Source organism: Lynx rufus, unplaced genomic scaffold (assembly GCF_022079265.1).
Source record: "Lynx rufus isolate CCGP_SWC_20201006 ecotype Redwood Valley unplaced genomic scaffold, mLynRuf1.p SCAF_7, whole genome shotgun sequence".
Lineage (NCBI taxonomy): Eukaryota > Metazoa > Chordata > Mammalia > Carnivora > Felidae > Lynx > Lynx rufus.
In genome coordinates, this window is record NW_025814889.1 from 4789386 (window position 1) to 4860265 (window position 70880).

At 49.4% G+C, this 70880-nt stretch overlaps 1 protein-coding gene across 2 annotated transcripts; it reads right to left on the reverse strand.

Moving 5' to 3' along the window:
- Positions 1-30525: 30525 nt before the first annotated feature.
- ASB13 (ankyrin repeat and SOCS box containing 13) lies at positions 30526-51408 on the reverse strand. Of its 2 annotated transcripts, XR_006959822.1 has the most exons (7): positions 51322-51408; positions 43372-43559; positions 42222-42372; positions 40031-40165; positions 33899-34090; positions 30793-32224; positions 30526-30690 (listed from the first exon to the last, which is right to left on the reverse strand). XR_006959822.1 is itself a non-coding variant. In XM_047066469.1 (6 exons), exons 1-6 carry the CDS (start codon positions 51362-51364, stop codon positions 32097-32099), a joined length of 837 nt encoding a protein of 278 aa, XP_046922425.1. In that variant the 5' UTR covers positions 51365-51408; the 3' UTR covers positions 30526-32096. The 2 variants fall into 2 exon arrangements, 1 of the variants encoding a protein (XP_046922425.1); XM_047066469.1 differs by having other exon boundaries at positions 30526-32224.
- Positions 51409-70880: the final 19472 nt, after the last annotated feature.

Genomic DNA, 70880 nt, shown 5'->3' on the forward strand with positions numbered 1-70880 from the left:
CTCTCTGATGCTCCCCTGCTTGTGCTCTCTCTCTCTCAAAACTATATAAAACATAAAAAAGATTCACACTGCCAAGAAAGAGTTGGAGGTGTGTGCGAGGTGGAGAGGAACGATTCTAGTCCTGCAGGGCAACCATACTGGACGTCACCAGTCGGGCTATCCCAGGACGGGCGTCCAGAAGGGGCCCCGCTGCCCGTGTCCCTCTCTTCTTTCCGCAGACGTGATGTGCTCTCAGGTACCTTGCTTGGACTCAAGCCAAACTCGAAGAGATCGAAGAGAAGGTCCTTCTAAACCCACCCTTTCCAAAGCGTAAGTGGTTCTCTCAAGGAGCTCCCCGCACTGTCTCAAATACCGCCTCTTTCTAGAACGGCTCTCTCACGCCCGGAAGCCTCGCATTTGGGGGCCGGGCAGGAGCTGGGGCTTGAGCATTCCCCACACTCACACATGATCCCCATCAAGTGCCCCCACCCACGCCGCCCCTCGACCTTGCTAACATGTGATGCTATTTTCTCAATCTTATGGACACCGGGGACCATCCCGCCCACGCCGACCGTTTGCATGGGGACTGACACAGCCCCAGGCTCCCGGCGAACTCTTGCTACAGATGGTTCGGGGAGGGACATGCAAACTCAATCCGTGCGTTCGGAGTGAAATGCAGGCTTTGTTCCCCCTTAGAGAGAAGAGGCGCCCTCCTCCTCCTCCTGGAGGTGAACCAGGAGGCTCATGCCTCCCCCGAGGGTCCCAGCCTGGGGACAGGCTGCCCCTCAGAAGAGCTGGGGGCTCAGCGAAGAACACGCAGGCCCGAAGAGACTGAGAACTCGCAGAGCAAATCACCCGGAAAGAAGCTCTGGGTGTTTCTGTTGACCCAGTAGGATGTGGATTTTCTGTTGCTGAACAGAAGCCCTCTGCTAAAATCGCCTTTGGAAACCTTTGCTGTTCGTAGGCATCCGTGATTGCAAAGAAGTAAAACCAGTATGCCTGCTACAGAAGTGGCCTCCGAGGTGAGCCCTCACCCCTCCCTCCCGCCAGACTGTCCTCCTATAGATACTCTGGAGCCTCCCAAAAGTCCCATCAGACACCCCAACTTGTCCTGCACCCTGAGACGGTGGGTTCCCGGGCAGGATGGGCAGCGTGAAGAGTGAGGTGTTCTAGAAGGCTGGTCTGGAGGGATTCCGCAGACCAGCGGCAGCTGGCAGCAACCGAGGCCAAAAGAGAGGAAGGAGGGAGCGCGAGAGCCCCTCCGGGGAGAAATGGCCTGATGGAGTTAGACGGCGGGCTTTCACAAGGGACAAAATGGGCAGGGTGGGGGGGGGTAGCGCCTTGGTTACATGAACCGCGATGCCCGCAGGGTGGTGGAGGCGGCTATCTTGGCCTTCGACGGTCCGCAGCGTCGTCCACTCTGAGTTTCGCGCCCTTTGCTTTGGCAGGGGCGGCGTGGGAGCTCCAGCGGGCACGCGGGAGAGTCGCGGGCCTGAGAGCGTGAGAAATCCCGATTCTGCTGAAAGCGGTAAAGGCAGAGGTGGAGACGCCGCTCCTCCTCTTTCACGGCAAACACCCCGCGGGGTCACAGGGCAAATATCACCCGTGCTGACACGTGGCCACGGGCCTTGGCGCCTTACGAGGCAAGCTCAGCTACAAGGCCCTCCCTTCCAGGAGGTGTTCTGGAACATGTGGGGCAGGGCGCCCCTCCGCAGAAACGGGCCGGACTACTGCCGTTCGGGAGCTAGAGGCCAAAGCAGCATCCGGTAGAATCACACCGTCCGACAGCCGGGGAAGCCGTGGAGGAAGCCAGGACGGCCCGTGGCCTCGAGGCCTGGCGTGCAGACCTCCTGTGGGCACCCGTCTGGGGCCCCTCCACGTCCGGCGTCGCCACCGCGTACCCCTTTCACTCTGAAAAGGGCCAGATGTGGGCCGCCAATGATCCGGACCACCACCTCCAGGACTGACGCGTCTGGGAACGTAGCATCACCGAGTCCTTTTCTTCGTTGACCGGGACAGCCCGGAGGAGAGATTGGGGTCCAGTGGAAAGCGACCCCGAGCCTTCCAGCACAGCGTCTCGTGCCTTCGGGGCGCGCTGCAGGGCTGGGAGGGGGGCCCTCTCTCCCGGGGATGGGTGCTGCGGGCCCTCCCCCCTTCTCTTCTGTGATGGGGGGGTGAGGACAGCGCCTGCACACGCGGGGGGGCGTGCTGGTTGCCTCCCCCCAGGCACACACCATCCGCACACCGTGCACGCGGGCTGAGCACTCGAAACACAAGCTCGACTGCGGTCCCGGTCTCCCGGGGCCCTCGGAGGTGTGGGGGGCTAGCCTGGGCCAGTGCCGGGCACGGGGTCAGCAACCGTGAGGCAAGGGCAAGGACTCGGGAGTTCACGGCTGAGGAAGGCAGGAGAGGGCCTGGAAGGTTCTCACGCGGTTGACAGTCCGTATGGATTCGGCCAGCAGATGGGGATACTGAGTCACGCCAGGGCCTCCTTGTTCCTCCAGGCAGCTGTGCATGGCTCGACTTCGGGATTTCCCTGTGCACGGGTTACAGAGCAAGGCGGGCACGACCTGTCCAAAGAGGAGAAGGTCAAGGCCCAGGAGAAGAGACCCAGGGCAACTGTCCTGCGCCCCGATCTCCCCCACTGCTGTCCTAGGAGGCAGGAGGGCCCTGCTGGAACCCATCCCTCTGGTTACTGTCCCATCAACAGCGAATCTTGGCATCGGCGCCGCTCGCCGATCCGGACAGCCTCCAGACAGCGGGATGTACCCTCGCTTTGCATTTAGAGCCTGAGCTCCGTCTCTCCTAATCTCTCCGCACAGACCGCCGTGCCTGAGACCCCAGCCAGGGCAGAGTGAGGGGTCTGACCCCAAAGGGGCAGTCAGGTATCTGAATGCTGACCTCCTCTTTTGCACTAAAACGCTTGTGTGTTATCAGAGGGGAGCGCACAAGAACGGAATCGCTTGAGCCTCTGCGTCCTCAGGCTGCGGTCGGTCCCTGGGGCACACCGCTAGTGGACGTGTTTGCGGACTCGCATGTCCTTCAGGTCTGCTCACCAGCGCAGGAGCCACCAAGTGGCCGGTTTTGATTTATCAGGTCACTTCAGCACCACACACGGAAGCATCTCGGCAAATCTCCTCTTCCCCTGTCTTGCCTTCCAGACTCTCCCAGGCTCTGGTGGACCAGCGAGGACGAGCACGTCTGGTGGTATCCACTCTCTTGTCAGTGTGCCCCGTCTGTGCGTGTGCGTGTGCAATGCCATAGTGGACGAGGGTCAGGTTGGGGATCTGAGGGGAGGCTCACTGCGGCCCACCGCCCTCAGCGGTCTGTTTGGCTCTTGGCCACTGAGAGGAGAGAACTACGGTCTCTGGGTAACTCCCTCTCTCTTTGGTCTTGTAAGGAAATATCTAGGGAAGACAGCAGAAGGTGTGTCGGTGAGATTTGCAGGTGGCATCAGAAGGTATGAGAGAAAAGTGGGCTCTTCCCCTGCCCCTCCCTCCCCATCCACCTGGCAGGTAACTTCTCTTTCTTTTTTTTTTTTTTGTTTTTTGTTTTAAATATTTATTTATTATTGAGAGACAGAGAGACACAGAGCGTGGGCAGAGGAGGGGCATAGAGAGGGAGAGACACAGAATCCGAAGCAAGCTCCAGGCCCTGAGCCCGACGCGGGGCTCGAACTCACCGCAAGATCGTGACCTGAGCCGAAGTCGGGCGCTTAACCGACTGAGCCACCCAGGCGCCCCGGTAACTTGTCTTTCTTTCCTCATCTCCCTCTGGCATTTCACCTCCCTCCCTCATCGCCCACTCAACGTATCTGGAACCTACTCTGTGCGACATTTTGTGTGAAGGCCTGAGGATACAAGGATGGATGAGGCCGCGTCCCCACCCGTAAGGTACAAATGGAGGCCGTCCAGGAGGATAATCTTGGGTCACGTCACCCCGAGCGCTGGGCAAGGGGAAAACGGAAGCTGAGTCCTTGGCTACTACTTCTTGCAAGTGAACGGTTCAAAGAGGAAAGGCTTCCGAGCTTCCGGCCTTACCTGGAAACCTGCAGGCAGCGCAGGGTGTGAGTCAGGTTTGCGGCTCCTTTTTCTGCCTTCACCCCACCGGCCGCCCAGAAGGAACTCTCTGAAGCATAGAGTCTTAAGCTTAGGAGATGGCCTCCGTGTGGTTGGTAATGGCCAACCTGCCCAACCAGACCCCCTAAAGATGGCGGGATGGAACCAGGGTTCCCCTGGAAAGGCCTGCCACCTTCCCACAGAAGCGTGGAAGGAAGGAGGGGCCACCCGAACAGGTTTCCGAACCCAGGCCACTTAGGCCTGGCATTTTTTTTTTTTATTAAATTTTTGTTTTAAACGTGTACTTATTTTTGAGACAGAGAGAGACAGAGCATGAACGGGGGAGGGTCATAGAGAGAGGGGGACACAGAATCCGAAGCAGGCTCCAGGCTCTGAGCTGTCAGCACAGAGCACAGACGCGGGGCTCGAACTCACGGACGATGAGATCATGACCCGAGCCGAAGTCGGACGCTTAACCGACTGAGCCACCCAGGCACCCCAGGCCTGGCATTTTTGTCTGCTTCTTATTGAAGTCCGCAAGCCAAGCCATGTCACGGGGTGACGCTGACAATCAGGAATCAGGCAGAAGACCTGCGTTCACAAGCCCCTTGAATCTGGTGGCTTCTCCGTTAGTCAAGACTGAATTTCCCGAAGCAGACAAGGTCTGGGCATTTGGAAGGGCTTTTGTTTGCTTGTGTGTTGTGTTTTGTTTTGTTTTGTTTGATGGGAGGGGGATGTGGGGGCAGCTTGGAAGTGACAGAGGGTGACCGTTGACCTTTTACCCAGTTAAGGTCCTAAGGGCCCAGAGCCCAGGCGTGTGAACAGGTGGTTAAGGGACCTGGGAAGCCAAGCCGCAGGCTCCCCCTTAGCCCTGCTGATCAGGAAGCATAATGCGGATAATAGTCAATCCGTGGAATCCTTGGACAGCCATGTGGGGGGTTACCTCTCCCATTCCAGCAGAATTATGGTGGCCAACTGAGAGACGACTGCCGGGAAGACAGGACTTGACGGTGCACAGTCCCTCCCGCCTGGAAGCATGCTTCTTCAGGACTGGGCCCCGCCAGAGACTCAGCCTCACATCCGCAGCTGTCTGTCCCACCTCCGTCACCTCCCTGCAGGCTCCGGGAGGCTTGGCAGCTAGAGGTGATAGACTCTGGTGAGGCTCCAGCCCATCGGAGAGCTTGGTGGCGTCCCCAGGGATGCCGGGGATGGACGTATGCAGGCCTGGTGTGTGCAGGGGCCATTACTGAGGCTCACAAGCCCAGAGAACCTGGGCGGGGCTGGGGAGGCAAATGGGAACCTCTCCTGGGCTTTAGGAACATTTGTTCATGTACAAATTCAACAACCTCAAAGCTGCTGCCTGTGGTTAGCGGGGGGGATGGGGGGGCATCTAATGAGGGCCATTTAGCTAAAGCTGTGTGATCACTTTGTGGAATATTTCTCAGGAAATCGCTGTCTGCCAGGAACTCGGAATCTGGGTGTGCTCAGCTCTGCACACTACCCCTGACGGTCATGGGATCCCCTGAAACCCACCCCGCCCGGCCCACCCTAAACTCAGCGTTTTGGTCAGGTTTGTTTTGCGCTGTCTCATCACAAACCCTGTGGTTTTCAAATGCCTCCTCCCTGCCCTGGTCCACGAGGTTCCTCTATCCCCAGGAGGGTCTGGTGCCCAGAGCCAAAATAAACCCCGGGCATTGGAAAAGAGGGCTGAGAACCGCGGGTCCTTCTCTCTGTAGGGTACACACACGTCCGCTGTGTTTTAGCTGCGCACCACGGCCGGCTAAAGGCGTCTCTGTGGCCCTGGCTGCTAACGTTCCGTGAGTTTCTTTAGGTCAGCAGCTGCAGTGGAAAAGACCCCTTTCCTCCAATGGTCACGAACGTGGGTGTCCCTGCCCTACCGCTGCTGGGAAGCAAGGACAAACCATTAACAGACGCTCGAAGTGGGGCGCAGTCCACGAAGTGGGGCTCAAGGACAGTCTTGGCTGGCTTGGGTAAGGGTTCTGCTTTCGTTATGTCCCTAAAGGATAAACTGCTAGCGTTTCACAGCCGGGGCTCAGATGCCATCAGTCCTCTCCTGTAATAACCCACTGCAAGATATAGAATCTTCGTTAAGTAAGCAAATATTTATCATAACTGAGATTCAGATAGGAGCCTGAATAGCAATTGATTTTCATTCTTCTTGGCTGTGATGTTTTAGCTATTTATTTTTCTTTTTTTTAATGTTTAAAAAAATTTTTTTTTCATCTTTGAGGGGGTGGGGGCAGAGTCAGTGGGGGAGGGGCAGAGAGAGAGAGGGAGACACAGAATCCAAAGCAGGCTCCAGGCTCCAAGCGGTCAGCACAGGGCCTGACGCGGGGCTCGAACTCGTGAACTGTAAGATCGAGACGTGAGCCAAAGTCAGACGCTTGATCGACTGAGCCACCAGGCGCCCCTATGCATTTCTTTTTTTATCTTGAGCCCTAACATCCTTATTATTTTTCAAAGTGTTTAGATAAGGTGAGTCCCCAAAAGGCTGCGGTCACTTATTCCAGTGCCATTCAATGGCCACAGTCAGCAAGGTCTATCCAGGCTCTAACGTAAATCGTGTTGGCAACTGAAATAGGCCTGTCTTCTTGGGTGGGTTCCTGTCCCTGTCATTTTGTATGGACCTCACAAGACTTTGTAACCTAAACCGAAGTTGTGGGAAGAAGAAACACTAAGGAGGGTGAGAAAATGGTATCTCGGTAGATGAAGCAAGAGACTAAGTCTCTCACAGACCCGGCATCAGAAGGAAGCTCATGAAATAATTTATCGAGTGACTTCTATAGGCCAGTCCTGTGCTAAGCAAGTGCATACGTATCACATCATTTCGTCCTCCCAACAGCCCTCTGAAGTAGATCTTCTTACCTCAATCCTACAATCAACAGCTGCGGAATCCGTGACTGTGCCAAGGACACACGGCCACTCAGAGGCACAACCGGGTCCAGGCTGGGCCATCTGCCTGGGCTCCTAGTCCCTGGGGTCCTGGGGTCTGGATCTGGTTCCCTTGGTCATATACTCAGCACCTGACGATAAATTACTTTTCTTCCATGGCTTCAGTCTCCTGAACAGCCCTCCTACAACGAACGTCATCGTCAACCATTGGCTCAAGAACCTCCTGGAATCCAGTGCCCGGCACGGGCTGAGCTCTGTGAGCGGGAGGTTCTGCTAAGCTCCCCCGCCCCTCGGCCACAGGTATGGTACCGATTGAACACGATGGGGTAGAGGGATCGATACACAGAGCCGGCTCGTGGTTGGCACCCCATGGATGGCCCCACCAAGCCTTGCTGGAGAGCCCACGGCCACCAAACTTCTCTTCTTCTGAACACGCTGTGACACTCATTTAGCACGTCTGCTCCCCACCACGACACGGGATCTGCCCCTTACCCATCGAGCCTGGCCCTGGCTCACCTCTGTGTCCTCCAGCATCTAGCAAAGTGCTGACAGCATAGACGAGGCCCCCAAACGTTGCTTAGTCGATCCCCAAAACGCTCTCTACCCACAGCACTGGGCATTCCCCCCCCCCCCACCCTGCACGGCCGGGCGTGGTTGATTCTACGTGTGACCTTGACTAGTCTAAGGGAGGCCCCGGAGAGCTGGGAAGGATTATTTTTCTGGTGGAAGTCTCAGGGCGGTATAGCATTTGAATGGGTGCTCGGAGTGTGGGAGGAGGCTTCCCCCATGGGGGGGATGGGCATGGGGGGGCATCATCAATCCTGAGGGCGCGAATGGAACAAGAGGTAGAGGCAGGGAGAATTAGCTCTCCGAGCTGAGACATCCACTTTGTCCTACCCTCAGAGGGACGCTGTTTCCCAAGCCTGGCCCTTGGGTTTGAAGCGGAACTATGGCGTCCAGCCTGCAGATGGTGGGATTTCTCACGTCCTTAATGGCAAGAACGAGTTCTTCTGTGTATCCTGTCTGTCCTGTTGGTCCTGTTTTTTCCTGGGCTTCCTCACCTAATACACTGAGTCCTCCTCTCTCTCTTCCCACCAAAGCCATTGAGACCATCAACCCCCTTGGCACAGAATGACGCAATTCTCTTCTTTGAATAACTGCAGGGTGGTTGTTGTTGTTGTTGTTTTCCAGTCATTCTTGTCCTGAGCGATCTCAAGTGTTCTTAAGGACTCTTGAAGCTCGAGGAGACTTCTGTTGTATCGGCTGTCGGAGGAGCCTTGCGGTCCCTCCGCTGTCGGTGAGCAAACATCAGATCCAGGCGTCTTTAGAAGGGGGTGGTTTGAGTTTTCTTTGGCTTTGGGACCGGGCAGAGACCCCCAGGTACCCCCGGAGGCCGTGGGGGGAGGGGGCGATGAGATCATGTCTGCAGAGGCCCGCAGCCCCTTGGAAGGAGGTCTCTCTGTAAGTTCTTGGAAAAGCCCCCCCTTCTAGCCATTTCTGCTCACACCGGCTCGGTTTTCCTGGTCTGGCTGCCGCTACAAATAGCCTGCGTGCTCTCGCCAAGTTTCCGTCTGCTTGCCCTCTGCTCTCTTCTCATGGTTGGGTTTCTCCCCTCGGGACCAGGTGTATGTCTGACACATGAGCCTGGGGGTAAAACTGTGTGGTCTCCCCCCATCCCCGTTACTTAATCCTTCAGATAACTCTAATATAAAGGGTGTTTGGGGATTGGGGAAACATGTTTTGTTTTTTCATTTGAACGCATTCCCTCCCTCTATCCGGATACAGGAGCCTGGGAAGGGAGGGAGAAGGTAAGTTTTCTCAGTAGGAGATGTTTGCCCGTATTTGGGATTTGGGGACAGTCCTCGGTGCACTGGTGGGGACGCGGGCAGGGAGGCCCTGTGGCTCCCTAAACAGCCCCACCCGGGACCCCACGGGACTGGGCTCCAGTCTGGCTTCTCCCGTGGATTTTCTTGGGGGTTGATGGAAAATCCTTTACATTTTTAGTTTGGATCCTCTCACCTGCAAGATAGTCACGGTCAGCTTTCCACAATTTTCCCTGTGGACATGAAGGTGCTCAGGCGGAAGTCGCTGACCCAAGGAGGTTGGGGGAGGGGGGGTGCGGGGCAGAGGGAGTGGGAGCTCCCCAGCTGGTGGGGGAGGGTGCGGGCCCTGCGGCCGATGCATGGGTGGCTGGGGCGGCAGACAGGGATGCAGGTGGCTGCTGGGACAGGGAGGGCTGGACAGGCAAGTCGGGGCAGGCGGCAGGACCTCGAATAACAGGCCAAGGACGTTGGGGTTTGCTCTGAGGACCAAAGGTCCTCGGCAGGATGTCAAGGGGGCTGGGTGAGACTACAGACAGGAAGATTCGGCCAACGCCTGGGGGAGAGGGCGGCCCTCACGTACGTGACATTAGGAGAGGGCCCAGGGGGGCCCCTGGGTGGCTCAGTCCATTAAGCATTCGACTCTTGGTTTCAGCTCAGGTCGTGATCTCACAGTATGTGAGTTCAAGCCCCACACTGGGCTCTGTGCTGACAGTGCAGAGCCTGCTTGGGATTCTCTCTCTCTCTCCCTCTCCCCCCAAAATAAATAAATAAACTTCAAAAAAAAGATTAAAAAAAGAAGAAGAAGAAGTAGAAGAGGGCCCAGTGGAAACCCAACAACTTTGAGACGTCAAGGCAAGAAGGAGCCTTGACCTCTGGAGACAGGGCTGGAGCCAGAAGCAGGATTTCTGAAGGAAGGAAGAGTGCTATGCTTCAGAGCGAGATCCTCGCCCCGATGCTGGACGGTGGTCACGCAGCTGAACCAGCACAGTGACCTCGCCCCATCGCCCAAGGGCGGGAGGGGGAGGGCAGGGCAGGACTCGGCATTCTGCTTTGAAGGGAAGGCCAAGGTGCCATAAAGCAGGGGCCCTTGGTGGCTGACCGTCTTTTCCGCACCGGGAGGTGGAACGGGGCCATGGCTACTGCGGGCTCTCAGTTGTACGCCTTAAACGGACACGATGTTCTACATCAAGCGGGCCTCAGGGAGGCCGAGGGGTGCGGCAGGTTGGGGCTCTGGAGTCCCACCAACATCCAGGATGGAATCCCAACTCACCTCTACTAGATATGTGACTTTGCACACATGCTTTACTTTCTCTGGACCTCTGCTCCCTCACTAGCAAGCTAGCCATCCTGGTAACATCTATTCTGTAGAGACAGTCTGAGCATGTGTAAAACACTGAGCGCCACACCTGGTATTTTGTAAGACCACCATAAAATGAAAATCGAATAACAACGAGCCTCTTGAGATTGCGGAGGTAAGAACGGCAATTACCCTCGCGTTCCTGATGAGGCGATGAACCTTCGAAGGTTAAACAATGTGCAGAATGGCAGGGCCTGCAAGGGTAATGCTCGGGAGGCTGGCCCCCCTTCTCATACTCGGGTCAGGGAGGAGGGATGTGCCGGCCTGAGCCTTACGCGGTGTCTGGTGTTCAAAAGGAGGGGGACAAAAGCTATGGAGGGCCATGTGCTGGAGGCTGATTTCCTGGAGGGCTCAGGTGGGCAGAATTAGGGCTCCGCCGGCTCCGTGAGACCACGCACGGCTGCATTTCCGCACAGGTTGTGGGAGGCGCTGGGTTTTCCTCTCCGGAGCACGGGCCCCAGGCTGGCCGGCGAGCTCTGGGTGCAGGCCCCGCCACGGTCGCGGCTGCGGTCAAGGCTCCAGCGCCGGGCTGGGCGGTCTCGCAGCAGAGGGGACACAGGAGCCCGAGCCTAGAGACCAAGTCTTTCCAGCCCCACACCTGCAGGGCCACCTGCCAGGCTAAGAAAGAGCCTGGAACAGAGCGAGTGCTCAGGAGATGCTCAAAGCCTGGACGCACGAGTGGGTGAGTGACGCCTCCCTCTCCTGGGTGGCAGGGGTACCGGCCCAGTCTGCGGAGGGTGGGGGGGCCAGCTCCAGGCCCCAGGAAGGGGTCCCGTGCCTCCCCTCCTGCGGGGACCCCTCGGGCTCCAGGTGTGCTAGGGCCGGACCTGCCCCGCCTCCTGGAAAGGTGAGCAAAGGGGCGCTCCCTTCCCAAAGGAGGCCGCGGGCCAGAGCGCAGTCCCCGCCGCGCCAGGGGAGGCCCAGGCCCGCTTGCTCCCCGACCCCCCCCCCCCCGATTCTGCAGGCCCCCTCCCGGCCCTGCCCCACGGGGACTGTCCCTCCTGTGGCGCGTTCCCCGCTTCCCCGGGCAGACCCTCTCCTTACTGGTGCTTTGGAAGTGAACCCAGCTCTGGGCTTTGAGGTCAAGATATATTTTTTAACTTGTCCCCCTTTGTTTTGTGCTGGTGTTAGGGCTGGTTTGGAGCCCCGCGTTGGGGGAGCAGATGCGCCGCAGGGGTGGGGGGCGGTGGGCAGGAGGGGCGCAGCGTCCTGGCTCTGTGAGGTCCCTCAGGTGAGCGGGACAGGGACAGACAGGAAGACGCAGGGAGCCCTTAATGCGAGTACTCGGCGTCCGTGTTCTGGAGTGACCCCTGGTGCCTGGGGTCGTTGAGGGGCAGGACGCAGGCCTCCCCCCAGGACCGATGGGGGTGGAGGGGGCGGGGATGTGTGCGGCCCCAGACTAAACAGGAGACTGGAAATGCTGGCTCGCAACGAGGCTATTTTTACATCCTCCATATGCCAGAATTCCAAGGCACTGAGATACGATTTAAAACAAAAAGAAACAAAAAAAGAAAGGGTAGAAGAAAAAAAAATAAGGAACACCCACTAATGAAAATTGTTCTTTCAACAACATTTCTACGGCCTTATTTCACCTGGCCAGCCGGTTGGGAGAATGGCGATTTCTGGCCCCACCCCAGGCCTAGGGAATCAGCCTCAGGAACAGGGCCTAGAACTCTGTTTTCGTCACCAACACCCCCTCTTGTGCGCCACTGCCGTGGGGGGCTGCTGCTGCCAGCCCCCGGGCCCCGTGCTGGAGACACGGAAATGTTCAAGTACAAGGGCATTCACAGCACCGTGAAGGCACTGCCATTAAAAAGCAACAATCAGCATTTCTCATTGCAACGGTCTCTGAGCAAGGCTAAGGCAGAGCTCTTGTTGGGAGATGAGTTGTTGGATGAGACCGTGGAATTTGCAACTGGGGCTCGGCCCTCCTCCCATTTTCTGCCAGTACCCCTAAGCCTTAGCAGCAGGAAGGTGGAAGGTTCTAGTTTCCAGGTGCAGAGGGCCTGGCAGCCACCCTGGGAGGCAGGTGAGAGAAGACAAAGGTCGTGAGGGCCCGAGGACGCTGCGGACAGGCTGGGGGCCCAGTGAAAGGCCTCTCTCTTACAGAGGAGGCAGGTGAGAGCCACAGAGATTCCCTGGGCAAAACTAGGCCTGGGCAGGGAGGGCAGCAGGCTGGCTCATTGGTGCCCCCATGTGGCCAAACACAAAAGGCCAGTCTGGGGACCCATAGTGCAAGTGCCACTTTGCCCCAACCAACCGGCACCTTTCACCCCTGTGGGTCACTGGCCTTACGCTAAGGAAGCCTTAATCGAGAGTAAGACTCAGGCTATAAATGTGTGTCCTACCCGTGGCTGGCCAATATCTTGGACCGAACCCTTGGCTCCTTTATGAAAGCTGAGGACACGTGGGGGACCCCAAGCTTATAGGAGCAGAATGGTGACATTAAAAAGCTAACCTCCAGGGGCACCTGTGTGGCTCAGTTGGTTAAGTGTCCGACTTCAGCTCAGGTCATGATCTCACAGTTCGTGGGCTCGAGCCCCGTGTCGGGCTCTGTGATGACAGCTCGGAGCATGGAGCCTGCTTCGGATTCTGTCTCCCTCTCTCTCTGCCCCTCCCCACCCCCTGCTCACACTCTTTCTCTCTCTCAAAAATAAATAAAACATTAAAACCATTTTTTTTTAAAAGCTAACCTCCAGAACCTCCCCTTTGGTTCTGTCTTCAGCAGTTACAGAATTCCAGAACAGCCTCTTAGCCACCCATCCCAGTGACTAACTTCCTATTCAGTATCAAGGGTTAAGACACACAGGGCCACCTGGTCTCTGTGCACAGTAGGGACAGTGCTTCAGGCCCACAATACTTGTAACGTCGAGCTCTTTTAAAATGAGAAGAAAACACGAATATAATAATAATGAATATATAATAATGAGCCCAGCCTGGATTAAATTCATCTTTGTACCAATACAGTGGTTAATTTAAAAAATTTTTCTTAACGGAGGCAGAGACCATGAAAGCAAGTGTGTAGGGCTCACAACACTCATAATGTGGGCCTCAACGCGACATGCCTCCAGAAAGCTCTTATTAAAGTAAAATTATAGAGGTGCCTGGGTGGCTCAGTTGGTTAAGCATCTGACTTCGGCTCAGGTCATGATCTCACAGTTCATGAGTTCAAGCCCCGCGTTGGGCTCTCTGCTGACAGCTCAGAGCCTAGAGCCTGCTTCAGATTCTGTGTGTGTCCCTCTCTCTGTCCTTCCCCTGCTCACACTGTCTCTGCCTCTCAAAAAAGGAAAAAATGTTAAAAAAAAAAAAAAGAGTTCTAGGGGTGCCTAGGTGGCTCAGTTGGTTAAGCATCCGACTTCAGCTCAGGTCACAATCTTGCCGTTCCCGAGTTCAAGCCCCGTGTCGAGCTCTGTGCTGACAGCTCAGAGCCTGGAGCCTGTTTTGGATTCTATGTCTCCCTCTCTTTCCCTGCCCCTCCCTCACTCATGCTCTGTCTCTCTCTCAAAAATAAACATTAAAAAAAAATTTTTAAATAAAGTAAAATTCTATTTCCAGAGATAAGGAACACGATTAACACATTCTCACCTGTTTGCAAGAAGTTCATTTGTTCTCTGATGCAGGGCAGTCATTTGAGGGAGCGAGGTCAGGCCATGCAGCCAGAAAGGTGAAGTCGTCTGAAGAAGTGATGAAGGGAAGGGAGACACTTAGCGCTGAGACAGGAAAACTCAGAGGGTTGGGCAGATGGACTGTGGGGCACGCAAGCCATCTCCACAGGCGACAAAGCAACAAGAAGAAACTAGAAGATACACCCAGGTTCCTCTCCACCTGCCGTCTCTTCCTTACAATGTAATCTTGAGTAAATGGTTTAACTTCTCAGAACTTTCTCTCATCTGAAAACAAGACAGGCACACTTACCTGGGATAGCTTTGGGGACACATCGTGCATGCTCAAGAAATAGGGCTCAAGGATACAAAACCGGTATACAGAAATCTGTTGCATTTCTACACACTAATCTCTAAGTAGGAGAAAGAGAAATTAAGAAAACAATTGCCTCGACAGTTGTACCAGAAATAACGAAATACTCAGGAGTAAACTTAACCAAGGAAGCAAAAGACCTGTATGCTGAAAACTGCAAAATGCTGATGAAAAAAAAAAACTGAAGAGGGCACAAATGGAAAGATATTCCATGTTCATGGATTGGAAGAACAAATATTGTTAAAATGTCCATATTACCCAAAGTAATCTACAGATTTAATGCAATTCCTATCAAAATACCAGCAGCATTGGGGCGCCTGGGTGGCGCAGTCGGTTAAGCGTCCGACTTCAGCCAGGTCACGATCTCGCGGTCCGTGAGTTCGAGCCCCGCGTCGGGCTCTGGGTTGATGCCTCAGAGCCTGGAGCCTGTTTCCGACTCTGTGTCTCCCTCTCTCTCTGCCCCTCCCCCGTTCATGCTCTGTCTCTCTCTGTCCCAAAAATAAATAAACGTTGAAAAAAAAAATTTTAAAAAAAAATTTAAAAAATACCAGCAGCATTTTTCACAGAACTAGAACAAAGAATCCTCAAATTTGTATGCAACCACAAAAGACCCAGAATAGCCAAAGAAATCTTGAAAAATAACAAAACTGGAGGTTATCACAATCCCAGATTTCAAGATATACTACTAAGCTATAGTAATCAAAAATGGTACTGGCACAAGAATAGATACATAGATCAATAGAACAGAATAGAACTTACACGGTCCATTGTGACAAAGGAGGCAAGGATACGCAATGGGAAAAAAGTCTCCTCAACAAATAGTGTTGAGAAAACTAGGCAGCTACATGCAAAAGAATGAAACTGAACCGCTTCCTTACACTATATACAAAAATAAACTCAACATGGATTAAAGACCTAAATGTGAGACCTGAAACCATAAAATTCCTAGAAGAAAACCTAGGCAGCAATTTGTTTTTGAAATTAACCATAGAAACATGTTTCTAGGTATATCGCCTATGGCAAGCAAAATTAGCAAAATAAGACAAAACAAAAGCAAAATTAAAGTATTGGGATTATACCAAAATAAAAAGCTTCTGCATAGCAAAGGAGAGCATCAACAAAACAAAAAAAAAACCTACCAAATGGGAGAAGATATTTGCAAATGATACATCTGCTAAGGGGTTAACGTCCAAAATATATTAAGAACTTATAGAACTCAATATCGGGAAAAAAAAACCAAATAATTAAAAATGGGCAGAAGACATGAACAGACATGTCTCCAAAAAGATGGCCAACACGCACACGAAAATGTGCTCGACATCACTCATCATCAGGGAAATGACAGTCAAAACGACAATGAGATATCATCTCACACCTGGCAGAATGGCTAAAAGAAACAATGCAAACAACAGGTATTGGAGAGGATGTGGAGAAAGGGGAACACTCCTGCACTGTTAGTGGGAATGCAGACTGGTGCAGCCACTCTGGAAGACAGAGGGAGGGTCTTCAAAAAATTAAAAATAGAGTTACTAGGGGTGGGTGCTTGGGTGGTTCAGTTGGTTAAGCGTCCGACTCTTGACTTCAGCTCAGGTGGTGATCTCACCATTTGTGGTATCGAGCCCCTTGGGCTCTGTGCTGACACCGTGGAGCCTGCTTGGGATTCTCTGTCTCCCTCCCTCTCTGTCCCTCCCCTACCTCGTGCGAGCATGCACTCTCTCATACTCTCTGTTTCTCTCTCTCTCTCAAAATAAATAAAGTTTTTTTTTAAAAGATTAAAAAAAATAGAATTACTATAAGATCCAGTAACCCCATTAGTGGGTATTTACCCAAAGAAAACAAAAACACTAATTCGACAAGATCCATGCACCCCTATGTGTATAGCAGCATTACATACAATAGCCAATTTATGGAAGCGGCCAAAAGTGCCCATCGACAGATGAACAGATAAAGAAGATGTGCTATGAATACACAGTGGAAGATTAGCCATAAAGAAGAATGGAGTCTTGCCATTGGCAACAACACGGATGGGTCTGGAGAGGATAATACTAAGTGAAATAAGCCGGTCGGAGAAAGACAAATACCGTATGATTTTACTCATGTGGAATTTAGGAAACAAAACAAAGAAAAAGACCAGAAAAACCAGGCTCTTCAATACAGAGGACACACTGATGGTCACCAGGGGGAGGGAGGGACAGCAAGCAGGTGGTGGGGACTAAGAGCACACTCCTCACGATGAGCACTGAGTAGTGTATAGAATTGTTGAATCACTATATTGTCCATCTGAAACCAATACAATGCTGTGTTAACTATACGGGAATTTTCAGAATAAATAAACTTTAAAAAAAAATAAGAGAGAAATGGAAGCTTCATAATAGTGACAAGGAATCAGGTTGCGGGAGTGTTCGTGTCTTTATAAGAGAGACCAGAGCTGACTCTCGCCACCGTGTGAGGACATGACAAGAAGGCTGCCATCTGCATGCTGGGAAGAGAGCTCTTACCAGGAATCAAATCTGCCGGCACTTTGGTCTTGAACTTGCAGCCTCCAGAACCGCGAGGAATAAATGTCTGTGGCTAAGGTGGCCCAAGCTGATGAAGACAAATCATCATCGTCGTCGTTATTTGCGGGAAAAGTAGCCATGTTTCCTTTAGTCCCAAGGATAGAGCAAAGGCCCGTGATTCAAAAGCTTCCCTGTCCTCTCAGAGCAAATCCTGACTTGTCCAAAGACGGGCAGACGCCCTCTGGTGGTGGTGGCCAGTCCCTGCCTCAGGTGGCAGGGCCCCCTCAGCACCGGATGGTGAGGCGGCTAGAGCTCAGGACAGACGGCCAGACCAGGGCACATACACTCCCTTGGGAGATACAGGGGAGGGAGGAGGAAGCCTTCTCTCCCTGGGAGAGAGGGAGGACCGGCCTTGGGAGAGAGAACCTTCACAGAAGGTTCCAGAAAAATCGCGAGCGATCTCCTCCATTGATCCTCCAGGAGCTGGCCCATCACTGACCACCCTGCATGGCAGGGCTGGTCTCTGATATAGAAGCCACCCAGCTTTGTCTCCGGTTGTTACAGACTCCGGCTTGAGGACAAGGTTCTGCAGACTGGTCGTGAGGCCAGGACGTGCCGATCACTACTGGTTCAAAGGTCAGAAAGCCCAAAGGGCAGTTGAACTTCTGTCCGCTGTGGGGGTGAAGCTGGTGGTGGCCGACATCTTGGCCAGAAGGCTACTTCTTTCTGGCAGGTTCTGGAAATCTCCATGGAAGGCTTCCTGCCTTGTCTGGTCAACAAGCTCAGGGCAGGGACGTCATCACCTGTTCACGCCACGCTGCAGCTGAAGCTCAACTCCGCTATCAGGCAGCCCCCTCTCTTTAGCCACTGACCCCAGAAACGGCCTAGCCAAGCTGTCCGCTCTCGGACCTCTCGGCGTCTCCAGGGGGCTTCGCCTGCAGTCGTGCTACTCGTGGCTCAGTGTCTACGTGGAAATGATAACAAAATAAAGTCCTGAGATGTTCGGGCTCTTTCCTCAGTGCCCAGTATGCACCGGAGAGACGGGGAGGGCGCGGCAGCACCCCTCCCCCGCACTGTGGGCACCCGGGGACGGGACACGCCATCCTGAGGCACACCCAGGCAGGTCACCAGGATTATGGCTGATGAGAGCCTGGACCCGGTCGCCACCCTCAGGGCACCTAAGGTTTGGGCAACTCCACAAGCTCATGAATTAATTGTTAGAATGGCGTCTGATGAGACTGTCACAGAAGCGTCAGGTGCTTTGAGTGCGGCTGTAAGTAACACAGGCGGAAGCCCAGAGAGGGAGCGCGTCTTCGGTCGGAAAGAATTTATGAAGATTCCGAAAAGGCCCCACATGAGCTGAAGCCCCGAAAACCGAGGAGTTTAGCTCTGAGCTGGCGAGCCTTCCACACAGTCTGAGCTCATTTTCACAGCGAGACGGAGAAGAGGCAGAGAAGGCCGCGTGGGGTTTGCAGTTGGCCAGACGCCTCCTCGTGTTCACACGGATGTCTGGCGGGGGGCGGGGGGGGGTACCGATTACGGTGGGAGACACAGATTCCAGTCCCAAAGCCACAGATATCCAGCACGAATCTCCTTCCAGAACCACCGGCTGCACGGACAGGGTCTGAGCCACGCACTAGAAAACATGGAAGCTGGACGAGAAAGTGCCAGAAAGAGTCAGAAGGGAGGGGCCCAGATGGGTGTCAGAGTCCCTAAAAATATGTAAAAACCAGGGGACGCAAACTACCACCTAGGGCCGTCACTCGACCAAGGGGACAGGCTGGCGGGGGGGCATGGCAGTCCCCTCCTCTTCCCTACCAGCCCTCCCGGGTTCTAATGCTAACTTCTCGTCCTGTCCTTGTCACCAGTCACTCAAAAGAAGGCGCCCATTCTGCAGAGGAGAAAGGGATGCTGGGAAAAGAGAATGGAAGAGACTATGACACTTTCGTCCCCAAGGACATGGGCCTCCCTGGGTGTGCAGGTCAGGCACTCTTTGCAGCACTCTGTGCCTCGGGACCAAGAGTGTCCGCAGGGTCTCTGCTCTGCAGTTTGGAGACACTTGAAGAAAAACAGAGCAAAACCTGGGGCTCGAGAACTCCCACCCTGTCATAAAATGCTTTTGGAAGAGGGAGCATTAGAAATGACGGCCCAGAGACGTCATGGAATCTGCTCCCCCGGACAGAGTCCCAGGCACCCACCGCGGGCCGTCAGTCCTGTCCCCGAGTCCGGGAGCCTCCAGCTGTCCCCTCCAGCTGCCCACGGTCACTGTGGGCAGCCCCACACCACATCCTTGCTCCCCGGCCTCCGCCTTCTCCTTCCCCACGCAGCTGGACAGGAGTTGTTGACTTGTGTGGCCTCTTGTTTTCGACAAAGATCAGAAAGTTCCAGAAGTCTTTTTGCAGCGTTACACTGTGAAGGTTGTACCCTCCTCTGAGGACTTCAGCACGGAGTGAAGTGAGTGACCTGAAATGAGTGAAGGGGGGAGGCTTTATGGACAGATCCTTGGAGGGTTGTTTCCAAAAAACAAGCAGCAGTGGTAGGAAATGCTGGGTGCTATCTAACATCCGTTATTTGTTTTCTTATAAGTTTTATTCATCTAAGTCACCCCTGAACTACCTGTTCTTCTTTCTTCGTTAATAAGAATATCTTCATTAAATAGAAGCTATTAGGGACGCTTGGGTGGCTCATTAGGTTAAGTGTCCAACTTGGGCTCAGGTCATGATCTCACAGTTCATGAGTTCAAGCCTCATGTCGGGCTCTGTGTTGACAGCTCAGAGCCTGGATTCTGTGTCTCCCTCTCTCTCTTCCCCTCCCCTGCTCACGTTCTGTCTCTCTCTCTCAAAAACAAACATTAAAACAATTTTTTTTAATTTTTCAGTTTTTTTAAAAAAACTGAAGCTATTGGGTGGGGCCTCCAATAAACAAGGCTTATGTAGCTGGCAGACCCCACTTTGTCCCTGCTCCTTGCTTTTTCTTCCTGCCTGGAACAAGGACATGATGGTTGGAGCTGTGGCAGCCATCTTGGGACCACGTGGGAAAAGTCAAGAAAGTTGAAAAACTTTGGCTCTGGCATATTTAAGCTTTGACAGCAGGGGTTGGCCAACTATGGCCCACGAGCTGAATGTGGCCCACCACCACCGAGGGAAATTCTAGGAGGAGGATGCGTTTGGCACGTCTCAATACATGCGCATGACCTGGGCACAGTGGCAGACTCTGGCCAGCTGTTCGCCAGTATCCATGCTTGCAAACTCCCCACCAGAGAGCTACGCTACATTCTCAGCCCCGCTCCGTCGAGGGGGAACCTGTTCTCCCCAATAGGCTGTAAGTGGCAGTGACGGGCATCTCCCCCCACTACCCGCCCCGGCTGAGGTGGGGGAGAAGGTGTCTTCCACGTGTCCTTTCTTCCCTTATCTGTGGGAAGAGATTCAGGGAATCCCAAGGCCCTACGTGTTGACCACAGGGAGCAGAGCCCTCCCACCAACCCACGTTGTCCAGTGCCACGGAGAAAATGTAAACTATATTGTATTGTACCCCTGGGGCTTGGGACTCTTTGTTACAGCAGCTGGCTCCCCTGACCACTACAGAGACTGAAGAATGGAGCCTTGGAGAAGGCTCAGAGTGGAACTCTCAGGCTTTCAAGAGGACGGTCCCATTCCTTCTCCCCTGAGGAACCGACTCACAAGGGTGACGAGACTGGACACCAGGGTTTTTACAGGAGAGGATGAACCCCTAGGCTGAGCTTGTTGCTGGAAACATGTGGAAATAGCGGGACTGCTTTCAGGGGGCTTACTCCCCCAAATAAAGATTGCGGGGACTCTCTCCCTGTCGTTATCTGGGTTACATAAAAGGAGAGAGAACCTCCCCAGCTTGGCCAAGGTCAGAGAGCCAAGGATGCCCTCGAGCTTTTGAGGGCCAGCAAGGACAAGCTCGCCCCTGCGGGGAGAAAGGAAGTTCTGTACTCTGGGAATCTCGGCTCTGTTAACGCTACAGGCTGACTGGGGAGTTGGGCCGTTAGCACACGGGCGGGACCGAGGCTCCCCGGCCCTCATTTCCACCAGTTCCGAAGCCCGTAAGTCTTTTCATTCTTTTTTTTTTTTTAATTTTTCAACGTTTATTTATTTTTTGGGACAGAGAGAGACAGAGCATGAATGGGGGAGGGGCAGAGAGAGAGGGAGACACAGAATCGGAAACAGGCTCCAGGCTCTGAGCCATCAGCCCAGAGCCCGACGCGGGGCTCGAACTCCCGGACCGCGAGATCGTGACCTGGCTGAAGTCGGACGCTCAACCGACTGCGCCACCCAGGCGCCCCAGTCTTTTCATTCTTGACGTGGCTTCACTGCCTCTGCCTCCCGCCTCTGAGCGGCAAGGTCAGATGCGTGACCTTAGAGCGCCCCTGTCAGGTGACTGGGAACCGGGGTCCTCAGGTGGGTGAGGGAGTGGCCGCAGGGCAGCCTGCCCCATTTCTCCATCCCTTTGTGTTATTCTATACGGCATCCCATTTTCCCGGGAGCTGAGGCTTGGATTCACCAGGCCAGCCACCCCCACACTTACCCTGTTGGTCACCCATCCAGTGGACGGTAGTCCGGATTGACAGGCACCACCCTCCTCACTTTTCTCCCTCCCTCTCATACCTCTCACAGACCCCGCGCCCCCCTTCGCTGCTTGCTGCCCATCTTCCAGAACATTCCAGAATATGCATGCGTGTTTCTGCTCTTATCACTCCCTGACTGAAATCCGTCCCCGGAATAAAACTCCCCTGCGCTCCTTCCCCTGGCAGTTACAGCCCAGCCATCTCCTCCTCCTTATTCACGGATCAGCGCCTCACGAGTCCTGTGGCACGGAAGGTGGTCTTTTTCTCCGTTCCCTGCGCTCCCTTCATGGGGGTCCCTGTGGACCCCCGACACCCACTCCCCCCAGTGATAGTGTGGACAAATCTCAGTGACTCCTTGTTGGCGATTGGTTCAGGGTTGGACGTGAATTCAAATCCACCCCGTGTCTGCTGAGTGGGGCGGGGGGGGGGGGGTCGCTGTAGAAAGACAAGGGATGTCGGCCGGGGGGATTTAGGGAACGCTTCCCCCTCCCACAAGAGAACAACAGAAAAGAGATGATGTCGCTTCCTCCCCTGGACACCGTCGTGTGGGGGCGTCACAGTGGCCCTCTGCCCAGGGGACCACCTGCGATGGTCTAGGGCCGGGGGTTAGATGACCTGGGGCCTGCCCGCAGCTCACTCCCTGTTCCCTGAGAAAACACAGTTTAAAAAAAAATTTTTTTTTAATGTTTATTTTTGAGGGGGTGGGGAGACACAGAATCCGAAGCAGGCTGCAGGCCCTGAGCTGTCAGCACAGAGTCCGACGCGGGGCTTGAACTCAGGAACCCCGAGATCATGACCTGAGCCAAAGTCGGACGCTCAACCGACTGAGCCACCCGAGTGCCCCAAGAGAACACGTTTGTCTTTCATGTCAACTTATTTATTTTGAGAGAGAGAGAGAGCAAGCGGGAGTGGGGGGGGGAGCTGGGGGCGGGGAGAGAACCCCAAGAAGGCTCAGTGCTGTCATTGCAGAGTATAACAGGGGCTCGATCTTATAAACCTTGAGATCATGACCTGAGTCGAAATCAAGAGTCGGATGCTCAACCCACTGAGCCACCCCGACGCCCCCACCCCACTTTGATTCTGGGGGTCTCCTTGTGGTCGAATACACCCTAAACGCTCCTAAAAGCCTCAGCTTTCCTGTCCCTCACCTTGGGCTGCTGTCCCGTTCCCTCCCTGCGGGGAATCATCCCGACCCCAGGCAGCGGCCTTCCCCGTGTCCCCCGGGGAGCCCGCCGCAAGCCCAGGGGGGCATCCTGATTTCCTAAGGGGACCAGAGGTCCCAGCTTGGGCCAAAGGGCCTCCTGAGGAAATAGGGTGCGGCCCAGGACACAGTCTGGCAAGTTCCCAAAAGTGAGAGGCCCTCCCCGTCCTGCCACGTGCTTGGATGTGGCCGCTTCTCCATATGAGCGGGTATCTCACGGAGAGACGCTGTCTCAAGGTGACCTTCTGGTGGGCAGCACTGTCCCCCTAAGCTGCGTCTTTGTTCTCCGTGTTTCGGTGCAGAAAGATGGCGGGATTCGTCCCCTTGACCTCACAAAGCTGCGGGGGGCCGGCTTTCCAAAGGGCCTTGACTTGCTCGGAAGTGGAAGAAACACCAAAGAACCCCGCTTCGGGGGCAAGGGCTTGCTCACTGGTGAGACAGAGATTTATCTGACGTCGCGGGGCCCCTTCCATTCATCAATCATTTCCTTCAGCGGCCGGAGCGGCCTGAGGAAAATGGTTCGCAGCTGGTGTCAGGTAATGTGCCCTCCTCTGTCGGCACCACATTCACCGGGCAGCTGGGCCACAGATGGACGCCTAAGCAGAGGGCGGCACGGGGGGACAACACCACCGTGTGCCTTACGGTCAAGGCCTGTAGAGCGCGTCTCCGGGGCCTCAGCCTTAGGAACCCGGTCCCTGGGGTGGCTCAGGTCATGATCTCGCGGTCCGTGGGTTCGAGCCCCGCGTCGGGCTCTGTGCTGACGGCTCGGAGCCTGGAGCCTGCCTCGGATTCTGTGTCTCTGTCTCTGCCCCTTCCCCGCTCGTGCTCTGTCTCTGTCTCTCAAAAATAAACATTAAAAAAAATAATATATTTTAAGAAAGAGAGAGAGAAAGAGAAAAGAGAGAGGAAGGAAGGAAGGGAGAGGAAAAGAGAGAAGGAAGAGAAAGAAGGAAAGAAAGAGCTGTGGTCCAAGCGGTTCCTCCAGGAAGCATGGAGCTGGGTCCACGTGGGAAACAGCCCGGCTGGGCGCGGAGTCTCGAAACTCCGTGTTTCCCTAACAAATGAGGCTTCAAGGACATTTCATTACACCCGGGCTAGAAAGTAAAACGAGACAGTCTGGTGAAGGGCGGACTGCAGCAGACGAGGGCAGTGGCCTCACGGTGCGGCTTCTCCCGATACCCCCACCAGCAGCAGCAGCCCTGGAACTTGCTAGAAATGTACCTCGGGCCCCACCCCAGACCCACCGAGTCAGAAAGTCTGGGAGCGGGGCTCAGTGATCTGTTTGAACAAGCCCTCCAGGTGACTGATCGGCGCTGAGAGCAACTGGAATAGATCAGGAAGGTTGCATGACCGCCATTGCCGCCCCCCTGGTAAATCGGGGTGTGGGATTTGACGTTTCAGCTCCGTCTGACCCTGAGCCCCGGAAATCCCAGCGTAGCTGCTTTCCTACATCACCGCCCTGACAAAAAGCAAAAAGCTCAGGAGGTAATAGGCTATATCTTCACAAATGCCAAATCTAAACAACACTGGTGCATAGCAAATGATGGGTCCTAGGTTCAAGGTCAAACGGGATCACCACGTTGAGTTATGACAGCGAGATTTGCGAACCACTCAGTCGTTGTGGTAGCCAGGGTTCTCCAGGGAACTAGAACTAACGGGATATAGAGAGATAAATGCAGATATAAGGGTTTATTATCAGAGTCGGCTCACGTGGTTATGGAGACCGAGAAGTCCCACCGTCTCCCATCTGTGGCTGGAGAACCCGGGAGCCGCTGGTGTGATTCAGTCCAAGCGCAAAAGCCTGAGAAGCATGGGAACCTGTCGTGTAAGTCCTGGTCTGAGAGCAGGACAAAAGCGATGGCCCAGCTCAGGCAGGGAGGGCAAATTCTCCCTTCCCCCACCTCTCTGTTGTACGTAGGCCCTCAGCCGAGTGGGCAGGGCCTGCCTTGCGACGGCTGCCTGCTTTACCCAGTCTTGCAAACACAGTGCTCATCTCTTGTGAAAACACCCTCACGCATGTGCCTGGAAATAATAACTGGAAATAATAGCTGGAAAATAACCTCCCAGCTACCTGGGCGTCCCTTGGCCCCGTCAGGGTGACACATAAAATTAACCCTCACACCCCTCATAGAATCCCTTTCTCTCCATCTACCCTCAAGAGTCCTGTCCGTGAATATGTTTCCAGGTAGTAACTAGGCTATGCCGGGCCAGATTTCCGATTATCTCTAACCTATATATTGTTGCTTTCTTTATAATCTTTTTAGTGTGTATTTACTTTGAGAGAGTAGGGAGGGGGTGGAGGTGAAGGGCGGAGAGAGGGAGACAGAGGATCCCAAGCAGGCTCCACAGTGTCAGCGTCGAGTCTGATGTGGGGCTCGAACTCACGAACTGTGAGGTCATGCCCTGAGCTGAAACCGTGAGTCAGAGGCTTACCTGAGTGACCCACCCAGGCGCCCCAACATTGTCGCTTTCTCACCTGACTTTTGCCCAGTAGCTTGAGAGACTTTTTTTACGTCTCTCTCACTCTCCCCCTGCCATTGTTGGCCTCTCTGGTGACACACAATAGATCTGGAAGTGCACCTGTGATGAGAAGGAACCACCCGATGGTACAAACTTGTAAAACCCTTCCAGGTTCCCACAGCCCCTCTAGCATCCCAGGAAAGCTTCCCCGCCCCTCTACCTCTTCCTGCTTTTTCTCACGGTCCGTACAAATCGGAAGCCTATCTTGGAAATCATGTTTTGTTTTGCTGGGCTCGGGTAGATGCAGTCACGTTTCTTGACCATCTGTCCTTTGGACTCCATCATACGTGCTTACGGGACATGGTTGCCCATTCCCGACAGCCCCCAGCAGGAACCTGTGTTTGCAGCTGGCCGGCTGCCTTACTCTGGGTTTCATTCCTCCGGGACCCGGGCAGAAGCCCGCAGAAATGTCCTAACCATCACAGTTAAGTGTTTCTGGAATGTGAAGGGATACGTGCTTGGAGGCTGCTGGCCCGGGAACCTGTAATATTTGTTTCTGTGAAGGAACGTGTTCAAAATAAGAACCGAAGGCCCCCGTCTTGGGCCACAGTCTCCTCGTCACTACAAATGTCAGTTGGCTTCATTGAGCCTTAGTTATTACACTGCCCTATTGTAGGGCCGCACAGGCGTGATCCGCGGACAAGGTCAGACCGTCTGGGGAAGGCCACCCGAGCCCTTCAGGTGCAGCTCTCAGGTCTGGGAATTGCTCGTTGGTGAGACAGCAGGGGCGGGGAGAGGCGGATGTCATCCAGGCGTTCAGATGACATCGCTCTGGTCGGCGCCATAGGCATCCAAAGCTGCACCCTACTGTCAACCTGCTCTGAGTGGAAAGTTCCCATCCCCACACGGCGCTGGCTGGTGTCCCCTCCGATGATGCCACAAAGGACAGCTGGTTTCCCTTGCCTGCCCTTCTTCCATTTCCAGTCTGGTATATGGAATTAAAGCATATTGTTGCTATGTTCCTTGAATAAAATTGTATACTCTTTGTCTTAACGTCCATTATTTGGAGAGAAGGAGACAGTGTGAGCGGGAGAGGGGCAGAGAAAGAGGGTGACACAGGATCCGAAGCAGGCTCCAGGCTCCGAGCTGTCAGCACAGAGCCCGACGTGGGGCTCAAACCCACAGACCATGAGATCATGACCTGAGCCGAAGTTGGACACTTAGGTGACTGAGCCCTCCAGGCGCCCCCTCTTTGTTTTTTTAAAAGAAGCAAGGGACTCCTCTGACTTCCATCCCCCACTCACCGCCACCAAAAGAAAAAAACCTAACAATGAGTCATTTACCACAGAAACGTACAGCCAGTAATGGCCATTTTGTAAGGCTTTGTAAACTACACAGCACCGTGAATATAAAAATGAACGCAGTTGCACTGATTAACCCAAGACCCGGGAGCCGAATCCCGGGCATCCCACTTCCCTCCTCTGCCAAGAGCAGAGTTAGCTCTTCGTCCTGTGTGAGCCTCATGCCCCAACCACCACGCTTCTGGACACAGCACTTGCTCCCGTGTCTCCTCCCCGAGAAATGGTCCCTGAAATCCTTCAGGGCCAAGCTTCGTTTTTATGGATTTTTTTTTTTTAATCCTTAGTGACCAGCAGAGAACCTAAAATGAAACAACTGCTTTAAAGTAAATAAAGAGAAAGGAACAAAGGATAAATGTACGGAGGGAGGGAGGAGGGATGGCTGGCTGGCTGGCTGGCTGGGTGGAGAGAGGGCAGGAGGGGAAACTGAGTCCATGGAGGGAGGGAGGGAGGGAGGGCTGGATGGGTGGCTAGAGGGAGGGTAGCTACCATGGAGGTAGGCTAGCGGGCGGGCGGGCTGGCTGGCTGCACGGGGAAAGTGAACCGAGGTTTGAGTCAACGTTCCCGCCTCTTGTCCCATCTGGCACTCTGTCTCTAACGCAGCAGAATGAGTCTCAGGATTTGCATTGACAACAGGAAGCAATGGGGGTTTTCTGCATCGATCACGCAGAGAGCAGGAAGCCGAAGTAATCGCACAACCTGGCTCAGGGTTCAGCTTCATCTTCTCTCTCCGCTCTGACGTCTGGGTCCCCAGAACCACACACCTGCAGACCAGCTGCTGGAAAGGAAAATTTCATATAAAGAAGTAAGTGTGTGTTTGGGGGGTGGGGGGGGTGGGGGAGACCTCTCATGAATCTTCTGTCCCTTGATTTATGGTTCTGAGACATTAGGCTTATAGGAGGCGCCTTGTTTAGATTGGACCCACTTGAGACACGGTTTCATTCAAACTGCCGGAGATCACAGGACTTTCACACCAACGTAATGGGGCTCGGCTGTCAATGCCATGAGGTGCCCACACGGAGGAAAGAGAGAAAGCAAAGCCCCAGGGCTGGAGGTGTTTTCTGGGCCATTACAGGGAGAAGAATAAAGGCTACAGAGCCGCCCCGAGGCCGGGACAGCCGCCAGCCTGCAGGCCCTCCTGACGGCTGTGGGACGGCAGCTCATGACGTGAGCACACAGGGGGCCTTGTGTGCAGGGCCCGCGTTAGGCCCACGTTCATGAATAACGGAGCGCGGCGGCTTGAAAGTAAGGGTGGCTTGCTGCCCCCGGACAGAAAGCACGGCCGAGCAACCCAGGAGGGAAAGAGGACGTGCTACGAAAGGCATTCTTTTTGTCCCCAACAACTTCGAAGCTTTGCGCAGACTCATCCCGAAGTAGGGACGGGCTGCCACGTGCAGCATTTCGGTGAGTGCGAACATCAGCGCGGGAAGGAGGAAAGGAGGCGACGCCTCGTCCTTCCGTCGTGACAGGAGGGGGCCCAGAGAGGGGCGGGACAGTGCACCTCCCCTCGCTTCAACCTGTGGGGGGGCCGGCAGCGCCCCGGAGCCCGAAGATGGGTCTTCCTGGTGAACCAGGTCCTCAGGCTCCCATCTCTCCAAAGAGGGGGATTTGTGGCTGGGAGCATTGCCCAGAGCCACATCTAGAAGGTTCACAATCACCTAAGGGCTAAAACCTCAGATGAGAGGCGGGCAGGCCCCGGGAGCCACACAGCACGCTCAGGGCTTTCGGAGTCTAGTTTACCTAAGAAAGTAGCCACAACCTGTTTCCCTGCCCAAAAATACGGGCGGTGAGCGAGTGTCAGCAACTGTTGTGAAACGTAAGGTCTCCCAACCAAAACAGGACCTCGTAGCCGGTACGAAGCTGCAAAGTATTTTTTTTTTAATTTTTTTCTATGTTTATTTTTTGAGAGCGAGAGACAGAGAGCATGAGCTGGAGAGAGGCAGAGAGCGAGGGAGACACAGAATCCGAAGCAGGCTCCAGGCTCTGAGTCATCAGCACAGGGCTCGACGCAGGGCTCGAACTCACAGACCGTGAGATCGTGACCTGAACCGAAGTCGGATGTTCAACCGACTGAGCCACCCAGGTGCGTGCCCCAAGCTGAAAAGTATTCTTAAACAGAGTCCACTTTATAGCAGTGGCAGGGATCTCTTCCTCTTTTCTTAAAAGACATTTTTGCCATTTGTTCCTCCTCTGGGCCTTACATTGTTATTACGAAAAAACACAAAACACCAAATCACATAGAGAATACACCCATGTTACCTGTTTGCTGCCCAACCTGAACAAATAGAATTCTGTGTTTGCTTATAGCTTTAAGGAATTAAATGTCACAGAGAGATGACACTCCCTTTGTGCCTGTTCCCAAGTCACACGTCCCTTCCTCGCCCAGAGGAGACCCCAGCATGACACTGGCTCCGTGATGGTGTGCATTGACTATACACACAGGTATCCTTAGATACTCAGGACACGAATGGACCCATACTGCACATAAATAAGGTGCGCAACTTTTTTTTCCATCTCCCATTCTAAGTCTTAAATCTATTAGCGTTTAGACTAGTCTATTAGTGAAAACATGTAACTCTAATTCATCTTCACCTTAACAGAACATAGGCATTGTAAGAATATACTCTCCAACTTACCCTTTCTAATGGGGTCCTTCACTGTTACCAACACTGCTGTGCTAAACGTCCTCATACACGTCTCTGCAGGATATGCCTGAGTTTAACGTACGTTTATGAAAAGGAGAAATACTGAGCACGTGTGGTATGCACTTCTAATGGGGCTCACTATCATCTACTACCCTTCAAAATACACACTTCAACTGACACCCCCATTGGCTGTGTCCCCCTTACGCCCCATCCACATAAACTATCAGACCTTTTAACTTTAATCAGGAAGATGCTATATATTGATATCCTTTTGTTGAATTAAATATTTACTAATTTGCATTTCCTTGATCATTACTAACCACCCTTTCCCTTCAGGGGACATTCGAGGTTTCTCTTTCATAAATTTCTTGTCCAGAGTCTTCGCCGGTTTTCCTTCATCTGTTGGGTTATGAATCCTTTTCTTAGTGATTTCTAGGTCTTTATATATTTTGATTACCAGTCATTTGTTATCTGTGCTGCAAATGTCTCTCCAAATCTGTCAGCGACACATTGAGTTTTAAAATGTAAACTGAGTGGGGCACCTGGGTGCCTCAGTCAGTTAAGTCTGACTCTTGGTTTTGGCTCAGGTCATGATCTCATGGCTTCGTGAGTTTGAGCCCCATGTTGGGCTCTGTGCTGGCAGCGAGAACCTACTTGTGATTCTCTCTCACTTTCTCTGCCCCTCTCCCACTTGTGCTGTCTCTGCATCTCTCAAAATAAATACTCTTAAAAAATATATATATATTTTATATATATTTTATATATATTTATATAATATATATAATATAATATATATAATTATAATTTATAATTATATAAATATATAAATTATAACATTTATTATATATAATTTATAATTATATTATATTATATATATAAATATATAAATTATAATATATAAATATTATATATAATATTTATTATATATATATTTATATATGTATATTATATTTATATATAAAAAGTAAGATGTAAACTGAGTGCTCTTTCTGATCTATGAAATAAGTCCGGACCATCCTAAGTCAGGACTATCTTGAAATAAGCCAGGACCATCCCAGGGTCAGAAGAGAATCATTTACACAGCTGTAAAGTCTACAGACATCAACAAAACCACAGTACCGACACAAACACGTAACTTTTATGTTTGGGGAGCACTTTATACTTTTCAAGGCATCTTTTAATCACCTTATTTTTCAGCTTCACAAGAACATAGGAGGGTGTCGGGGACCCACTTTCAAATGTGTAAGATTGAGGAGTTGGTCACTGATGTCCTTCTAAGGATCGAAGTCAGCCTCCCTCCTTCCACTGTAGTTGGGGAGGCCGGGGCTCCGAGGGGCAGAGATTCATCTACGGTCACAGCCCTACTAAGGGTTCGGGTGGGTTCCATGTCGATTACATCTCAATAAAGCCGGGGGCGGGGGAGTGGGGGAGGGACAGAAGGCCCTAAAATCTTAGTCATCTGATCCCCCGGGGCATCGTGTCCCCACCTGAGGGCGGTACATCAGCACTAGGAGACAAGGAGAGGCAGAAGGGAATGAATCTGGGGGGCGGCAGGGCCCCATCACGTGACCTTCTAAAACACGAGAAGACGACAGCAGCCCCTCTCGACAGGGCGAAGCCCGTCCCGCATTTCTGCTCCCAACACAAGGGCCACGGGAACATAAGGATGGACTCAAACGATTTTTATTGAGCAGTGGGTGTGGGGTCTGATCCTGCATTCGGTGTGCCACGTGAGGAAGTGTCGTCGGCGTTCACTGCTAGGGGCAAGCTTCTGTTCCAGAGATTCCCGGGCAGATCCCGGTGCTTTGGTGCTTTGTTTGTCGCTGTCATTACTGGCACATGCAAAAACACGGATTTACCCCCAACTCAGATCTCAGACTCTAACGGAATGGGAATGGCTCATTCTCAGCTCAAACAGCCCAGACAGAAAATACCTGCGGCAGCCGTGAAACTCTCCCCAGATGTGGGCCCCACCGAGGAACCGTGAAGAGACCCCGCCGGTCGGTCATGCAGCCCAGCAATCCAGGCTCCTTCTGTTGGGCAGGCCTTCCCGGAAGCGCCTGGGGACATTCGCGTTTCTGGGGACACCGGCTTCCGGCTTCCGGCTTCCGGCATGACTCATAGGAGGGTGCCTTCCTCGTTCCCTCAGAAACCAGATACACCTGAGCTAATTGTACAACTGTCCTCTAGTTTAACTCCCCGGTTTTGGTTTTTCAATTAGGAGACAATCTTAGACAAATGCAATCCGAATATCAATGAGTTCACCTCCTGCCTACAGGGTGGAATTCGCTGTTTCTAGCACTACAGGAACAGATTCCTTCACTGCCCTGGGCAGGGAGCCTGATTCCCACCCGGTTCAAAGCACTCCGACAACTCCTGAAACGTAACAGATGTCCCGTAAGTGGCTGCAAAATGCACGAATCGGTGGTTGTGAATACCCGCTGGGCGCTGGCGACCTCTTCTGCCGACTTCAGAGCTTCAAAGGAGTGAGCAAAATTCAGGGTAGGAGAAGGTTTCAGTCGGCAACAGCAGGAACAGAGGACACCTCATCCCTAAAGCCGGCTAACGGCGCTCCGTGCCGGGAACAACTCCTGGAACACGTCACCTGTCGTAGAGACCCACTGACAGCACCCAAGCGCTACAGCCTATATACGCTCTGTAAGTGTCTTACCCCACATAAGCTTTTTCAGAGTTGGGGCCTGAAAAGGTCCCAAGAAGCACTGTGCTGGTCGTGGGGAATAAACGGCCCGAGCCCTTCCCCGACCAAGATCCGTGTAGAGCCCCCTGAGTGACGGGTGCACCTGGGCACAGGTGGGCCCTGGAAAGTGCCAACCGCAGCTCCAGAAAAGAGCATCCGAGCGGCAGGATATCACCAAAGCAGCTGTCCCAGGCCACAGGGTCGGGACCTGACCCTGACCTCCGTAGCTCAGGCTCCTCCCTCCGGATGCCCAGGGCCACCCCGGTGCCCGGCCCCGCCCGGCCCTCCCCTGCGCTCCCTGCAGAGCCCTTCCTGAGAGCGCCGGACGGCCGGGACCAGGCAGGGCCTTCTCAGTGCCTTGGCAACACTGTCCAGGAGTCTGCAGAGAAGACAAAGCAGGCCAGCCGGCACGGCCCCCGGGAGCGTTGCTCTATCTACAGCAGTGGAACGGCCGCGGACGAGGCAGGGCCGAGCGGCCCAGCGCTGGGCTCGGAGAGGCCAGGGGGCCCCCAGCCGGCTCCTGCCTCGCGCGCCTGCAGCTCAGTTGTAGGAAAGGTAATCGATGAGCCGGGGAGGGATGTTCAACTTGCTGATCTTCTCCAGTCCTCGGACGCCAGTGGCCTTCCGCAAGCTCACCCTGCAGAGCTGTGCCAGGGACAGAGGGGTTTCTGAAAGGGAACAGGAAGCACATGAGGTCAGCCTAAGGAAATAGCGTAACATCCTTCAACTTAGCAAATACCGAGGTGGAACCGGAAATAGGCCAGCCCTGCATGCTTTCCCTGGATGGCTACCAGGACGGACGGACGGGACCTAGGAAGGAAGATCAGGAAATGGGATACGGGTGATGTGCGCTGGGGTTTCATTTTGCGGGATTCTGGGGAGGTTTTTCCTCTTTTCTATAAAGTCGTAAGTTGACTCACAGATTCGTCAGCCAAGGACTAATCTAAGGCTAGTAGGCTCGTTTCTCAAACTTGCGGACGATTGAGGGCCAGGGCGAGGGCTAGTGCTGGGCAGGGGCCTGGCCGCCAGCTCCGGTGGGTCCAGGCTCTCAGCACCGTGTGTGGCAGGGCCAAGGCGCCCGACGAGAAGTGACACGCGTCACAAAACTGCTCCGGCTGACACCGTCTGCGCATGCACATCCCAGTGCTGAGGGTCCGGCCTTCAGGACCAGAGACGAAGCCTGCCGCTAGGAGGCCAGCAAACCAGGGCCAAAGATGGAAAGTACCTGGAGGCCCCTGGAGCTGAGGTGTCAGAACACGTGCAGAGTCTGGCCTCACAACTGCCTTTTAGAACGATTTGATTCTTTTTTTTTTAATTTTTTAAAAATCTTTTTCATGTTTATTTTTGAAAGAGAAAGAGAGAGAGAATGCGTGTGCAAGCAGGGGAGCGGCAGGGAGAGAGGGGGACAGAATAAGAAGCAGGCTCCAGGCTCTGAGCTGTCAGCACAGAGCCTGATGTGGGGCTCGAGCCCACGGACTGTGAGATCATGACCTGAGCTGAAGTCCACTTAACGGACTGAGCCACCCAGGTGCCCCTGGAACAATTCGATTCTTTACAACCAAGTAGAGGGGTGCCTGGATGGCTCAGCCCATTAAGTGTCCGACTCTTGATTTCGGCTCAGGTCATGATCTCACGGTCATGAGATCAAGCCCCACACTGGGTTCCACGCTGAGCAGTGGAGCCTACGTGGGATTCTCTCTCTTTCCCCCTCACTCTGCCCCTCCCCTCCGCTCACTCTCTCTCAAAATAAATAAACTTAAAATATTTAAAAAACCCCCATGTTTGATGCAAATATCTGCTTGATAAAAATATAAATAAGCCAAACACAATATTCTCAACTTCTGCAGATTCATGAAATAAGTTCTTTGAGAGAGAAAAAACAAGTCCTGGAGAAATTCATTTTCCCATGTTCCTTTATCTCCAGATTATTTGGATGCAGGAAAACTGTCTTCCAGGAAACATCTGACAGATGTGGATGGTATTTGCCTCTAAATTCTTTTGGAGTTTGGTTGGGTGGGGCCGACAAAAATTTGAATAAATCATTCACCCCCCCCCCCCCGCCCCGTAAGCAAGAGGTGTTTGAAAGCCTCATGTGGTTGTAAGGCGGTGTGAACTCATTTAAAAATCTGTACCCAGAGAAGTCTTGTCCTTTTTCCCGATCACTTGCCCCTTGTCCCCTGAAGGGCGAGCGAGGGCTGCTCACAGGGATCGGGACAGCTGACTGCCTTGTACAGGGCTGGACAGACCATCTGGGACAAAGTTTCCTGCACAGCAGACTCGTGCAATTCCAAACAAGCAAGCACCACTCAAACAACAACAACAGGAAAGTGAGTTCTACTCACTTTCGTAGAACTCGAGGCGCTTGGCGGGTGCGCTGCTACTCCACGTGTAGTCAGACGGCTTCTTGCCCCGGTTGTCTCGCGCGTAGATGTTGCCTCCGAACTCGACGAGCATCTCAATGAGGTCGACGTTCTTCACCTTGGCTGCGTGATGCAGGGCTGTCTCGTGAAGCTTCGCTGCGTTCACATTGGCCCCTGCGGGTCCAAAGCGAGGAACGGTATCACCGAGGAGGGTACGCGCAGCCAGGAGAAACCCCGACAGGTACCTTCTCGTTCAGCACAGTGCACAGAAGCGATCCCGCAGGAGAGAAAATCCAGACAGGCTCTGCCACAGCCTTTTCAAAATCTTTTTGTCTACAAGACCATGGAGCCTTCCACCTGTCTTCTTTTTCTTTTTTTTTTTTTTTTAATTTTTTTTTTTTTCAACGTTTATTTATTTTTGGGACAGAGAGAGACAGAGCATGAACGGGGGAGGGGCAGAGTGAGAGGGAGACACAGAATCAGAAACAGGCTCCAGGCTCTGAGCCATCAGCCCAGAGCCCGACGCGGGGCTCGAACTCACGGACCGCGAGATCGTGACCTGGCTGAAGTCGGACGCTTAACCGACTGCGCCACCCAGGCGCCCCATGTCTTCTTTTTCTTAATATTTGTTTATTATTTATTTTCAGAGAGAGGTGTGCCCGGGGGGCTCAGTTGATTGAACATCTGACTCCGGCTCAGACCATGATCTCCTGGTTCATGGGTTCGAGCCCTGCATCGGGCTCTGTGCTGACAGCTCAGAGCCTGGAGCCTGCTTCAGATTCTGGGTCTCCCTCTCTCTCTCTCTGCTCCTCTCCCGATCGTGCTTGCTCTCTCTCTCTCTCAAAAATGAATAAACACTAAAAAAGAATTTTGAGTGAGAGTGCATGCACAAGGAGGGGAGGGCAGAGAGAGAGTAAGAGAATCCCAAGCAGGCTCCGTGCCGTCAGTGTAGAGCCAGACTCAGGGACTCCATCCCACGAACCGTGAGCTCATGACTGAGCCGAAGTCCAGAGTTGGACACTTAACTGACTGAGCCACCCAGGCGCCCCGCTCAGAATCATTTGCAAGATCCAAATGCGGTAATTAATGTTTTTTCTTATGGCAAGAGAGCTAAACACAGATCGCGGTAAGAAAGTAATATAATTGGAAACAGAAGCAAAAAGAAGAAAAATAAAACAGAAAACTCCCCTGTGAGTCAGAAGCAGTTCTAAGACCCTATGTAGTCCGTCCCCACTGGTCCTGAGGCTCTCTGATGGTTCCCGCACGCGCACGACGGGCGCAGGGCAGGGGCGCTAACAACGTGTGCTGCATGAATGGATGAAGAGTCCTTAAACATAAACACCTTTCACAAAAGAGAAGCTCAAAGGGAAAACAGGTAATGTTCCCCAAACATTGTCCACCAGTTCAGGTAAGAGATGAGGTGTCTCACTTGTGAATCCATCTGTTTTGGGGACAATAGTAGACATCCAGAAAGAGGTGAACAAGTAGTAGCTAATTACAGTAGTTTTAGATGCATTAAAAAGTAAAGATTTTGCTAAAACTGATTTGTGTAAGGCGTCATTCTTAGGGCACGGCCACCGCCAATTCTATGCAAGGGGATCTCCTACAGCCTTGGAATTTTTTTTTTTTTTTTAAGAAAATACCAACTTCTTTCAAGTCTGCACCTAATGGATAAGGAGGTTATAAGAGAAAGGGGGATAGGAGAAAAGCATTTTATTTTATTAAATATTTATTTATTCTGGGGACAGCATGAGCAGGAACACAGAGAAAGTAGGACAGAGGATCCGAAACAGGCTCCAGCCTCCCAACTGTCAGCACAGAGCCCAATGTGAGGCTCAAACTCACAAATGGAGATCATGGCCTGAGCCAAAGTCAGACGCTTAACCAACTGAGCCACCCAGGTGGCCAGAAGAAAAGAATTTTAAAGAAGCCAAGCAAATAGTCCAGCATCACTGAAGCTATCCCCCCAAAATAGATTCAAGTCACAGTCACAAAATATCAGCAAAGTGGGGTTTAAAGAAATCATATCACCAGCCTGTCTCCATGTAATGATAAATTTAGAGGCCCAAAATAGGAAATAAGGGGTGTAAGGCTATTAGATTTCCTGTCCCACTGAAAATAGTGAGTAATTCGGATTTCTGACTTAAAATAGTTTCAATCCCCAAGCACCGCAATGAGACAATACAAGTAATGCTCTCCACTGCCCACAGCCCAAACTCCCAAGTCAGGTCCGGGAAAAAAAAAAAAAAAATCCCTCAGTTAGAAGACTACATTACCTAGCTATTTAATTCAACAGCTATGCATGGTAAAAATAGTACTAAAGAGCAATCCGTTCAAAAACATCCCCGCACCGTGCACCCGCTCCACCACCTGAGGGCGCTCTTCCAACACCTGCCCGGTAGAATACAGACTCGCATAGTTCCGCGGTCATAAAGCAAAGGCAGGTCTGGACGCTAGACGCAAACTTGGAACGAAAAATAAACCGTAAAGGCTAACGATCTGAAGTGCAGGTAGCTGTCTCGCAGGTCATTAATTGTCACAATAATCTTGCCAAGTGGGGAGGAAAGAGACTGTCTCTACTTATAGCAAGAGAGAAGGGGGCCCAGGCGGTCAAGCTCCTCTCAAGGTCAAGGAGAACACTATGGCTAGGGGTGGCTGTACAACTCACACCTCCCTTCCATCCCGCTTACTAGGGCTTCTCACGATTCTAGGCCTCGCCTCGGAAGGTGACTCTTTCCACCAGGTGGCATACCAAGGTACACAACAGGACCTTTTTACACCGTGCGCTGGGCTCCCTTGGACGGGGAGACTAGGAGGGGTCCGGCATGCTCTGCAGCTGGGGGAGCCACACCCCTGGGCAAACAGAGTACATGGGGGTGGGGGGCTTGAGACGACAGAGCAGGACAAAAAACAGCAAAAAGGCAAACTCTGTAACACAGCACCACTTAGGTCGAGTAAAAATACATGCCCCAACCCGTAATGAGTGTCTTACAAAAACACAGATGAAGCACATACACATACACGTTAGAATGGGGGTTGGGGGGCAGGGTAGAGGAAAGAGGGAAGGGGGAGAAGGTGGCTTCGTGGGAACTGATGATGATAATGTGCCTTGAACTGAGAAAGAGAGAGAGGGAGGGGGGCAGGGGGAAAGGGAGAAAGAGGGATGGGGTAGGGGGGAGGAGGACGGAGGGAGAGGGGAAGAGGACAGGAGGGGGGGGGAGGGGAGAAGAGGGATGGGAGGGGGAGAAAGGGGGAGAGGGAGGGAGAGGAGGGGGAGGAGGAGAGAGGGGGTTGGAGGAGACAGGGAGAGGGAAAGAGGGGAAGGGAGCCGGTTCAGGGACATTAAAGCCAAGCAGCTCAGTACCTGCCCTGTAACACCCCTCACTCCTTCTGACCACTTCCTGCTGAGCTAAATGCTGTGGCAGCTGTTAAGCGTCGCTATTACTTCCCCACGCTGCACCTTCACCCTCCCCCTCCTCTGCACAACCAACCTGCAGCTGGGCCATCCGGTGCCCACCCCGTGGGTCGGGGGGCACCTGCTTTCCAGAGATGCCGCTTCCACTGGGCTTTCCAAGGGGCCTCCCCTCCCCCCACCAACGTGAAGAATGGCTACTTTAAGAGGAACCCATGTGCTGCCCTCCCTACTTTTTCTGTATGCTTGAGGTTTCCTGTAGCTGAAAACGTTTTCTTTGAAAAGAATCCATTTGATCTAGGGAGGAGGAGCTGTCACAGGAGAGCTGCAGTCAAGCCCAGCGCTGACGGCCTGGTGGTGGCGGCCACCACTGTCGCATCCGGGGTACCCCTGCTTGAGACAGGCGTGAACCCCACAGCCGCCCTCCCACTCTGACCAGCCAGCCCCGCCGCGCTGACAGCCTGCAGTGGCGGGGTGCTATTAGGGTGGGGGTGGGATGACCCAGGCTCCAGCCTTGGGTGTGGGTCCTGATTGGCTAATCCCTCTCCCCAGCCCCAGTAATTGGTTCAAATAATCTGGGCCCCACCCAATCAGAATTCGGCTGAGTCTGGAAGAAGGGCCTGGATTCGGTTTGGACCCAGGTTTCAATTTGGGCGCAGGTTCCTCTTGGACACAAGAGGGAAGGGTTAGGCAGGCATCTGGACAAGTGGTTTTTCACTCTTCTCAGAAAGCTACCAGAAGCCTCCAGAAGCCTCCTGAGCAAAAGTATTTGGATTTCAGCCCGACCCTGATGCAGCCATTTTAACCCTGTTCGGGGCCCCGGGCATAGGATCAAGTGAACACTTTGGACAGGAGACCTCCAAATTTCAGGGAAAGTGAGGGCTCCATGATGTGGCTGACCCTCAGGCCAAACTGGCCTCGAAAGCTGCCTCCTTCTGGTCCCCGCAGCCCCTACAGTGGGTTTTCCATTGCTTACACATGAGGAACCATTTCCATTAAGTTAGGACTTTGTGCAGAAAGGATGTTGGGGTTCAAACCCCTAGTCTTATCCTTCCCCCTACAGCCACAAGGAGAGGAAGGAAAAAAGGACGGGCGCTGAGGTGTACTGAGCACACAGGTACCACGCGCTCTGCAGATGGCTATGGATCAGAAAACTATTTCAAAAGTTCGGCAGTAATGCCCGGCAGGTACCCTAGGCTGATAGAAAAGCTGAGTGAATTGGCCGGAAGATCTAGGGCTGCTTCTCATCTAGACATTCTTTCACTATATAAAAAGTAAAAACGTTACTATATAAAAAGTAAAAAACAGTCGGTTAAGCAGCCAACTTTGGCTCAGGTCATGATCTCACAGTTCATGAGTTCCAGCCCCGCGTCAGGCTCTGTGCTGACAGCTCGGAGCCTGGAGCCTGTTTCAGATTCTGTGTCTCCCTCTCTCTCTGCCCCTCCCCTGCTCACCCTCTCTCTCAAAAATAAATAAACATTAAACAAAATTTTTTTAATATATAAATAAAAACGACCCCAATGGCAAACCTTACACAAAATGAATCCTTTTTTGCTCAAAAGACTTAAAAGTGCACATTAAAGTGAGCAGGACTCACAAATAGAAAAGTACATACAACCTAAGCTCAAACGACCGTCCTCTGGAGAGAACTGGTAAGCTTTCTATTCCTGACCAGTTTTGTTTTTTTATCCTAAGTTGCACCCAGCATGGCTGAGCTAAAATTTTCCAACAAAATATTTAAGTGGGGTTCATAATGAAAACTCCTTCCCAATACCCAGTTTGGCCACATTTGCAAACTCCTGTGGTAGACAGGTCCCGAAGCCAACCTCCACTTGACTGGGCTGTTTTCCATCTTGTTTTTTATTTTTCACCCTGGGAGCCTCCCTGTCCTTTTTTGAACGCCCGACAAGGATGTGGATTCCACATGCTGCCAGCTCCATCTCCCTCGGATCCCCGTCTCTTTCTGATTTAGAAGGCACCCGGGGCGCCTGGATGGCTTAGTCGGTTGAGCGTCCGACCTCGGCTCAGGTCATGATCTCACGGTCCGTGGGTTCGAGCCCTGTGCTGACAGCTCGGAGCCTGGAGCCTGCTTCGGATTCTGTGTCTCCCGCTCTCTCTCTGCCCCTCCCCCACTCACACCCTATCTCACTCAATAATAAGTAAACATTAAAAAAAATTTAGATGGCGGTCGAATTAGGCAGGTATTGGGGATCGTCCCGAGGCCACCAAAAATAACGATTAGCATTCACTCAGCATCAGGCCCTGCAGAAACATGATCACAGATCCTTCTGACAACCCTCCAACATAAGGTTTCCTTTTCCAGTTGTATAGATACAGAAACTGAGGCCCACGGTCTCGGCTGGCAAGAGGGAGAGCCAACTTCCAACCTGGTCTGAGTCCACCGCCCGGCGCTCGGCCAGCGCACGGTGCAGGTAAACAGAACACCTGTGCCGAGCAGGGCGGATACGATCACCAACACCCCTGCACCGAGCAGAAACAGGACACACCTGCCCTGAGGAGAGCAGCCATAAAAGCCAATGGACTTGCACACCTGCCCTGAAGAGCACGAGTAAACACAACACAGCTGCACTGAGGAGCACGCGTATAAATGCAACACCCCACACCGAGCACCACGGGTGTAAACCCACCACGCCCGCGCCGCATAAATACCGACACGCCAGCGGCAGCAGACGCCAGCACACCTGCGTTAAGCAGCACTTTGACGCAGTCCAGATGCTCCCGGGCACAGGCGACGTGAAGAGGGGTCCCGAAGTGGCAGTCGTGTGCTTCCAGATTGGCCCCCACGTCAATAAGAAGCCTCACGCATTCGGAACTTCCTTAAAGCAAGCGGAAAAGGATGGGGACCGTTAATGAGCATACACGTCTGCAATAAGCCTGAGAGGAGCACAGCTGAACAGGTAAGCCCACGCCTGGCTGCTGGGGGAGAACGGGGAACCAGAGCCGCACCCCAACGAAAGCGGGTCACGACCCCGAGTTGCCTCGCGGAGCCAGAACGCTGTGCTTTCCGGGCGTGCACGGTTCCCCCCGGCCCGGCCCGGCGGCACGAGGGACAGAGGGCACGGGTGAGCCTCTCGTGGGAGGGCAGCAGGTTCGGGAACAGCACCTCTGAGCAGCCAGACCCGGCTCCTCGGCAGGAAGGAAGGTGCTCCCCACCTCCGGGGTCTCCTAAGCGGCGTCGGGAGCACCAGGCCTGGAGGTGATAAGCTGAAGCTGCCGGCAGCCCAAGTCCGAGCCCCCTGGAGGAGCTTCCCGGAGCTTCCCGACCGGCAGGTGTTTTTCTGCCTCTTTCCCGGCATCTTTAACTGGGTTTGGGTGGAGGTTCATTCTGTCCCAGGCTCCATCCTCTCTCCTCACTTACTCGTGCTTCATCGTCAGCAGCGGCCAAGTTTTCCACCTGTGGCCCTGAAATCCAGCCTCTTCCCTACAGCCCTCTGCTGGCCACTCTCTTGGGGATGTCCGGACCACTGCGTAGCCCTCTCCCCCGTACTAAATCCTGCTGACCCTTCCCCTAAAGGTTTCTAAATGAATCCACCCTGCCTGGGCTCCAACTCCTCTCTCCACGTCAGGATACCCCGGCCCCATCGCTCCTCTATGGAAGAGCAGCAGCTACGCCACCCCCAAAATCTGCTTCTTTAGCATAAGGATTGTTTTGAGCTTAACGCAATTATACGGCAGGTATAAGAAAAGCTCTCTGCCCCCCTCCCCATCTGCCTGATAGCGGGACAGAAATTTGTAACGGTCTCCCCATCACCCTCTACCAGGAAAGACAAAGTAATGACCAGAGAAAATTCCAGACCCTTATCAGCCCAGAGCATTGAGAGGACTCTACAGACCAGGTGGAGCACATAACCTCTAACGGGAGATTCTCCCGTCCCGGCGCTCCAGTCTGCAGAGGTGGGGATCCCAGGCGGAGAGGCAGGTGTGGAAGGGCGGTGGGCACGGAGCAGCTACAGGTGGCACCGGAGAGGGGTCGGTGGTGGGGGAGGGCTCAAAGAGCGCTCAAAGACCAGGTCCCAGGTCGCCACCCCCGACAGGCCAACGAGTATGACTGGTAGGCCCGTCCAGCAGTGAGGATGACCCAAGGATTTTGAGAAGCGTTGGGACCAACTCTGTGATCCTACGCAGGGTCCTGGGTTTCATAAAGTGCCCTTGGAACTGCTCTTGACTTGAGTGCAAGTGGCATCTCAGCAGAGAATGATGGCTCTGAGTGGAGCCACGAAAGGACACGCACCCACACCCGAACATAACACTGGCCGGCACTGTGCCGGCCAATCAAAATATTGGCCACAAGCTTGCAAACTTTGCTCAGAAGAGTAGAATCCAAACTCCTTAGTGTGTCATTTAAAGATTTCCCACCTGCCGGTCTCGCCCTAAATTTCGTCTTCTCTGTCACCCCTCTCCTGGGAGCTTCCGGTCCAATGAGCCTGGACAAGTCACTTTCTCTCACTTGGAGTGGCCTTCCTCTTCCTCTGAAACCTCCTTCTTGCAGGGCGGCTGAAATCCCACCTGTTCCCCGAGCCCCCAGGATGAGCGCCCTGTCCTCGGCCCGTGCTGGGTCTCCTCGAAATACAACAGGGGTCCACAGGGCAGAAGACGGTGAAGACCAAGTGAGCCATCACAGGGTAGGCTGATTTCCAGCGTTAGTATCTGAAAGGCACTGGAGACCCAGCTAAGAAGTAGAATCCTACCCTAGAAACCATGGCCCCTGCTCCTGGCGGGGACAGGTCTGCAGGAGGAAAAGCTGAGGATTTCCACGGCTGGGTACCCGAGCTCCAGAAACAGAATGGCGGGGGGGGGGGGGGGTGGAGAGGGGAGTTCCTCGGCCGGCTGACGGCTTCAGCTACAATGCTCGCTTTGCTGGCGCGGACTCACCGCTCATGCAGGCCTCGTGCAACGGGGACGCCGTGTACAGGGGGGGGTTGACCTTGGCCCCGTAGGAGAGCAAGAGCTTCACACACTCGATGCTGCCGGAGGCACAGGCATCGCAGAGGGGCGTGCTGCCGTCGATGTTGCGGGCGTCCACCTGGTGGGGAGGAAGAAACGAGCGTCAGGGTGGAGGGGAAAAGCCCACATGACTCGCTTCCTCATCCTGACACACATTCATCTCTGCAAAGTCCCTTATTAGCAGTTTTGCAGCGTGTGCCAAGGTGCCGTCCCGGGCAAGGGCGTTCAAGGACAAAGGGAGACGGGCTGGCAGCGCCTCTGAGCCCACCAAGTGCGGGAGGGGCCCTTTTCCGGGCTCTTCTCTTGGGACAGGGTCAACTCGGCCTCACTCCTGCCACCTCCTACCCGTCCCCTAGGCCCCCCTCCCCCCCAAGACTGCAAGGTGACGAAGGCAGGATGTAAAAAGGGCGTTTTAATTCCGGCTTAGGGCTGCCCGGAGCTGCTTATCGTGCCCCCTCTAGCCGGGAAATGACCCGGAGGGGAAAGCCGACCCCCAGGCTGGCGGGCTGTGCTCAGACTTCAGCTGCTGCGTGGGTACGCGCGACAGCTCGGTCCGCTTCCTGCGGGAGCGCCCTCACAGCCAAGCTCCTGGGTGCGTTCGGCCCGGAGGCTGCAGCCCACGCTCCGGGCTCCTGGCCCGCTGCTGCCGCTGCCCTCCGCCCAGCGACTCGGCCCGCGGCGACGGCTGGAGGCTCAAGCCAGCCCGCAAGCAGGAGCAGGTGCGCAGGGAAGCAGATCCCGGTCTTGCGCTTAGAACCCTGCTCTTGGACGCAGGCAGTGGCTCTTCGGCCACGGCCTCCAGCCCTCACAGGCGTCTCCCTCGCGAGAAACCAGAACCGCCCGCTCTTTGGCCACCCGTGCCCTCCCGGCAGCCCAGCCGCGACCACTGCTGCCCCAGAGCCGGCTCCTCTGTTGGCCTCCACTACACCCCACGCTGGAGGCTTCCTTCCCCTCCCCCGTGGTTTCTCTACTTTCTGTGCATTTGCAACTCGAATCCCGAGCCTCTTAGCATTTCCCCTCCCTCCATACGCGCTCCATCCATTCCCGTCCCCGGGGTCTGTCCCGAAGGGCCCCTCACCTGGGCCCCGGCGGCCAGCAGCAGCTGAACACACTGCGCCTGGCCCTGCAGGCTGGCCGCGTGCAGGGGCGTGATGGAGTCCACGGTGACCTGGTTGACACAGGCCCCGCTCTCAATGAGCTGCTGCAGCTGCAGGGTCTCGCCACGCTGGGCGGCCTCGTGCACAGGGGTGCGCTCCACCCAGAAACCTGGAAAGGAAGGCAGACCCGGTGCTGAGACCCGGGGACACGTGTACCCAGGTCAGGAGACCATGGCAGTGTCACAAGGACGCTTCATGAAACCCAGCACCCGATGCAGGATCACGGAGTTGGCCGAAACGCTCCTCAAAATGCTCGGGTCATCCCCACGGCCGGAGCGCGGAGGCCATACTCGTTGGCACGGCCTGTCGGGGGTGGCGACCTGGGCCCTGCTCACCTCTTTGAGCCCTCCCCCCGCCACTGACCCCTCTCCGGTGCCACCTGTAGCTGCTCCGTGCCCACCGCCCTTCCACACCTGCCTCTCCGCCTGGGATCCCCCCCTCTGCAGACTGGAGCGCCGGGCCGGGAGAATTTCCCGTTAGAATCTCCTGTCACTTGCCGTACCTGCACCCGTTTGAAGTCCCCCCCTTCTTCCACGACACTCGCGCGCACACCCTCATTTACAGCTTGACGCCCTCTCCACCCCATCCTTGCCCGGGAGTGCCTCGAAAGTGGGGACCACCTTTAATCCACTTTAACAGGTTCCTCAGGACTTTGTACATGTAAAATCGTGTCACCTGCTAACAGAAGTAGTTTCACCACCTCCTTTCCAATCGGGATGCCTCTTCTCTTTCCGGCCTCACTGCCCTGGCTCGGACTTCCAGCTCAATGCTGAACAGAAGCGGTAAGAGCACGTCCCGGCCTTATTCGTCGACTTTCACGTCAGGGATGAGCTTAGCTGTGACTTTTTCACAGGTGGCCTTTATCAGGTGGAGGACATTCACCTCCCTTTCTAGTTGTTGTTGTTGTTTCTAATCACCAGATGGCGTTGGATTTTTGTTCAATGCTTTTTCTGCATCTAGTGCAGTGCTCCTGCCGGCGTTCCTTAATTGTGGAAGTGGTTAGTACATTAACAGACTCTCAGATGTTAAGCCAACTATGTATTTCTGGCATAAACCCCCTTGGTCATGATGCCATAGCATGTTTGGTTTGCTAGTGTTCTCAGGACTCTTATATCTACACTCGTAAGTCAGTTGTCTTATGATTGATGTTTTTATCTGGTTTTTCCGGCTCCATAGAATGAGTCAGGAAATTATGGTCTCTTCCAAAAATTGGAAAGCACTGGTATCGAATCTTTAAATGTTGGGTCAAGTTCATCTGGGAAGATCTCTGGGTCTGGGCTTTCCTTTGTTATAAGCTTTAATTCCTAATTCCACATCTTCATTTGCTACAGGTCTATTCAGAGTTTCTATTTTTTTTTGAGTCAGTTTTGGTGTCTATTTTTTGCCAATTTTGGTAGTTTGTGTCTTTATTGGAATTTCTCCACTTCGCGTACATCCTCTAATCTGTTGGCCTACAATTGGTTATGGACTGAATTTTGTCCCCAGAATTCGTAAGCAAAGCCTGAACCCTATATACCTCTGAATGTGACTGCGCTTGGAGTCTGCACGGTTTCAGAAGTAATGAAGTCAAGGTGAGGTCATTAGAGCCGGCCCTAAACCCATCTAAGTGGAGTCTTCATGAGGGGAGATTAGGACACAGACACCTGGGATGGGCTGAACAGAGGAAGGGCCATGTGAGGACACAGTTAGAAAGTGGCCATCTGTAAGCCAAGGGGTGGAGGGGCCTCAGCAAAAACCAGCCCGGCTGAGCCCCTGATCTTGGACTTCCAACCTCCAGAGCTGTGAGAAAATGAACGTGCACTGTGTAGGCCACCCAGTGGCATTTTGTCACAGCAGCCCTGGCAGACTGACACGCCACCATTCACACTGTCCCTCTGTGGTCCTCGTTTCTAGAAAGGCCAGAGTAACGTCATCCCTTTCCTCCTTGATCTTCGTGATCTGCATCTTTTTCCTTGAGGTTTGTCGATTTCATTGCTCTTTCCAGAGAACTTTTGGTTTTGTTGGCTTTCTGTGTTGTTTTTTCTATTCCCTATTTCACGGATGTCCTGTCTAATCTTTGTTTTTCCCCTTCTACTTCCTTCAGCTCCAGTTTTCATGGATGTCCTGTCTAATCTTTATTATTTTTTCCCTTCTACCTCCTTCAGCTCTAGTTTTCTATTTCCGGTGTCTTAAGGTGGAAGGATATTGATTTGAGCTGTTTCCTCTTAATATGAATGTTTACGGCTATAAAAGTCCTTCAAGTGCTACTGGGACTCTCCTGAGTTTGGTAGATTATCCTCATTTTTTATTCATCTCAAACTAAAACTATTTTTACATTCATTCCAACCTCAATGTATACATTCAACAAACCTGTAACTGATCAAGGCACTGCTCTGATCCCAAAATGGAGTAAAATTCTCTCTCCTACACTGGCTCACCCCTCCCCATCACTCCCTTTGACTATACAAAAAGTGTTCTGACCTCCTGATCCCTTTAACCAGTGGCCCTCACACCTGAGCATCCAACAGTGTCACCTGGGGGCTATAAGAATGGACTGCTGAGCCCCACCCCAGAGTCAGCAGGTCTTGGTGCCTGAGAATCTGCGTCTCTAATAAGTTCCCACATGATGCTGATGTTGACGCTGTGGTCTAGGGACTACACTTTGAGAACCACTGCTTTAGACAATACCTCTCCCTCTGAATGAAGGCCCTTTTCTCCCCCCATCTCCTCACCTCACTCCCACCTTTTCCCACTCACCCTGGATGAGTTCTGCTTGTACCTCTCCACGCTGCAATCCAGTGCTTATTTCTTCCAGGAGGACTTGCCCCACCTCTGCCCCTACCCACCCTGGGTTAGCATCTCGTCTGTGTCCTGTCAGCCTGCCTCCCTGCCCCCACCAGCCCGTGGCAAGGACAGCACAGGGACAGCACGGGAACTAAGCTCTGCTACATCTGAAACTTGGCTCAGCCACTTATCAGCTTCTGTGGGATGTAGCTTCCCTTGACTGTCTCTTCACCTGTACATGGGGATGATGATAATAGTTTATTCATTGGTGGGTTATGAAAATTCAGTAGATTATAGTGAGTGAAAGCACCTAGTGTGGGGACTGGCACAAAGTGCTCAGTAAATGCGGTCTATTTATAATACCCCTCCTCCCCCATCGTGCCTACCTGTCTTGTCCGCTAGCCAAAGAGCCTGTGACCCCATGAAATGGGGACTTGATCGTGTGAGTGGCGGGGGGGTGGAGGATGGAGCAAAAGGAGAGCTGAAACTCAGATTTGATTCTCACAAAATATAAAAGCCAAGCTTGTGGAACTTTCTATTTACCACTTCAAGAAGGGGACCCCCCAGTATGTTTGTTTAGCAGTGACTACCAGGCATGGGCACACCTGTCTTGGGGGTTAGTGAAAAGTGGCTATCATTCCAGAGTCACACTGGAAGAAGCAAAACCCCACAGGTAGGACGAGGGGTTGCAACCTTCAGAAGAGGAGGGCAGGGCGAAGCCCTCGATCATATAGCAAAAAAGGGAAATGCAGCTCAGGAAAGCCAGTGCACCTTCCATTTCTTGCACTTTGCGGATAATTGCGTTTTTTTCCGAATCGAAGGCTTGTGGCAATCCTGTGTTGCAATTTTTCCAGCAGCGTTGGCTCGCTTTGTGTCTGCCATGCTTTGCTAATTCTTGCAATATTTCAGACTTCACTACATCTGTCATGGTGATCTGTGACTAATAATCTTTGTTAGTATGGTGATGTTTCAGGATGCCATGAACCGTGCCCACGTAAGATGGTGAACTTAATCGACAAACATTGTGTTCCAACTTCTCCACCAACCAGCTCTTTTCCCCAGCCTCCCTATTCCCTAAGACCACCACACTGAAATTACGACCAATTAATAACCCTACGATGGCCTCTGGGTCTTCAAGTGAAGGGAAGAGTCCTACATTCCTCACTTTAAATCAAAAGCTAAAAACGATTAAGTTCGGTAAGGGAGGCATGTCGGAGGCGAAGACGGGCTGAAAGCTAGGCTTCTTGACCCCAACAGCCAAGGTGTGAATGCAAAATTTTCTTGAAGAAAATTAAAAGTGCTACTCCAGCGAACACGTGGATGATAAGAAAATGAAACCGACTTACAGCTGACCTGGAGAAAGTTCAGATGGTCTGGACAGAAGATCAAAGCAGCCACAACATTCCCTTAAGCCAGAGCCTAACCTAAGGCGAGGCCCCACCTCTCCTCAATTCCATGGAGGCTGAAAGGTGAGGAAGCTGTATAAGAAAAACTGGAGGCTGGCAGAGGTTGGTTTGTGAGGTCTGAGGAAAGAGGACAGCTCTAAAACACGGAGGCACAGGACGATGCAGCAAGTGCTGATGTCAAAGCTGCAGCAGGCTATCCAGAAGATGTAGCTAAGAAAATTAACGAAGGTGGCTATGCCAAACAGATGATCGGTGGAGATGAAACAGCCTTCTATTGGAAGAAGACTCCATCTAGCACTTTCATAGCTAGAGAGAAGTCAGCCTGACTCTCTTGCTGGGGTTAATGAAGCTGGTGACTTTCAACTGAAGCCAGTGCTTGCTGATCATTTCAAAAATCCCAAGGCCCTTAAGAATTAGGCTACCTGGGCTCTATAAATGGGACGACAAAGCCCAGGTGACAGCACATATGTTTGCAACATGGTTTACTGACTACTTTAGGCCCGCTGTTGAGACTTACTCCTTGGAAAAAGATTCCTTCCAAAATATTCATTAATAATGTGCCTGGTCACCCAAGAGCTCCGATGGAGATGAACGAGATTCATGGTTCCGTACCTGCTAACACGACGTCATTCTGCAGCCCATGGATCAAGGAGTCATTTCAGCTTTCAAGTCTTACTATTTAAGAAATACATTCCATAAGGCTATAGCTACCATAGTGATTCCTCTGATGGATCTGGGCAAAGAAAACTGAAAACCTTCTGGAAAGGATTCACCACTCCAGATGCCATTAAGAACTTTCATAATTCATGGGAAGAGGCCAAAATATCAACATTCACAGGATAACAGGAGCTGGGAGACGTTGGTTCCAGCCCTCATGGATGACTTTGAGGGGCTCATGACCTCAGTGGAGGGAGTCACTGCAGATGAGATGGAAAGAGAAAGCAGACCAGAATCAGAAGTGGGGCCATAAAGTGGAATAATAGCTGTAATCTCCTGACAAAACTTGAATGGAAAAGAAGTTGCTTCTCACGGAGGAGCAAAGAAAGTGGTTTCTTGAGATGGAATCTACTCCTGGTAAAGACTGTTGAAATGACAGCAAAGGATTTAGAATATAACATAAACTCCACTGACAAGGCAGCAGCAAGGTTTGAGAAGACTGACTCCAATTTTGAAAGAACTTCTGGGGATAAAGTGCTATCAAACAGCATCACATGCTCCAGAAAAAGTTTGTGAAGGCAAGAGTCCAGCAACGCGGCCAAGTTCGTTGTTATCTTATTTTAAGAAACTGCCACAGCCACCCCAACTTTCACCACCCTGCTAAATCAGCAGCCATCACCATCGAGGCAGGACCCTCCACCAGCAAGACGATCAGATGACAGCATTCTTCGCACTAAAGCACTTTTACAGTTAAGGTTTGTTTTCAGATGATCGCATACTCGACAGGCCAGTGTAAACATAACTTTTATATGCACTGGGAACCCCCCAAAATTCATGTGATTCATTGCAACATCCACTTACTGTGGTGGTCTGGAACTGAACCCAAAATATTTCCAAGGTGTGCCTGTGTAGGTTCCCAGGCACGGGGATGCAGACCAAGCTGTGCTTCTGATCGCGGACCCCACAGGCAGACACATGTCTCACGGCGGGAAAGGCCATATAGTAACAAGTGGAGACGGGAGGTAGGCAGTAAAAGCTTTCCATGTCCCCTGAGAAACCCACAGCAGGACGTGGCTTATCCACCCAGCCCAGCAGTCCAAGTAGCCCTACAAACCGATTACAGATGAATGTACTTGATGTGAAGGGTGTGAGCCTTTTAGCATAAAACCAGCAACCCAGGAAAGCCCCACCTGGGTTTAAACCTCAGCCTTGCCTCTTTCTAGCTGTGTGAACTCCACCGTACCTCTAAATTATCAATAATAAGCGTATTGCAGCTGCCTCTGGGCTTGTGACCAGCACTGGCACATAACCTAAGCAGCACCAGGCTCTTATCGTGGTCCCAGAAACCGTCTCTCCTTTCTCTCTCCAGCTGACCAGATGGTAGCGATCCCCCCAGATGGCAGCGAGCTGTGTTTAGAGTTCACGGCTAAGGATGACAGGAAAAAAAACAGCTCACCTTGCTTAGAACCTCAAATCCTTAAGGTACCCTTTTGTCATTGTCTGCCAGCCTCTCGAATACAGCTCTTAAGTATAGATCCTGAACACAGGATCACTTTTTCCACTTCGCAAAAGGATGCTTGCCCTTGGGTCCGTAACAACCTGTATTACATTGGCTAAGTTATAAATATAGGATTCACTTAGGAGGTGGCTTGCCCTAAATTCTCTGCAGAGCTTTACAATACGGCCTTAATAAGTATAATCTTTACCTCTGTGAGGCGTTCTATTAAAAAAAAAATGGAAAAATCTACGTGCTTTGAAGTATATATACCACACATCTACAATTTCAGATCAGAAAGTTAAAATGGGTTATCGTCCCTACAGTGGGCCATTGCTTCTGCTGGGATAGCGGTGTTCTGGATGCAATACCTTCAGCTTATCCGTTAAGCTGAGAACGAAAATGTCAGGAACCTATTTTTAGAGGAAATAAACAATGACAGTCAAAAATATCCATGAACCCCAGAAGCTGTAAAATCCATTAGTTGAGCAAGCTCTTCTCTTAAAGATCCCTTAAACCATGCTCAGAAAAGTGAAGGCTGCGCTATTGAAGATTCTCCCTGAACAAAAACATGAAAACGTGTCCACGTGGCCCTGGTTAGCCATTCTTTGCTTATTTTAACTGAACCAAACACAGATGCACTGGAGGGGTCAAAGTCTTGCACCTGCCTGCGGTGGAATGCCAAGTAAAACCAGATGTTTACTAAATGTCTTTGATCATGTTCAAAGTGGCTATTTTCCAGGATCCATTCAAATATCTGCCTTGCTGTGACTTCAAGTCCCCTTACGCCAAATTTACCCTTAAGATGTCTCGCTTTTATTGGCACCGTTTTTACCAGTGTAAAAGTACTTTAGTTTTGGTTGGTTGGTTGGTTTTGGTTTTTTGCTTCCAGGCTTTCTAAGTGCTTTCTCGGGTCACTTCATCTGCTGTAGTAGTTACTTCGTAGGGAAGTCTCCTTCCCCACAGAATGTCCCTTTGCCCTCGGATCCATTTTATTCTCCCGTAGCCTGAATGGTAGGAAGAACCGAGATGGCTTTTTTTTTTTTTAAACGTGGGGTGACCTGTCACAAGGGCATTATCTTCCTTCTGGGGCACACGCCTTCGGTCACAGCCGGATAGACCTGTAGGATGCTAATGACAGTGCGACACGACCTTCCCACAGGGCCCCTGGAAGATGTCCCGGCTCCCACACGGGGCTCGCGCGGGGCTGCCCTAGGAGCGGTCCCGCAGAGGCAACTCTGGGTGCTCTGAACTTGGGGATGACCATGCCCACCCCTCCCTGCGCCTTCCCCAAGGTGCGCCGATGGGTCTGCGGTTGGGAAGTCCCGCGACTGGCGCGTCACAACGCTGACCGGGGCCAAGAGGCCGGACGCAGAGAGCGCCTGAGATGCTTGGGGTTACCGACCTCGCTCCCCGTAAGGACACGGCGGCGCTCCAACCTGGGCCCACCGAAACGCCCCTGCCGGCGTCCTCCGACGCACCTGTCCGGCCGGGAACAGCCCCGCGGTCCCCGCGCCCCCAGCACCCATGCCGCCCGCACCCGCACGTACCCACGTCGCCCAGGTAGCAGCCGTCCGCCGCGCGGGGCTCCATGCCGCACGCCCGCCCGCTAGCCGCCGCGCGCCCGCCCGCACACCCCGGCGGCTCGGGCGCCCGCGACCTGGGCGGGGCTCCGCTGGCTGGGCGGGCCTACGGGGCGCGGCGTCCTCCCGAGGGACCACGGGAGTTGTAGTTCCACCGCGGCCTGGCGCCCGGGAGTCCGAGCGCGCCCCGCTGGTGCTTCCGGCCCGGCTTCGGCTGCAGCCTCCGCGGCGCCCCAGGGCCGCTCCGCGCTTGGGACGCCGAGTCGGGCTTGCTGCCGGAGCGCGGACGCTCTCCGTGTCTGTCACCTGAATCGCTTAGGTTCGGGAGAACCCAGCAGGCGCGCCTTTACGAGCCTCGCGGCGGGAAAGAGCCGGTTTCCTAATAAGTCCAGGCGGACAACTGAATGAGCGCTTGTGCTTTGCTTTGCTTTTACAAAAGGCAGTTGCGCGATGCGGCAGGTTTAACTTTGTCCAAGTTCCTTGCGGCCTGGTCACGAGATTTCTCTCCCGGTCTGACCTGTGCTGAGCCTACCTGTAGAAATTAGCTTGGGCTGGAAAGTAAAAATACCAGAAATTACCTGATGCGGAAATACAGGAGGACTACTGGAGTGCGGAAGGTCTGATCTCTCGCTTGGACGACTCGAATGTTCCTCCGGTCCAGACCACAGGCACGCACTGAGTGGAGGCTGAACCTTGTCGGTCTGACCAGAGCTGCTGGGGAGTCACAGCCCCGGCCTTGCAAGTGACATCTCAAGCCTTTTAGTGTGGCTTTGCACCCCTTTGCGTACCATAATTAGGCTTTTGCATTTTTCTTGCCAGTTTCTTGCATTCTGTATTAACCGTACGTTTAAAAAATCTGTTTGCTGCGGGATGTTATGTTTTTTCCTATGACGATGCCTTGTTTGTATGTTTGTATTTTCTTTGATTTTTCTTCCTTGGCAAAGTCTCTTCTAGGTCTTAGTATAGACTGTATATTTGTGTAAGCCATATATATTTATAAACCATATATTTTTGTTTGTATACGTACCTAGTACTTATTTGTTAAATGTTAGCAGATATTTCCTCATTAGCTTATTTTGGAAATTTTTCCTTCTTCTGTTGCTTGATTTCAGTATTACAGAAGAGCTTTAAGTGTTTATATATTCAGACACACATACTCTGAGAGTGTTCCCTCTTCATATTCGGAATGTACTTCCCTAGCAAGGGCCAGAGCAGGTATGTTATATTTGTTCTGTTCTGCTGGTAAGTATTTAAGTCTAGAATTTTTTGCGGCGGTTAGAATCTAAGTTAATTTTCCTCCACGTTAAAATAAATTTCTTTAAAATATTATTAAATAGTAACTTATCTATCTTTGTGTTCATTTCCTTTTATTGCATACAGGCATACTCATTTTATTGCATTTCACTTTATTGCACTTTGCAAATCTTGCCTTTTTTTTTTTTTTTTTTTCCTTAACAAATCGGAGCTTGTGACAAGCCTGTGGCAAGCATCTATCAGCACCATTTTTCCAACAGCATTTGCTCACTTTGTGTCTCAGTGTCACTTTTTGGTAACTTTTGCAGTGTTTCAAATGTTTTCAGTATCATGGTGATCTATGATCAATAATTCTCGATGTTACTGTTGTAATTGTTTGGAGGCGCCATGAACCACACCCATGGAAGACCTCAAACTTACTTGATAAATGCTGTGTGCTCCACTGACAGGCTGTTTCCCTCAGTCTCCCCCTCTCGGGCCTCTCTATTCCCTCAGATGCAATAATGTTGAAATCAGGCCAATCAACAACCCTACGATGGCCTCTACCTGTTCAAGTGAAAGGAAGAGTCACACATCTCTCACTTTAAATGAAAAGCTAGACATGAGTGAGCTTAATGGGGAAAGCATGTCGAAAACCAAGACCGGCTGAAAGCTAGGCCTCTTGCAACAATTAGCCAAGTTGTGAAGGCAAAGGAAAAGTTCTGTTCTTTTTTTTTTTTAACGTTTATTTCTGAGAGAGTGCACGTGGGGGAGGGGCAGAGAGAGGGAGACACAGAATCCAAAGCAGACTCCAGGCTCCGAGCTGTCAGCACAGAGCCCAACTCGAGGGCTTGAACTCACAGACCACAAGATCATGACCTGAGCCTAAGTCGGACGCTCAACCGACTGAGCCACGCAGGCACCCCTGGAAAAGTTCTTCAAGGAAACTGAAAGTGCTACTCCAGCAAATACAGGAATGATAAGAAAGCAAACAGCCTTATTGTTGATACAAAGTTTGGTCTAGATGAGAGAGCGAACCAGACACGTTCCCTTAAGCCAAATCCTCATCCAGAGCAAGGCCCTGACTCCTCAATCGCACAAAGGCAGAGAGGTGAGGAAGCCGCAGGAGAAAAACTCGCAGACCTGGGTTGCCCGTCTCCCGAACAAAAACCTGCGTGGTGAAGCAGCAAGGTCCAGAAGATCTAGCAAAGAAAACAAAGTTGGCTCCGCCAGCTTATCAATGTAGATAAAACAGCCTTATGTTGGAAGAAACCACCACATCAAATTAGTGTCTTCATTTTCTTCATATGAATACCCAGAAGTGGTAGTTCTATTTTTTTATTTTTTTGAGGAACCTCCATACTGTTTCCCATGATGGCTGTGCCACAGTGCGGTGTTCCCTTTTCTCTGCGTCCTCACCAATGCTTGTTATTTCTTGGGGTTTTTTGTTAATAGCTAGTCTAACAGGTGTGGAGTGATATCCCATTGTGCTTTTGATGATTAACGATGTTGAGCACGTTTTCGTGTACCTGTTGGCCAATTGTATGTCACCTTTGGAAAAGTGACTGTTCAGGTCCTCTGCCCATGTTTTAATCAGCTTATTTGTTTGCTATTGAGTTGTAGGAGTTCTTTATATATTTTGGGTATTAACTCCTTATCAGATCTATGATTTGCAAATATTTTTCTCTCATCCAATAGGTTGGCTTTTTATTTTGCTGATGGTTTCCTTTACTGTGCAGAGGTTTTTACTTTTTTTTTTTTTTTAAAGTTTATTTATTTTGAGACAGACCGTGATAATGCAAGTGGGAGAAGGGCAGAGAGACAGGGAGACACAGAATCCCAAGCAGTGGGGATTCTGCACCGTCAGTGCAGGGCCTGATGGCAGGACTCAAACTCATGAAACCATGAGATCACGACCCGAGGCAAAACCAAGATTTGGACACTTAACCGACTGAGCCACCCAGGCGCCCCAGAAGCTTTTTACTTTGATGTAGTTCCAACTGTTTGTCTTTGCTTTTGTTACCTTTGCTTGTGGTGTGAAATCCAAAAAGAAAAAAGAAATCACCAAAATCAATGTCCAGGAACTTACCGCTCATTTTCTTCTAGCAGTTTTATGGTTTCAGGTCTTAGGTCCAAGTTTTTAACCTATTTTGAGTTGATTTTTGTGTATTTTATAAGAGTGGTCCAGTTTCATTCTTTTGCATGTAGTTATCCAGTTTCCCCAACACCATTTGTCCAAGAGACTGTCCGTTCCCCATGGTATGGTCTCGGCTCATTTCTTGTGAATTGATTCACCATATACACTCACGGACTTATTTCCGGGCATGCCGTTCTGTTCCATCAATTTATGCGTCTATTTTGTTAAATTCCAGTGTAGTTAACATACAGTGATATACTAGTCTCAGATGTAGAATATGGTGACTCAGCAGTTCTGTACATTACTCGGTGTTCACCACGATAAGTGTGCTCTTGATCCCCTTCGCCTATTTCACCCATCCCCCACCCAGTCGTCTCTGGCAACCATTGGTTCTCTATAGTTAAGAATCTGTTTCTTGATTTGTCTTTCTCTCATTTCCTTTGTTCATTTGTTTTTTAAATACTGCATATAAGTGAGAGCATATGATATTGCCTTTCTCTTTTATTTTCTTTAGCATCATACTCTCTAACCCATTCGTGTTGTAGCAAATGGCAAGATTTCACTTGTTTTATGGCTAAATAATATTCCACTGTGTATATATACCACATATTTATCGATTCATCCATCTACAGATACTTGGGCTGCTTCCATAACTTGGCTGTTGTAAACAATGCTACTATAAGCATGCAGATACATGTATCCCTTTGAATTAGTGTTTTTGTATTTGGGGGGTAAGTACCCAGTAATGTGATTGCTGGATCATAGAGTACATCTATTTTTAACTTTTTGAGAAATCTCCATACTGTTTTCCACAGTGAATGCACCAGTTTGCATTCCCACCAACTGTGCACAGGGTTTCCTGTTTCTCCAGATGGACATTTGTTATTTATTGCGTTTTTTTATTTTAGCCATTCTGATTGGTGTGAGGTGATATCTCATAGTGGTTTTGATTTGCATTTCTCTGGTGATGAGTGATGTTGAGCATCTTTTCACATGTCTGTTGGTCATTTGCATGTATTCTTTGGAAAAATGGATGTTTATGTCTTCTGCCCATTTTTAATTGAATTATTTTTTTTGGTGTTGAGTTGTATCAGTTTCTTATATGTTTTGTATACTAACCCGTTATCAGATATGTCATTTACAAATATCTTCTATTCGGTAGGTTGCCTTTTAGTTGTATTGCTTGTTTCCGTTGCAGTGCAGAAGCGTTTATTTGATGTGGTTCCATTAGTTTATATTTGCTTTTATTTCCCGTGCCGCAGGAGACATAATCTAGAAAAACATTGTTTCATCCAATGTCACACACATTGCTGTGTGTGCTGCCTGTGCTCTCTTCTATGATTTTTATGGTATCACGTTTAGGTTGTTTTTTTTTTTTTTATCCATTTTGAATTTATTTTTGTATATGGTATAAGAAAGTGATTCAGTTTCATTCTTCTGCATGTAGCTAGCTGTCCAGTTTTCCCAACATCATTTACTGAAAATTTTCTTTTTTCCATCAGTTATTCTTTCCTGCTTTGTTGGAGATTAATTGACCATATAGTTATGGGATTATTTCTGGATTTTGTATTCATCTGTATTAATCTACATGGCTGTTTTTATGCCAGTACCATACTGTCTTAATTCCTACAGCTTTGTAATAAAACTTGAAGTCAAGAATTGTGATACCTCTAGCTTCGCTTTTCTTTGCCTTTGGATATTCAGAGTCTTTGGTGGTGGCATACAAGTTTTAGGATTATTTGTTCTAGCTCTGTGAAAAATGCTGCTGATATTTTGATAGGGATTGTGTTGAATCTGTAGATTGCTTTGGATGGTAGAGTCATCGAAACGATATTTGTTACTCCAACCCATGAGCGTGGGATGTCTTTCCATTTCTTTGCATCATCTTTAATTTCTCTCATCAGTGTTTTATAGTTTTCAGAGTGGTAGGTCTTTCACCCCTTTGAGTTTATTCCTAGGTGTTTTATTATTTTTGGTGCTATTATGAATATGATTATTTTCTTAATTTCTCTTTCTGCAGCTTCATTCTATCATGTATAAAAATGTAATGGATTTCTGTACATTGATTTTGTATCCTGAGACTTTACTGAATTCATTGACTGGTTCTAGTGGTGTTTTGGTGGAGTCTTTAAAATTTTCTGTATATACTTTCATGCCATCTGCAAATAGTGCAAATTTTACTTCTTCCTTACAATTTGTATTCCTTTTATTCCTTTTTCTTGTGTGATTGCTGTGGCTAGGACTTCCAGTATGATGGTGAATAAATGTGTTGAGTGGGTATCGTTGTCTTGTCCCTGACCTTAGGGGAAAAGCTCTCAGTTTTTCACCATTGAGTACATTATCGGCTGTGAGTTTTTCAAACATGGCCTTTATTGTATTGAGGTATATTCCCTCTAAGCCTGCTTTGTGGAGGGTTTTCATCATGAATGGATGTTGTGCATTTTCAGCATCTATTGAAATGTCATATGGTTTTTATCTTTTCTCTTGTTGATGTGATGTAGCATGTTGATTGATTTGCAAAACTGAGCCACTTGGCACCTGGAAATAAATCCCACATGATCGTGGTGAATGATTTTTTGGGTGTTTTATTGGATTTGGTTTGCTAGTATTTTGTTGAGGATTTTTACATCAATGTTCATCAGATGTTAGCCTCTACTTCTCTTTTTTTGGTGGTATCTTTATCTGGTTTTGGTAACAGAGTAATGCTGGCTTCATAGGTTGAATTTGGAAGTTTTCCTCCCTCTTCAATTATTTGGAATAGTGTCAAAAATAGGTAATAACTCTTATTTTAAATGTTTTATAGAGGGGGGCACCTTGGTGACTCAGTCAGTTGAGTATCCAGCTCTCGGCTTTGGTTCAGGTTATGATCTCATGGTTTCAGGGGTTTGAGCCGTGCATCAGGCTCCGAGCTGGCAGTGCAGAGGCTGCTTGGGATCCTCTCTCTCTCTCTCTCTCTCTCTCTCTCTCTGCCCCTCCCCCTCTCAAGCTGTCTCTGTCTCTCTCCAAATAAATAAACTTAAAAGAAACTACTTTCTTAAAATTAATTAATTAACTAATTGAATGTTTGATAGAATTCTCCAGTGAAGCCATCTTGTCATGACTTTGTCGGGAGTTTTTTGATTACTGATTCAATTTCCTCGCTGGTGATCTGTTCAAATTTTCTTCCTGTTTCAATTTTGGCAGGTTATATGTTTCTAGGAATTTATCCATTTCTTCTAGGTTGTCTAATTTGTTGGTCAATAGTTTTTCATGATATTCTCTTATAATCGTTTGTATCTTGTGGTATTGGTTGTTAATTCTCCTCTTTCATTTCTGATGTTGTACATTTAAGTCTTTTTTTTTTTTTTTTTTTTACACAAGTCTGGCTAAAGGATTATCAATTTTGTTGGTCTATTCAACAAACCAGCTTCTGGTTTCATTGATTTGTTCTTTTGTCTTTTTAGTTTCATTTATTTCTGCTCTAATCCTTATTATTTCCTTCATCCTGCTACTTTTGTGTTCCGTTTGTTCTTTTTCCAGCTCCTTTGGATGTAATGTTAGGTTGTTTGAGATTTTTCTTGCTTCTTAAGGTAGGCCTGCATTGTTATAAATCTCCCTCTTAGAACCACTTTGGTGTACCCCAAAAGTTTTCAACTGTTGTGTTTTCATTTATATTTGTTTCCATGTATTTTTTATTTCCTCTTTGATTCCTTGGTTGTATCATTTTTTGTTTAGTAGCACGTTGTTTATTTTCCATGTATTTGTTCTCTTTCCATTACTTTTTCCCTGTGGTTGATTTCTAGCTTCATAATGTTGGTCACTATGGTCAGAAAAGACGCATGATATGACCCTTTTGTCTTCTGGAATCTGTTGAGGCTTGTTTTGTGGCCTCACATGATCTACCCTGGAGACTATTCATGTGTACTTGAAAGAATGCATATTCTCCTCTTTTAAGATGGCATGTTCTGAATATATCTGTTAAATCCATCTGGTGCAATGTGTCATTCAAAGCCACGGTTTCCTTGTTGCTTTTCTGTTTGATTTACATCAGTCCGTTGATGTAAATGGGATGTTAACATCAAGTACTAGTATTGTATTACTATAGATTAGTTCCTTTATGTTTGTCACTAGCTGCTTTATGTATTTGGGTTCTTCCATGTTGGGTGCATAAATATTTACAATTGTTATGTGTTCCTGTTGGATTTTTCCCTGGATGATTATATAGAGAATGTCCTTCTTTGTCTCTTGGTTATAGTCTTTGTTTTAAAGTCTATTTTGTCTGGTATAAGTATTGCTACCCCATATTCTTTTCACATCCCATGCATGATAAATGCTTCTCCATCACTTCCCTTTCAATCTGCATGTATGTTTAGGTCAGAATTGAGTCGCTTGTAGGCAGCATATGTATGAATCTTACTTTTTATCCATTCCATCACCCTATGTCTTTTGATTGGAGCATTTAATCCATTAACATTCAAAGTAATTATTGATAACTATGTATTTATTGCCTTTTGTTACTTGTTTCCAAAAGTCTTCTCTGTCCCTTTCTTCCCTTGCTCTCTTCTTTCATAATAAAGTGGCTTCCTTTAGTTATATAATTGGCTTCTTTCCTCTTTATTTTTACACATCTATTTCTGGTTTTTGAATTGGGGATACCATTAGGTTTGCATATACTATCTTCTGCATATAGTAGTGTATATTAAGTTGATGGTCACTTAAGTTTGAACTTGTTCTTTTTTGGGGAGATGTACCAAATTCCTTAATTTAAAGGAATGGTATAAATGAAAGAAGTTAAGTAGATGTTTTGGTACAACTTATAGAAAAGAGAACCCATTCTTTACTGCTCTCCCTCCCATCCCCATGTTTTAAGTATATGGTGTCGTACTTTACATCCTTTTATTTTGTGACTCTCTTGACTGATTTTTACGGATATACTTAATTTTCCTGCCTTTTTCCTTCCTACTTTTCTTACTCCTGCTTATGTTCTTTCCACTCAGAGTTGCCTTTAACATTTCTCGCACAGCTGGTTTAGTGTTGGTAAATTCCTTTAACTTTTGTGTTTCTGGGAAACTCTTTATCTCTTCCTCTGTTCTTAATGATAGCCTTTGGATACAGTATTCTTGGCTGCAGATTTTCCCTTTTGGCACTTCAAATATATCATGCCACTCCCTTCTGGCCTGCCAACTTTCTGTTGAAAGATCCACTGATAGACTTATGGGGTTTCCTTCATATGTAACTGTCATCTTTTCTCTTGCTGCTTTTAAAAAAAATTTTTTTTAGTGTTTATTTATTTTTGAGAGAGTGTATAAGAGAGGTAGGGGCAGAGAGACAGAGGGAGACACAGAATCTGAAGCAGACTCCAGGCTTTGAGCTGTCAGCACAGAGCCCTACGTGGGGCTCAAACCCACAAACTGTGAGATCATGACCTGAGCTGGAGTCAGATGCCTAACCGACTGAGCCACCCAGGTGCCCTTCTCTTCCTGCTTTTAAGATTTGTTTCTTTATTACTACTTTTTGCCATTTTAAGTACCATATGTCTTGGTGTGGACCTTTTTGGGTTGATTATGTTGCAGGCTCTCTGGGCCTCCTAGATCTGTATTTCTGTTTCCTTCCCCATATTGGAACTCTTTTCAGCTGTTACTTCTTCAAGTAATTTTTCTGTCCCCTTTACTCTCTTCTTCTGGGATCTCTATAATGTGAATGTTATCATGTTTGATGGTGTCACTGAGTTCCCTAAGTCTATTGTCACTTTGCATAATGTTTTTTCTCTTACTTGCTCAGCTTGAATATTTTCCATCACTCTGTCCTCCAGGTCGCTGATTCATTATTCTGCTCCCTCTTGTCTACTGTTTATTCCACCTAGTGAATTTTAATTTCATGTATTGTGTTCTTTGTCTCTGGTTGGTTCTTTTGATCTCTTTATTATGGGTCTCATCAGGTTCACCATGCTTTTCTCAAGTCTATTGAGGATCTTTATGACCATTACTTCAAATTCTCTATCATATTACTTGTCTCCATTTCACTTAGGTCTCTTGCTGTGATTTTTCTTTTTCTTGCATCTGGGACATGTTGCTGTGTCTCCTCTTTCTCTCTATGTCTGTTTCTATATGTCAGGAAATTCAGTTACATCTCCCTATTCTTGAAAGCAATGGCGTTATGAAGAAGAGGTCCCGTAGTACCCTAAAGTGTAGTATCCCCTATGCACCAGGACCTGATACTTCTAGGGTGTCTCTTAGGTGTGTTGTGTTACCCTATTTGTGGTTGGGACACTTTTTCCTTCAGCCCGGTTGTCTGCAGTGGCTCTTTTTGCCTGTTGTGAGCAGTGTTTGGTCCCTGTGGTGTTAGTGGGCCAGTCTGGGGCTGCCGTGGGTTTGAGTTGAGTCAGACCAGGCATTAGCCCGAGATGCAGTGGCATTAAACTGCAGGGTGCTTTTCCTGTGTTGTCCCCTGGGAAGCTTTCATTGGTGTGCGGGGCCTCTAGTCAGACCAGATGTCTGCCATTAGGGCACTGCTGGGGCCCAGTCTGACTGCTATGTGTGTTCACCTTTCCCTCTCCCCGGGGCAGGAATCACGGTATAGTGGTGTTGCCCTTGTTGGAGCTTTCGCACACTGCCAGGCCTGTGACGCCATCCTGGATGGCCTCTGGCCAAGAGTGTTTTAGAGGGCAGATCATCAACACGCACGGGCTGGCAGGGCAGTGTTGTGACATACTGCACGCCACTGGTCCTCTGCAGGAGGGGCCCTGCTACACTGGGAATGAGACAGGCCTGGCTGGGGTGGGAGGGTTGGATCTGCCGAAGCATGCATTTCCCGTGGTGTGAACAAGTTGTATAGTGAGTGCAGGGAACACCGGGTCCCATAGGTGGCTGTGTGTTTATGGTAGGAGGTGTTGTGGGGGATGGGAGAAGGAGGGAGCTCCTGCCAGCTCCTTTGTTCCTGGAGAACCCCCCAAGGATCTCTGCCTCTCTGGGAGTTGCTCTGAGATTAGTAAGTAAGTCTCCCTTCTGTATGCCCCAGGAAATTTTCAAACTGCTGCTTCTTGTCTGCATCTCTACAGGGTGTTTGTTGTGCTGCCTCTTTAAGGGTGGGCACTCAGTTGCCTCCTGCTCTCTGGGCTCGCCTTGATCCAGCCTGCTTATTTTTAAAATTCCATGTTTTAAGTCCAGTTTGACAGTGCACCTTCTCTGCACCTGTGGGGCCCTCCCTCCCACGGATAGTCCCTGGGGTCTGTTTAGCTCCCCACCCATCCCTGCCCTTCCCTACCCTCTTGATGTGGACCCTTCTCTACATTTAGTTGTGGAGTTTGGTTTGCCAGTCTTTGGGTCCTTTTGTGGGTTATACACACTAATGTGAGTGTCCTCTCGTTGTATCCGTGAAACAAAGTGAGCTCAGGGTCCTCCTACTCTGCCATCTTCCCAGCGATCCCTCTACGTGTTTGTCTTCATGCTAATTTTATAGCGGTTTAATGACCATGGATTCTGTAATATAGTTTGAAGTCAGGAAGTGTGATACCTCCCCCTTTGTTGTTGTTCCTCAAGACTGCATTGACTCTTCAGGGTCCTTTTTTGGTTTCAGACCAATTTGAGGCTTGTTCTATTTCTGTGAAATGATGCCACTGGAATTTTGAAGCTATGGAGCTCTGAATTGCTCTGAAGCTATGGATTGCTTTGGGGAGGATGGACATTCTGATGATATCCTTCAGTCCATGAGTACGAAATACCTTTCATCTATTTGTATCTTTCTTTCTCAGCTTATCTCCTAAGTGTCATAATTTTCAGTGTACAGGTCTTTCACCTCCTTAGTTCAATTTATTCCTTGGTATTCTTTTTGATGGAATTATAAATGGGATTGTTCAGTTCTTTTTCTGATAGTTTGTCATTTGTGTATAGAAATGCGACAGATTGTTGTAGAATGATTTTGTATCTTGAAACTGTACTGAATACATTCTAGCAGATTTTCTGTGGAATACTTTATGGTTTTCTATCATGTCATCTGAAAATGCCTTTTACTTTTCTTGCCTATTCGTTCTGGCTAGGACTTCCAATACTACTTTAAATAAAATTGGCAAGAGATGGGCATCCTTGTTTCTAATCTGAGAGAAAAACCTTTTGCCTTTTCAGTGTTGAGTATATGTTAGCTGTAGGCGTGTCACATGTGGCCTTCATTATGTTGAGGTATGTTCCCTGTATACTCACTTCATTATGAGTGTCTGATTATCTTTCAAATCTATGGGAAGACTCTATGATATAATAAAAGTTCTATTCATTTAGCAAATATTTACTGATCACCTCTTTTTTAAGTAGGTAATTTTTAAACTAACCACTACATTTTTAACATAAATGTCCTTTTATAAGATCATAACTTCTTTCCTTTGAAATAAAACAGCTATTTGGAACATGGTGTATTAGGGACTCTCACACATCATGAACTAAGAAGTCTTAAAGACTTAGATTGCCTGCCAGATAACTTTCTGTGAAGTGGCAATTAAGTCGGTAATAAAACAGCATGATAATGTGGAATGTAAAAGAACTTTCCAGAAACAGATTCACTTACATGAGGGAACCTGGTGTTCAGTAGAGGGAGCATCCATGGGAAAGACTGACACATTTAATAAATTGTATTGAGTCAAATCTATGTGAAGAAACATAAAATCACATCACACATGAAAATTAACTCCAGATTAAAAAGTCAAGTGTGAAAAACAACAACGTGAGTATAACATAGAAAAAAAAACTGTCCTGACACTATGATAGGGAAGAATTTCTTTTTTTTTTTTTTTTAACGTTTATTTATTTTTTGAGAGACAGAGACAGAGCATGAGCTGGGGAGGGGACAGAGAGAGAGGGGGAGTCACAGATTCCAAAGCAGGCTCCAGGCTCTGAGCTCTCAGCACAGAGTCCAACACGGGGCTCGAACTCATGAACCGTGAGATCGTGACCTGAGCCGAAGTCGGCGACCTAACTGACTGAGCCACCCGGGAAGAATTTCTTAAGACACAAAACACACAAGCCTAAAGGAAAATATTGGTCGTGAAAAATATTGCAGTCAAATAAAAAGCTTTGGTATGACAAAAGACCCCATAAACAGAGAAGATAAACCACAGTTAGAAAGGAGATAGTTGCAATCCATGTAGTCAACAAGATTGATCCGTGGTGTAACATAATGAAGTTCTACGGATCCGTGAGAAAGAGATAAGCCAAAAAAGTATACGGACGGGCAAGTCACAGAGAAAGAAATCATTTGATATGCCAGCGAGATGCCACTTTATACCCATTCGGCTGGGTTTAAGAGTTTAAAGTCTGACAATAAGGAGGGTCAGTGAGGCTGTGAGGAAATACAAACTCTCGTACATAGCTGGTAGAAGGACAACGTGGTATCACCACTCTAACAAAGCCTAGGAAATCCGAAGAGGCACACGCCTAAGGCTCTTTGGGGAAACTCCTGGCTTCAGCCCCTTGTCCCGGAATAATTATTAGTAAGCCTTCCTTTCATCTCCCGAGTGTCCTGGGCCACAGGGTAAATTATATGGTCACTCTGTACACACCCTATGGTGACGCACTTCTGCCTCTCTGCCAGGTATGCTGTGAGAGATGTGCAGAAATCTGCACTGTGGCACGGTTTTCAACAGAAAATCTAGAAGCCATCTAACTGTACGGGATTGAGTGAATTGTATTATTTTATTAATAAAACAAACATTTACATGCATCAACCTGAATATATATATACATGTTTTTAAATTTTTTTACTATTTTATTTTTAATCTCTATACCCAACATGGGTGTAGAACTCACAACCCTGAGATCAGGAGTCCCAACTCTATCAACTGAGCCAGCCAGGCACCTCAAAACCGTTTTTTTTTTAATTTATTTATTTATTTTGAGAGAGAGAACACCAGCAGGTAAGGGGCAGAGAGAAAGCAGGGAGAAAGAGAATCCCAAGCAGAGTCCGGGTGGAGACTGACATTGGGCTGGATTATGAACTGTGAGATCATGACCTGGGCCCAAATAAAGAACTGGACACTCAATTTATCGAGATACCTAGATGCCCCCCCAAGACTGTTTTTAAACTTTGAGTAAAAAAGGAAGGGGTATTGGGGTGCCTGGATGGCTCATTCAGTTGGAAGTCAGACTTTGGCTCAGGTCATGATCTCGAAGTTCATGGGTCCAGGCCCCGCATCGGGCTCTGTGCCGACAGCTCGGAGCCTGGAGCCTGCTTCGAATTCTGTGTCTCCCTCTTTCTCTGCCCTCCCCCACTTGCAGTCTGTCTCTCTCTCTCGTTCTCAAAAAAATAAATAAACATAAAAAAATAAAAATAAAAAGGAAGGGGCAAGTGAATATTTGCAATATGATGTCATTATATAAAGACATACTTTCATTTATGCCCTAAAAGAATAGAAATATATGCAGAGAAATTATAACCCCATATAAGATAATGTTTCCCCAGAGGAGGGGAAATACTTTGTAAAAGTGGAGGTCTATATTAAATATAACATTAGTATCTATTTAATCTTCAGGGTAAGTACATGATCTATTTGTAGTTCTGTATGTTTAAAATGCTTCACAATTAAAAATAAACATCACTGTTCCCTAATTCTCCGAAATAACACAGAAAGAACATGAATAAAATGTTTTTAAATGCCATAAATAAAGTCTAAAATGAAGTTTTGACAGAAGTCTAGGCCAAACATATCTGTCCCATTAGTAGTTAGAGGCTAAATTGCCCAGCTTCCAAAAATAAAAATAAAAACTAAAAGAAAAAACTGGGAAAATAATTCTAGAAAATGTACTAAATAAATGATTAATTTATTTAATACATTATTAGCTGTAGCAAACAAACAAACAAAAAAAAAACCCTCACAAATGGTGAACCTGAAACAGACTGTGGTGTTGTGGTTGTACTGGATCAAACATGAATTGAATATTTACTATGTGCTAATTGCTTTACACATGTTGCTGTTAATGCTCATAAAACCCTACCCGGCAGGATTCTTACATGTTGACTTTCCCAAGGTCACATGTTGTAGGGGTCAGAGCTGTGATTATAGCTCAGGTTGGTTTGGGTCCAAGCCTTCAGTGGGGTTTTTCCTATGAAGTTTCACTGATAGGGTAACCAGATTGGTCAACCATGATATATGCAGACTATTCCTACCTCAGAATCACAAATACGAGAAATAAAACAAGAGTTAACACATTATTTATCCTAATGGGGGATAATTTAATCTTGGTTAATTTATTTTCTAATATTAAATGAGAATATTTAATATTAAGTAAAAGGCCAGGGAAACCTATTAGAAACGATCACTTTTCAGTTCTGCTGGCAAGTATGTAAATTAAGAAACTTTTTTTTAAGTAGGCTCCATGCCCAAAGTGGGGCTTGAACTCAGTTCCTCAAAATCAAGAGTCATACGCTCTTCAGACGGAGCCAGCGCGATGCCCTAAATTAGGAAACTTTTAAAAATCAACTTGGCATTGGGGCGCCCAGGTGGCTCAGTCGGTTAAGCGTCTGACTTTAGCTCAGGTCATGATCTTGCTGTCCATGAGTTGGAGCCCCACATCCGGCTCTGTCCTGACAGCTCGGAGCCTGGAGCCTGCTTCGGATTCTGGGTCTCCCTCTCTCTCTGCCCCTCCCCCTCTCATGCTCTGTCTCTCTCACTCTCAAAAATGAATAAATGTTAAAAAAAAATTAAAAATCAACTTGGCATTATATATGGAGTCTTTTTTTTAAATGTTTTAATTTAAATTCTAGTTAAGATATAGTATAATATTGGTTTCAGGAGTAGCATTTAGTGATTCATTACTTACATACAACACCCAGTACTCATCACCAGTGCCCTCCTTAATGCCCATCACCCATTTAGCCCCTCCCCCCCCACCTCCCTCCATCAACGCTCATTTTGTTCTCTGCAGGTAAGAGTCTCCCTTTTCTCCTCCTCCTTTGTTCATCTATTTTGTTTACTTTTATTTTATTTTTTTTTTAATTTTTTTTTCAACGTTTATTTATTTTTGGGACAGAGAGAGACAGAGCATGAACGGGGGAGGGCCAGAGAGAGAGGGAGACACAGAATCGGAAACAGGCTCCAGGCTCTGAGCCATCAGCCCAGAGCCCGACGCGGGGCTCGAACTCACGGACCGCGAGATCGTGACCTGGCTGAAGTCGGACGCTTAACCGACTGCGCCACCCAGGCGCCCCTATTTTGTTTATTTTTAAAAAAAATTTTAAACGTTTATTTTTGAGCGAGAGAGACAGAGCATGAGCAGGGGAAGGGCAGAGAGAGAGGGAGACACAGAATCCGAAGCAGGCTCCAGGCTCTGAGCTGTGGCACAGAGCCCAATGCGGGGCTCGAACCCACAAACTGTGAGATCATGACCTGAGCACATTTTTTAATTGGATTATTTGGCTTTTTGCTGTTGATTTTTATAAGCTCTTTATATATTTTGAATAGTAACCCTTTATCAGATATGTCATTTTCAAATATCTTCTTCCATTCTGTAGCTTGCCCTTTAGTTTTGTTGATTGTTCCCTTCACGGTGCAGAAGTTTTTTATTTTGATGTAGTCCTAATAGTTTATTTTTGCTTTCGTTTCCCTTGCCTTGGGAGCTGTAACTAGGAAAAAGTTGTTACAGTTGATGTCAAAAAAGGTACTGGCTGTGTTCTCTTCTAGGATTTTTACAATTTCAGGTCATACTCTTAGGTCTTTAACCCATCTTGAATTTATTTTTGTTATGGTACAAGAAAGTGGTCCAGTTCGATCTTTTGCATGGAGCTGTCCAGTTTTCCCAACACCGCTTGTTTAAGAGATTATCTTTTTCCCATTGGATACGGTTTCCTGCTTTGTTGAAGATTGATTGATCCTATAATTGTGGGTTTATTTCTGGGTTTCCTCTTCTCTCCTCATCTCTGTGTCTATTTTTACACCAATAACATACAGTTATGATGACTACCACTTTGTAATATAACTTGAAGTCTGGAATGTGTGATACCCCCAGCTTTAGTTTTCTTTTCCAAGATAGCTTTAGCTTTGGGGGGTCATCTTTGGCTCCCTACAAATTTTGGGATTGTTCTAGTTCTGTGAAAAATGCTGCTGGTATTTTTATAGGGATTGCATTGACTATGTAGATAGCTTTGGGTTATATCGACCTTTTAACAATATTTGTTCTTCCATCTTCAATTTACTTCATCAATATTTTATGGTTTTCAGAGAACAGGTCTTTCACCTCTTTGGTTAGGTTTATTCCTAGGTATCTTATTATTTTGGGTGCAATTTTAAATGGGACTGATTCCTTATTTTCTCTTTCTGCTGTTTCATTATTGATAGAGTAATAAAGAATTCTGTATAGAATTGCAACAAATTTCTGTACATCGATTTTTGTATCCTGAGACTTTACCAAATTCATTATCAGTTCTGGCAGTGTTTTGGTGGCGTCTTTGGATCTTCTATACATAGTATAATCTGTTCTGCAAATGATGCGAAGTATAATTTGTTCTACAAATAATGTTTTACTTCTTCCTTACTGATTTGGATGCTTTTTATTTCTTTTTGTTGTTTTATTGCTGTGGCTAGAACTTCCAATACTGTGGTGAATAAAAGTGGTGAGAGTAGGCATCCTTCCTTATCTTGTTCCTGACATTAGAGGAAAGGCTCTCAGTTTTTCACCATTTAAGATGATGTTAGCTGTGGGATTTTCATACATTGCCTTTATTATATTGAGGTATGTTCCCTCTAAACCTAATTTGGGGGGATTTTTATCATGATGGATGTTGTGTTTTATCAAATGCTTTTTCTGCGTCTATTGAAATGATCATATAGTTTCTACCCTTTCTTGTATTGAGGTGATATAGCACATTGATTGATTTGCAAATATTGAACCACCCTTGCATTCCTGGAATAAATCCCACTTGATTGTGGTGTATGATTTTTTAAATGTATTGTTGGGGAACCTGGGTGGCTCAGTTGGTTGAGCGTCTGAGCTCTTGCTTTCAGCCCAGGTCATGATCTCATGGTTCATGGGATTGAACCCTGTGTCAGTCTCTGCACTGACAGGGTAGAGCCTACTTGGTGTCTCTCTCTCCCTCTCTCTCTCTCTTCCCATCCCCTGCTTTCTCTCCCTCCCTCAACATAAATAAATAAGTTCTTTTTTAAAAAAAAATTTTAGGGGCGCCTGGGTGGCGCAGTCGGTTAAGCGTCCGACTTCAGCCAGGTCACGATCTCGCGGTCCGTGAGTTTGAGCCCCGCGTCGGGCTCTGGGCTGATGGCTCAGAGCCTGGAGCCTGTTTCCGATTCTGTGTCTCCCTCTCTCTCTGCCCCTCCCCCGTTCATGCTCTGTCTGTCTCTGTCCCAAAAATAAATAAACGTTGAAAAAAAAAATTTAAAAAAAAAAATAAAAAATTTTAATGTTTATTTATTTTTGACAGAGAGAGAGAGAGAGACAGAGCATGAGCAGGGGAGGGGCAGAGAGAGAGAGGGAGACACAGAATCCAAAGCAGGCTCCAGGCTCTGAGCGGTCAGCACAGAGTGTGAAGCGGGGCTTGAACTCACAGACCGTGAGATCATGACCTGAGCCAAAGTCGGACACTCAACTGACTGAGCCACCCAGGTGTCCCATAAATAAATAAGTTCTAATAAAATAAAATGTATTGTTAGATTTGGTTTGTAGTATTTTGTTGAGGATTTTTACATCTATGTTCATCATGGATATTGGCCTGTAGTTCTCTTTGTAGTAGTGTCTTTATCTGATTTTGGTATCAGGGTAATGCTGGCTTCATAAAATAAATTTGGAGGTTTTCTTTCCTTTTCTAATTTTTTGGAATAGTTTGAGAAAAATAGGTAATAACTCTTCTTTATTTTTTTTAATTTTTTTTTAATTTACATCCAAATTAGTTAGCATGCAGTGCAACAATGATTTCAGGAGTAGGTTCCTTAGTGCCCCTTACCCATTTAGCCCATCCCCCCTCCCACACCCCCTCCAGTAACCCTCTGTTTGTTCTCCTTATTTATGAGTCTCTTCTGTTTTGTCCCCCTCCTTGTTTTTATACTATTTTTTGTTTCCCTTCCCTTATGTTCATCTGTTTTGTCTCTTAAAGTCCTCATATGAGTGAAGTCATAGGATATTTGTCTTTCTCTAATTTCACTTAGCGTAATTCCCTCCAGTTCCATCCACGTAGTTGCAAATGGCAAGATTTCATTCTTTTTGATTGCTGAGTAATACTCCATTGTATATATATACCATATCTTCTTTATCCATTCATCCATTGATGGACATTTGGGCTCTTTCCATGCTTTGGCTATTGTTCATAGTGCTGCTGTAAACATGGGGGTGCATGTGTCCCTTTGAAACAGCACACCTACATCCCTTGGATAAATACCTGATAGTGCAATTGCTGGGTCATAGGGTAGTTCTATTTTTAGTTTTTTTGAGGAACCTCCATACTGTTTTCCAGAGTGGCTGCACCAGCTTGCATTCCCAGGTAATAACTCTTCTTTAAATGTTTGATAGAATGCACCTGTGAAACCATCTGGTCCTGGACATTGTCGAGAGTTGATTCCTGATTCAATTTTATTGCTGGTTATTAGTCTGTTCAATTTTTCTATTTCTTCCTGTTTCTTTTGATAGTTTATAGGTATATAGGTAGTTTATAGCTTATAGTAATAGGTATGTTTCTAGTATTTTATCCGTTTCTTCTAGGTTGTCCAATTTGTTGGCATGTGGTTTTTCATAATGTTCTCTTATAACTGTTTATATTTCTGCGGTGTTGTTATTTCTCTTTTCTCATTGGTGATTTTAACTGAGTCCTTTCTGATTTTTTTCTGTAAGACTGGCTAAAGGTTTATTAATTTTATTGGTTTGTTCAAAGAAACACCTCCTGGTTTCACTGATCTGTTGTTTTTTAATTTGTTTTTTTGAGAGAGAGAGAGTGCAGAGGGAGAGAAAGAGAGAATTTTAAGCAGGCTCCATGCCCAGCACTGAGTGCAACATGGGGCTCAATTTCACAACCATGAGATCATGACCTGAGCTGAAATCAAGAGTCAGATGCTTAACTGGCTGAGCCACCCAGGCACCCCTCATTGGTCTGTTCTAATGTTTTTTTTTTTTTTTTTTAGTTTCTATATCATTTAATTCTGCTCTAATATTTATTCTTTCCTTGCTTTATTCTAGTTTTAGGCTTTGTATATTCTTTT

Bases quoted from the DNA above. Each gene is read 5' to 3' on its own strand.
- ASB13 (XM_047066469.1), bottom strand. From the start codon at position 51,364: ATGGAGCCCCGCGCGGCGGACGGCTGCTACCTGGGCGACGTGG. The intron at 42,373-43,371 runs GTGAGGGGCCCT...CCTCCCCACCAG, and splicing joins TGCTGGCCGCCGGGGCCCAG to GTGGACGCCCGCAACATCGA. The intron at 40,166-42,221 runs GTGAGTCCGCGC...GCTTGCTTTAAG, and splicing joins GCACGAGGCCTGCATGAGCG to GAAGTTCCGAATGCGTGAGG.